Genomic DNA, 63,670 nt, shown 5'->3' on the forward strand with positions numbered 1-63,670 from the left:
AACCCTCCGTTTCTTCTTCTCGCAGCTCTCTGTCCTCCCTTTTATATTTTTTTCCGCTGACAGCCGCCCTTTTTTTTCAAAAGCTGCTGCTGCCGATTTTTTCCAAAAGCTAAAGCTGCTGCCGAAATAAAATCCTAACCAAAGAAAATGGCACTCGGCAGTCCCTTTCTTCATTCTTTTCCGCCGCCTTGTTCTTTGATTTCGGCAGCCCCCAAATCTTCTCCTTTCATATGTGGGCATGTGTATATATATATATATATATATTAAGCCAACAACCCTTCTCTCCTTTTTTAATTCTAATTCCAAGTCGGGGCCACACTTCACTGACCGACCTAATTCCCAATTGATCCAAAAGCCATTATTATCCTATGTAGTCATGCCCATGGACTACTTAAGTTCATAGCAAAATTCTTGACTCTGTATTGACCTTCAAACGGACCACCTTCAATCACCATATAATATTTTAATTTCGCACTTCTTGCACTAAATCCTCCAAATACTGAAAATACACAAATTAAGCATTAAACTCTAATTAATAACATAAATGAGACGTAACAAAGATAAATTAGGAGGCGCTAATGTGAACATTTACGCGCCTATCAAGTGGTTCTAAGCAGGAGTGAGTAATTATCTAACTTTGTCAGAGCACCACGTGGCATTCGGAACCAGAAACCCTGTAGTGCATAGTGCATTATAGGGCGTATTAGTAGTATCATAGTTGTCCGTGAGTGTTTCAATGATCCAGATTCAAATGAAAACTTCTTCCAGAAAAGTTTCATTTGAATCCGGAACATTGAAAACACTCACGTACGACTGAGATTTGCCTTGCAAGGATCCGACCCGCAGGATCCGGGTCCCGTGGCGTTGCCTACATGGTACTTCTACAACCATTTACGTAGAAGAAAAATTATCCGGTGGAGACATTATGATTCGGTTTTGTTGGGAGATAAAAAAAAATGATTAATATTGTGTGTTGACGATCTTTTCTTTGTGATGAATATAACATGCCAACGTCACATACTACTATGAGGGCTACCTAATAATTGAAGCAATTAAAAAAAAAAAAAAAGGCTATGAAAGCAATTGAAACCAGACGGGGGCCCTTTTTTTTTTTTTTAACCTGAATCGTGACTTAAGAAATCTTCCATGGGTCAACTACATAGTTCAAAACAAGCGTCCTACCTACCCGTGATATATGCACGGGTCGTTGCATGACTGAGGTTTTTTGTTTTTTTTTGACAAGGTTTGCATGACTGAGGTTTTTTGTTTTTTTTTTCAAGATTTGCATGACTGAGGTTTGATAATCCTAGATTGCCACAAACTCTCCACGATCAGCGCAACAAAATCTGTTTGTCATTTATTTGGATTTAATTTCCATTGCATGAGTGGTTCTATGCAATAGTAATTATTCAGCTTTGTCAGAGTATGAAGTGGCGTCACCTCATGTCTTTTACTTCAGCCCAGTCATCGCCTGACGCATATTCTGCTGAAATTGAGACGAAACGTACGGGCCTTTCCATACTTGAATTCTAACTTTAAAAGTCTTCCCATGGGTCAACCACTAGCAGATAGTGCAAAAAAAAAAGTTAGCGCGCGTCCTAGCCCTGTTGTGCATGGAAGCAAGAAAAAAAAATCTATTACTATGTTATTTACCCTCGTTATAATTTACTGATTTAACAATTAAATGTAAAAGATAAAATGAGAGAATGCTTGAGCTTGAAAGAAATTAAGTTAAATTTTCTTTTCTGATCAGAAAAAAAAGCCTAATTTGAAAGCCTTTTTTAACTTCTTGTAGTATTTAACTATTGGTAGGTTGTAAAGCGTATATTGTATAGTGCAATATTGAGACCGGAAAACCTAACCGTAAGGAAGATTTGAAGGGAATCACAGAAGGAAAAACTCGTTTGGATCCATTTCGGATCTCACAAAAATTTAGAAAAATATCCGTAAATTTTTGAATATCATTTTTTGGGGCCCTGTAAAAAATCAGTTCCAAAGAACATCGGTAAGTATTACTTTTGAATTCGTAAGGGTGAACTGAAACTGCTCAGTTCATCCTCCTCAACCTCACTGACAAAAAATGAGGTCAATAGAAAAACTTTATTAAAAACTAATTCATTTAACAAACAGTTGCCCCCCTGTGTTACCCAAAAGTCATTTATCCTGAAAAAATTACATAAACTTATTGTATTAATTTATCCGAAGACGTAAGCATAAACCTTAATGTTACCTTGAATTTAAATTTTAAAGCCAAATTACTCCATTTGTCCCTAAATAAATGTTTAGCACGCAAATTTTAGCTTTTAAAAAAAGTATTTTTCATTAAAAAATTCAAAAAAAATTCACAACTTACAAGAACTCATTGGTATTTATTGATTAATTTGTGAAAAAAATTGATTCTTTTTATGAAAAAATGCATCTTTTTAAAGTTCTAAGTTTGCGCACGGGACATTATTTATGGATGGAGAGTATATAAGTAGTAAAGAGCAACCCAAAAAAAAAAACATGCCTTAACTTTACTTTGAATTTAAATTTTAAAGCTAAACTAGACAAGAAAAGTGAAAAAGAAAATGAAAAAAGGGAAATAAACCCTTTCAAAAAGGGTAGATGTGACGGTATAATTATTTGGTACTGCTTCAATTGATTCATGTAGTTGGAGAACTCCTCATTTACCAATGTAATTAATTACCTGCATAAATTAAGATGGTGTTGTCCAACTTTTTAAGCTCATTTAATACGATCTAACTTATACCCCAGGGGCATCAACTAGCATTTGCCATAAACATATAGTACTCCAAAAATAGGATGCACGTCATTTTAAGAGAATAATGAAAACCGAGAGCCATACATTTTTGTGTGTGTGTGTGGAAGAGCAAGGAATGTGAGAGAGAAAAAAAATTTTACCGCGCTCAATCACGCGCATCCAAATATGTTTTTGACGGTCCAGATTTTGAAAAAACTATTCGATAGAAGAGTTTAACTCTTCACGCGAGTACATTTTTTTAAATTCGGACCATTGATTGCCGAAATGGAAGACTGAGATTGCGCAGAGTTATTCACGGCTCTGTGAATAAGTTTCTCACGTAAAGAATACGTTGATGATGAAATGATTTCATAGTCGAAGGCAAACCCATCATCAGCGGAGTACTAGTACTCTAGACCGAAAACCAGTGGAGTAAACATGGAGTATCTGCGAAACAAAACAAGAACAATAGATTCAATAAGATTGCTCTACCAAGAGAAATAGAAGATTTTTTATTTTTTTTCTCCAAATTTGACTGAGGCCTTGAGAAGATCCAAATCAAAACTGACCCCATAATGGACTCTGGTCCCCGTAGCTCCTAAAAAGGGCTGAAATTTGCAGCCCCTTTTAAGAGAGTTGCTACAGGTGCAACAAACAAACTATGCACAGACATCACGCATATATAGTGCGATTTGGCACGCATAATGCATGCAAACACGTACGCACACTCGCCTCCTGTATGTGAGGGATAAGATTGCTCTACCAACAGAAATAGAAGATTTTTTATTTTTTTTCTCCAAATTTGACTGAGGCCTTGAGAAGATCCAAATCAAAATTGACCCCATAATGGACTCTGGTCCCCGTAGCTCCTCAAAAGGGCTGAAATTTGCAGCCCCTTTTAAAAGAGTTGCTACAGGTACAACAAACAAACTATGCACAGACATCACGCATATATAGTGCGATTTGGCACGCATAACACATGCAAACACTTACGCACACTCGCCCCCTGTATGTGAGGGATCTACATGCTTGGTAAGTGTGTGAGAGTGTTTGTATGATTTCAATTGTTTGTATTTCTAGAATTTTTGTCTTCCTTGTGCTCGCCAACCACTAGGCCATTGAGGCTAGCTAGCGTCCAATGCCTCTAACTTTGAGAGGCCTCACTTTCATACATGTATGTAAGGTGCAAGTTTTGACTTTTCAAAAACTATTTCAAGTGATAAAAAATTTTCATTCAGGTAAAATCTATACCTCCTAAGAAAATATATTTTTGTCATGCTTGATCGTTCGGTAAGATTCGTCTTTCCAATGTATGTAAAATAGTTAGAACTATATAGGGTAGAGAATATTTTTTGAGTAATATTAACTTTACAGCACATAAAGGAAGAAATAGGGTTTTCAAAGGCAAAACAAAATATAGCTATAGGTTAGAATGTTTGACACCAATACTTCAATTTCTAAAGGCCTCACACTCATGTTTGCCTTAGGCCTCTAATGAGATTAATTGGGCCGGCCCTTGTGAGAAAGGCAGTTCAATAGCTAAGTCAGAAGCCACAACTCAACTACTCAAACGATTGAGAATCATAGAAGGGAAGTAAGAGAAATTAATCATGTTTCACTTCATTAAATCCATAGGTTCAACTCCTAGCTAGTTTCATGCTATCAATTCTTGTATATGTTGGATCAATCCATACAGCATTTGTTCCGACATTAGTTACTCCTTAGTAGATGGTGAAATTAATCTCTTAAATTAGTCGGCATATTGGGTCAGATACTTAATTAGTTATAAGAAAATCTCTTACATTTTTCCAGTCACGATATGCCCCTCCACTATGATGAATCCGAAATGTAAAAGCAACCTATGAAAATCAAGAGCCAAACATTTTCAACCAAATACCAAAAGAATCTATAGAAATACCTTGATGGTGAAATGATTTCATTGTCAAAGGCAACCCCGGCCATCCTGATCAACAGACTAACTCGATCCTGATGAAACAAAACAAGAACAAATTAAACGCATCTATGAAACAAAACAAGAACAGGAGATTCAAAAAGATTCCCCTACCAGGAGAAATGAAAGAATCTTTTGCTCAGCAAATTTGGACTGAGGTCTTGAGAAGACCCATTAAGAATCTGTGCGAGCAAGCAAGCAAGCTAGCGTAGTTTAGGAGCTTTCGCTTCCACTAATGAAATTCAGTTGCAATACTTCATAATTATCCATCACTTTTAACCAAGCGAATTTCTCTACGTAAACCAGCCAGTAGCCAATCATAACCAATAGCTGAGCTTTCTAAAATATACTGACAGCAGAAAAGTAGTCCAAACTTTGGGGGGTCTAGTTTAAGAGTAATTATTCACCGATATTGAATAACTAAGCTTTCTCCACCACATATTTTCGGCGAGGTTTACAGACCTAATTCTGTGCCCCGCAGAAATGTGATAGCTAGAGAAAGGTGCACGGCGGTACCCCAAGACTTTTTCAGGAAGCCTAAAACAAAGATTAAAGATAAGCATTTTTTTATGACACTATTCATCTCGAACCCATGGCTTGGAGATGCAATTTTTTTTGAAAACTTATGTGACATTTTTGCATCTCTGAATTTGACATTATCAACAAACCTTCATCTCCAATCTTTGTGTCAAAGTCTAAGTATTAACATCCAAAACACTTATTTTTTGAATTCTAAATTGTCAAAAATATATTTGGCATGAGGAGAGAAATTTGAAGCGAATGGTGGGGAGCCAAATTCACATTGGATTTGACACTCCATTTGATATGAGAATTGGATGAAAGGGGATGTCAAAAGTTATTGTTTCTAGGCCATGGAGAATTTGAAGCCATGGATACCAAAATAGCAAGACCGGAACCCTAAAATTTAACAATATTCGGACCCTAAAGCAGATGCAACTCGAGGTTTACCTCAGGCGTAATGAGTACAAAATGCAAAAAGTTCGAGTATTTGCTAAGCATTAGCACTAGATGATGTAAACTTCCTTGTTTGAGTTAAGTGACTTGAGCTGCTGGCATATTATTTTATCTCATAAATCACTAATGTTTTAGTGACAATGTCTGAGGAGTACCACATTTTGGGTACTACGTGAAGTGTAACCAGTGGATTGGTAGAATGTGTCTGTTTGTCATGTGGTGGATCGAGCACATTCCATCAATATTGCAATGATGATACCTAACATGTTATCCAAATGGCTTCTGATGTCTTCAACAGAATAGATTGTAAGATGCTTCTCCTTTTAACCCAAAAAGCCACTCTTAATTTGATAAGGTCAACCACTTCCTCAACAGTAGGAATTGAATTGTTGAAGACAAGGCCGTTTCTTGCTTTCCAAATAGACCAAAGACTGGCATAAAGTATGGTGTTCCAACAAATTTCCTTGAAGTTATGAAAAAAATTGGAGAACCAAAAATCGATTAGACCAGTGATAGATGAAGGACAAATCCAAGAAATATTCCACCAAGAAAAGATATCGCGCCATATATTAATTCCAAGTGAAGTTGCAAAGGATGGAGAAGCAAGTGAGAAGGTGTCTCTAAGTAAAGCTACAACAAGATGCTGCTAAACTGTATTAAATTTGCAAGTTCTCAAGACTATCCACTGAGGTCTATCTTCTACTGCTACTTTGATTAACTTTTGGGATGCAAGAACTAGTCTTTCAAACAGTTTCAAGACTATCTGTTGTAGTGTTGACATTGGCTTCAGTTCAGTGCTGATATTGGTCTTAGGGGCTATTTGATAAAACTAAAACTGAAAGCTGAAGAACTAAGTACTGAAAACTTAATGCTAAATTTTTTAAGCTAAAAGTTGTTTGATAAATATATTAAACACTGAATTAAAAATTAAAACAATGAATTAATTTTAGTTTCAATTCTCTCTTAATTTACTTATAGTCACAACATACTTATGGTAATGGTGGAGTGATGATTGTTGTGATGGTGGTGGGTTGGTGGTGATGGAGCGAGGGTGGTGGTGGAGTGGGGATGGAGTGAACGTCGTGGTGGTGGTGGTGTTGGAGTGGTGGTGTAATTGTGGGGTGGCAATGGTGGTGGTGTGGTGGTGGCGGCGGCTGCGGCAGTGTGGTGGTGGGTTGGAGTGGTTGTGTTGTAGTGGTAGTGAGTTGTGGCGGTGGAATGGTGGTGGCGGCGGCGGCAGCAGCATATGGTAGTGGTGGTAGGATGGAGGGGTGGTGGTGGTGGAGGATTATTAGTGGTGGTGGTGTAGTGGTAATGGAGGTGGTGGAATGGTTATAGGAATGGTGGTGGTGGGAGTGGTTGTAGTATGGTTGTTGAATGCAAGTACACAAAAATTCAGCTACAATTAAGTAGCTCAAAGCTACTTAATTTTTCTCAACTTTTTAACTTACATTTTAAGTAGCACTTAATTTGTTAAATAATGTAAAATATGGTTGTCAAACCTATTGAATCACTTATTATTTAATTCAATTAATTGATTCAATTATAAATGTTGAATTTAAATTATCAAACAATCCCTTAATTTAATTTCAAATGGACAAAGCTACCTGGTATGCTTTGGAATAAGGGTGAATGCAACACTTTGAGTGCTACTGCATTTCGGGATCACATGCTGCTATTGTTTGGTGCAGTTCTTTTTGTTTCGAACTCTGTATTAATACTACTGCTCGTGTTTGAGCTTCTTTTTTTTCCTTTAGCTTGATTTCTGTTGGTATCTTGTCAACTTGTAATTGTTTTTGGGTCTCGAGTGGCAGATGATTGTCAAGGGTTGGGGTACCAATATGTTGTGCTGAAAACAAAATTGAGAATATAACAAATCAACAGGTGATAAACAAGAACACAATGATATACGTGATTCCGCTCAAGCATAAAGCAAGAATTAATGTACTCCACGGAAAAAAGAGCAAGATGATTCACTATAAATAGGTAGAGAAACAAAGAATCGGCTATACGAACCCAACAGGGAGACACAAACCTTTAGTGGAATCCTAAGAGATGAAAAAAATCCTACGCCCTTGAACAAAAAAACCATCACCGGAGCAGCCCCCGATTACCTGGGCTATTTATAATAGAGGACCAAGAGTCAGACAAAACCTTAATTCGTGCACAAAAATAGTCCCGCTGGTCTGGACCACCGTCACCCTCGTCCGGACCAGAAATCCAAAATACTCTGTGCGTGCAATTGCAAAACTATCTTGCTGGTCCGACCATCGTGACTCTGGTCAGGACCAGAAAACCAGAATGCTCCAATTCTGGTTTTCTGCTGTTGTCGCGACAAATTCAAGGCAAAACTCCACACAATATAGTTGGGTATTATCCTCTTGTCCCATTTAATCATTGTATCCTTTTACATTTGATTAATAAACTTTTTTTGTTGTTCAATAAAAACAATATCGGGCCCTTTTTTTTGTTTCACATTCAAAAAAAGGCAACTAAGAATGAAAAAACAAGAATATACACAATATATCTTTCTTGTTTATTTTATACAAAAAAGAAATTAGAGAAATGAAAGTAATGCTAGCAATTTCTAACTAGAACAGTGTATACGTAATATACTCCATCTGTCCCAATTCTTTTGTTCTTTTTGGAGACCGTGCTACTTTTCAATTGATTATATTTTGCAATATATAATGTTTTAGGTGATTTTGAAAACAACGTTTAAAAGAGCTCATTGAGATCTATCAAATAAGATCCAAATTGCATGTAATCAGTATTACCAATTAAAAGTTATAATAAGTTTTTTAGCCGGTTAGAATATGACGAGGGACAATAGAATTGAGACGGAGGGAGTATATATTTATGTAAAAGCTGGAGCTCTATATGCAAAAGTTACTGTAGGATCAAGTTTCGAATCCACAGCCTCTCGCACAATTAAAGGCCAAAAGTTCCTACCACTGGTACAACGAGGAGGACATACCAAATTGTGCGTGACTTTGTATCTATAATAATATGGAGAAATTACGGGCCAGTCCAACTGGTTGGATGTTAATTGGTCGTTGTGGATTTGGGCAAAAAAATCAAAAATAAACATAGATGACATATAGCAACTAATCTTACTTAAAAAAAATATTGGCCAGAATTTTGAGAGCAAAATATTCCACAATATAATGCCTATAATTGTAAGAACGAACACACACACACACATCACAATTCCATTATCAAATAGTAATACATTTTCTTGTCGAGCGATACATATAGTGACAGAGCTGTGCAACTATGCACAAGCTAATTTATTCGCCTATCACATACCACTAATATTACATGCACATTTGCGCACTGAATTTAAACTTGCCTTCTCACTTCATCCCAAATGTTTATTCAGTACGAAAACAATGACCTAAAAATAATACACTTTTTAAAGAAGAAATCCAAAAAAAAAAAACATATATCAAAAGAACTCGTTGATATATGGTAAGTTGTTGCACGTTTTTTGAATTTTACTTACAAACATTATATTATTTTTAAATTTTCGTTTTGCAGACGAGACAAATATTTTAGGATGGAATAGTGGTAATATTTCAAATAATTGGGTAAGAAGCTAGCATAGCAATCCCACAAAGGCCTCCTTGGCAGCCACATCTCTTCTTATTATCCTAAAATAACTTCATCTTAATTTCGTACATCGTACCATGTAACTAACTTAATAAATATTCTAGACTCCTTAGATAGAAAGAGTATATATTTGTTCTGGTATTTACATAATGACACTCCGATCAAGTAAGGGATCCCAAATTTTGTGTTTTGTGCGGACCATGATCTCAGTTGTTGGATTGTGTTTTTAATGGTCCCGATCTGAGGAAGGTTTATGACCGGTCATAAATCTTTCGCAGATCCGAAGCATTGAAAACACAATACAACGGCTTGTAAAAGAGGTATGCACAAAACGCATTTTTTGGGATCCCTTACCTAATCCAGAGTGTACATAATGATATCTTTTGTTGATGGGGCTTTGGACAAAAATGTGTGGTATTCATATTGTATCACGTGGGCCCATATGTGAAGAACGTGTTTAGGCCTTGTTCCGCTTAGTTTTTTTTGGGCGTTTTGTCTTTCTACAAGAAAAGAGCTACGCGTTTGTTAGTTTTATGCGCGTTTTATCTTTATTCAGAAAAAATACGCATTGTAAGTTTCACGCTAAACATTTATGAATTATTGATTCCTCTTGACGTGAGAAATTGGAAAATAAAAATATTTTTACCTTTACACAAATTATTTTAGAAATATCAAACATAAAACCCCAAAAGCTAGTTACAATGCCTCTCAATTTATCAAGACCAACCCACACGTTACGATGCCTCTCAATTTATCAAACCCAATAGATTATGTCGAAGATAGAATAATTTAAATGCAAAGAAAGGAGAGCAACTTGGATTAAACATTTTTTCAAACACCTTGAGTGCAATATACAATTCTCATAATCCCTATTCCCGAATGCATAAAAAAATAGAAGGTACAATTTCTGGAATAAAAAAATAACTAAAAGAAAGAAAAAGAACTTGACAAAGTGAGAATACCTAGAATAAAAAAAAAATGAAAAAAGTTCGGTAAAAGGCTTTCTTCCACTTTTGGACTACTGATTAGGGCGGCGGTTATCTGCTGCGGGCAAGAGGGAGACGGAGAAGGGGAGAGAGAGGTGGAAACCAAAAGGCGAGGGTGGGAAGGAGAGAGGCCATCCTTTGGATTTTGGGTGTGTGTGTGTGTGAGAGAGAGAGAGAGAGAGGGGGGGGGGGGGGGGGGGGGGGGGGGGGGGGGAGCAGGGGGAGGGGAGGGGACTGCTTTAGAGAGAAGATGAGAGAAGGCCAACGTAGGTTTCGTTAGTAAAAAAAAAAAACGTAGGTTCCGTTTCACATTATCTGACGTTAAAAAAAATGTGGGTTTCAAATTTTGAAAATCAAATCTAAATTGTACCAAAATGCCATTTGACCAAACTCTACAAAATTGCCCTAAATCAGTTTGAGATTTAATGAATTGCCATCTTTGTTTTCAGCCCTTAGATTTATGTGGGGATAAATTTGGACCCTTGATTTATGTATATAAGTTCAAATAATGAGCTTCTTTATTATATTTATATTTATATCTATATATATATTTGGCTCAAAAAATTGTGGCCTAGGCAGTCTCTCAAGCCCAGTGGCGGACCCAGAAATTTCATATACTGGGGGCACCTATTATTCACAAATTTAAAAAATATTTCTTTGTATGTATAGCTAAATTATCGCTCAACCATTAAATATTAATCACTCATTCTATTCTGCAACCCATTTTTGACAATCTTCATGGCTAAAAATACTTTTTCAACTGTCGCGGTGGCAACCATAAGATTACCAATTAGTCAAGAGAAAGTAAACTAAAGAATATAGTAATTTAGGAAATTTGATTTTCATAATATTTTGGATTGGAAGGAAAACACAAAGAGATAGGACAAAAATGGAGAAATAAAAGAAAGAGGTAGAATAAAAATGGAGAAATAAAGAAAAGAGGCAGAACAAAAATGGAAAAAAACAAAAAAACAAAACAAGAGTATGGGGCCTCTGGGTTTCGAACCTAGGCGCCTGCTGCGTCTGGAACTTATGTCAGGGTGTAAGGCACAACACCACGGTAATGTATTGTACAAGTGTAGGAAACTATTATATAATTATATCAAAAACAAATTTTTTTACTTTTTTTTTTTAAAAGGCATGGGGGGCACGTGACCCCACATGTCCAACATGGATCCGCCCCTGCTCAAGCCTTGCGGCCCTTGCCTTGGGGTCGGGTGTGCTAATAAGGTGGTAAAATATTGTTGCGAATTTTGGTTATTCAATTTTGAGTGTATCATTGTGGACCTCTATATCGTTAACCTTAGTAATCTCTTAAATAGATAACCAAAAGGCGATGTGGCAATCCCTTGAATGGATAGCCAAAACTTGTAACATCATCTTTTCAACTTATAAAAATCCAAAAAATGTGACATAGAAAATGATTTTTTAAAAATAGTTTTTATGATAATAAACTGATTTTTGAGAACTTTGATTTAAAAAAAAAAACCTTTTTCGAAAACAGTTATTGAAAAAAAAGTTTTTAATTAATAAAAAGAACAGTTTTTGAAACAAAAAGTTTTAATAAAAAATAGTTTTTGCAAAAAAATAAAAATTATTTTTATTAGTATTTTTCTTAGAAATACTGTATGTTGACAATGGAAAAGCGAGAATTTTTTTGTGAAATGATGGTGTACTTGATAGAGGAAATGTGGTTATTGGCAAAATGTTTCTAGTTTTGATTATCTAATGACCAAAATTTGATGAGTTGGTAAGAGCATCTACGATGTAATAATCAAAATTAGATAATCAAGAGTTGCCACATCACCTTTTGGTTATCCATTTAAGATATTGCTAAAGTTAACAATGTAGAGGTCCACAATGTAATAATCAAAATTGGATAATCAAAACTTACCACATCATCTTTTCAAACGACAAATTCTAAAAAATAAAAACACTGATAATAATTTGAATAGTTTTCTAAAAAATAATAATTAAAAAAAACAGATTAGTGAAAAACATTGTTTTTTTAAAATACTGTTTTTTCAAAAAGAAAACAATTTTTTTTAAAAACAATTTTTTTAAAGTTATTTTTGAAAATATTTTTGAGAGAGAGAGAGAGAGAGAGAGAGAGAGAGAGAGAGAGAGAGAGAGAGAGAGAGAGAGAGAGAGAGAGAGAGAGAGAAGGTTTTGTTCAATGATAGGTGTATTTGATTAAGAAAATGTGAGGACCATTAGATTTGATTATTGACAAAAAATTGTTAGTTTTGATTATTCAAAAGCCAAAATTTGATGAGTTGTTAAGAGGTTTGCTAAGTTTGATTATTACAATGTAAACACTTTTTTGAGCAAACAATGTTAACTTTAACAACCTTTTGGTTTTGATTATTACATTGCGGATGCTAAGTTTGATTATTCCAATGTGAGCTAGTATTTTTTAAGCAAATGTTACTAATTTTAGCAACCTTTTGATTTTAACAAAATCACCGTGGATTGTAAGAACAGATATCATTATCACACTTCAACTGATAAAAATACATTTTCTTGTCGACCCATATATAGGTAGAGACAGAGTTGTGCTCACACAAGCTAATTAATTTATTCACATACACTTCACTAAGATTACATACACAGTCGAGCACTATATTTAAACTTGTCTTACACTTCTTCCGTCCCAAAATTTTCGTCTGGTACGCAAAACGATGACTTAAAAATAATTCATTTTTGTTCAAGAAAAAAACATAGCTTTTTTCATAAATTAAGTGAACTTATTGATATCTGGTAATTTGTTGAAAGTTTTAAATTTGAATTTTTCTTGCGAAAATTGTATTATTTTTAAGTTCTCAATCGTTTTGCAGACCGGATAAATATTATGGGACGGAGTGGTAGTGATCTTTAATATTCACATAATTGGGTAAGAAGCTTTCTTAGCAATCCCACACAGGCCTTCCTTGGCAGCCACATCTCTTCTCATCTTCATATACCCATTCTCACCCCATCCGGTGCCCCACGAATTCTTAACCAACCAATACTTAGTCCCATCACTACTAGTCCCATATCCAACCGCGGTGACACCATGGTCCAGCATCGTGCCGCACGCTCCGTTGAAGACACCACTCGAGTAGAACTGGAAGTCGTATCCACCGGCGTCAATGGCAACCGATACCGGTTGGTTAGCCACGGCTTGAAGCAAGGCCTTCTCGTTGTTCTTTGGCACGTCTTCGTATCCGGTTATCTTGGCAGCAACAGGCTTGTTTAATTTCTTGCTTTTGCAAGTTCCGTCTTGTCCTACGTAAGGGTAATTGGCTTCTGTCATGAGACCTTTGTTTTGCTTGATGAATTCGAAGGCGTTATCCATATACCCACCTCTGCAACTTTGTCTTTTCCATTAACGTCACAGTCAACTAGCTCTTGCTCGGATAGAGATACTAGCTTACCGGTTTTGAGTTGGTTAACGCCTTCCACGGCTGTGTTTGTCTATTTTCTCGCTTGCAGTCGACGAATCGACTAAGAGTTGTTGCTTGTGTGTGTGCTGGGATGTGGGTGTTTGTGGTGGTGGAGTTTGGTTCATTACCGTATTTCAGAACTTCTCTGGAAGCAAACTTAATGAAGTGAATGGAGATGAAAGAAGAATAACAAAATGAACTTTATTATTCTTTGAGGTAGAAGTCGATCGACGATGAGAACACAATCTAACAGACAGTTACATTACAAGCTACTCCTAGAGCAAGAAATGTAAAGTACAGATAAAAATAGAAGTCTTTGGGCGATTGATTGGGGGTCTTACAATGAGGCCTAAAAAGGCTATTTATAGGAAAACAAAGATGTGTAAGAAATAACTTCTTAATTTCTCACTACTCTTCATTCTTCTAATTTGCTTCCAAGTGTCCAAATAACTTCTCTTCAACTTCAACTTCAAAGTGTGTAGGACGATGACAAGTGCCCTTTTAACTTCTAAATGTGTAAGAGCATGCCAAGTGTCCTGCACTCCATCAAAATACAAACAAAGAAACGAATAAAAACTAGTTATATTATTAATACAAAATAATAAAATAGGAAACATTCTCATTATTGCCACCTTTTGGTCGATCATCGACAGGCGGTAAAATATGGTGTAAACAATGCCCCCCTATTTACCTGAGTTAAGGATTAACTTTGGTAAATATTTCTCTTAGTTTTAAATCACATTTCTGTCAATATCAACCAGTGATAACTTTTTACGATGTAAATATTTATGCCCTCAACTCTCGAAGAGCTTTAGATAAATTTTACACCAATTTTTTCACTTTTCGACTGGTACAATAAAGCCTTTAAGGCTTAAAAACCACTATCGAAAGCCATGTGCTGGCTTATTAGATGCAATATTCCCTCTGACGAATTATGGGATAGTATTGCCTCGGTTGAAAATTCTTTGTTGATTTGTTTCCTTCAACTATAGGCCGGTATAAGCCATGATCGATTGTTAATTTCACCAATTGATTGCAATTAATGGATGGTCGATCTATTACGGATGGCAAAACCACTTGTTCAATCATGCATGCAAACACTCATGCATGCAAACACTGTCGTGCCCAAAATATGGATTTGCCATAATTAGCCATTTCTATTAGTCCTCGGCCGAAAGTCTTCTGCTAGCCAAAGATCAGTGGTGGGACAAGTGGCATAAAACCAATACTTGGTGTTTTTGACTAAAGCCAATATGAATGGCTTCGGAGAATCCATATCCCTCTTAACACATTGTTACTGTCGATCAACAATTCACAACCACAATTGGCTTGAACTCATACTCCATGAGCAAGTTTTCGATCACTATTCTTAACCCGTATAGATGGAGTGGAGGGATCATTTTCTATGTCGACCATTCATGGTCTAAATTAAAAACTCTAGTCGAATACTTTCATGACTTGATTTGCTTTGAGTTTCAAACTTTTGAGCCACTTCATTTTATAGTTGGCTTTTCTAAAAATGAATTTTTGCCCCCCAAGTTTATTGGCGGCAAGAAAAAGAAATCTAACAGGTGCCAACTTGCGATTACTAAATTGTTCAAACCACGGGCAGTATTGAATCGAAATAGGCATCGATTGACTTGTCGAATTTTTCTATCGATCATGTACAATTGCTTGACCGATTCCTAGACCTAAAATAATAGGTTGCCCCAAGCATAGGGCTGAGACCGATGCAGCACAATATCCGGTAAGTCTGGAGTCGAATCAACAGAGACGGTGAAGTGTGTTCTGTGAAAACTCGGGTTGTTATAATTTAAATGGGCTCTTAGGTAGCCACCTCTGGTCGTTTTGATTGAGAGATTAACTAAAACAAGAAATTGATTATACTTTTTTAGAAAATTAAAAGGAGGTACAGTCGAAGGGTTCTTAGCACTTGTAACCAGTCCGGGGATTAACCTGCTCTGTTTGGAGTTCTTAAAAACGTTTAATTTTAGATTGAAAAAGATACCCCGCGAGATGCGAGACCATATGGTCACCGTATATCCATGCGCAGCGAAGAATGAGTTTTGGACCCCCATTCATTCGTTCACATGGGCTCCGACGATGCCTGGGTTCGTCAGCGGGAAGTATTTTTTCAATCTAAAATTATCTTTTTCATTGTTTGAAAATAGGAGCAGTGTCCGAACTGGCCACGGTGTGCTAATCACCCCGCGACCCTACCTATACGACTACTCACTATGCATTGAACAAGAAATACAAGAAACCCTAATTTGAATCATGCTTCTAATACTGGCGAAAGAAAATAAACAAGAGATAACAACTAATTAAATATCAAAGAACAATTTTAATTAAGAACAAAAATTAAAACGAGTTACCTCAGTGCGAATAATTAAATAAACTTCAAATAACTTGAAAGGAAAAAAAACTCTCAAAGTCTAAAGCTGGTTGAAAAATATATTTCGAACCAAAGCCGCTGCCGCTTGTGAGCACTGCGCAGCCCAATTTTTCCTCTTCCTTTCCGTCAAAAGTTTCCACGGCAGCAGCCAGAAGAGGAAGTCTCTTTTCCTTTTTCACGCAGCATCCCCAGAAGTTAGTAGGTTAAAGTGATTATATAGGGATTGAAAACCTTAATTACACAAAGGCCCTTTAGACTTCAGAAAATAATAAATCAACCACTCAATTTTGAATGGTTTTGCATTTTAACCTCAAACTTCTTTAAAATCTTCTTTTTACCCAAAATCTTGGACAACGGGCTCGAACAACCTATTTCCGGCTGTTTGTTATTTCCGGTGGCCCCGTTCGTCGTCCTTCTTCCTGTAAAAAGTCACTGTAAAAAAAGAATGCTGCGGAAAGCCAAAAGTCTTGTGTCAGAGATCCCCCGTACCGCAGCCCCGTTCTTCTCCTTTTATATGAGATGAAGTGCCGACCTAATAACTCCTTCATGGGTGGACTAAAAAGTCTTGCAAAATCCTTTTTTTTCCAAACATGGCCCACTGCCGAGAAATTGGCTTCAGCCCATTCTTTTCCTAGGTCCAAGTCTTGGTCAAAATATAAAAAATATTATTGCTCTTTTGGGCCCATCAAGTATGCATCACTTCTGTATTTGTTTTGCTACCACTTTCAATTTCAAAACTAAGTGCGCAGTAAAAGCAAAACTAATAAGGCCCAATCCATAATCAATTCTGTTAGCTGCCCAGATCCAAGGCCGAACAGTTTCACATGCATCAATACAGGAAAAGCTAGTATTGATACCGCCCACGTTACGGCATCTTCTGAGCATCGCATGGGATTTGGCCACCCGACGTTCACAACTCAGCTTTGGCATCCTGGCAACGTATGAACCGATTTCGAAACCACTCATTCCAACCTTGGTGCTAAATCCGTCTTATTACCTGAGAAATTAATAAAAACACAAAACCAAAATAAAGTACGGTATCAAGTGGAACGTGGAATAAAACGCACATCTAACGCGCTAATTCACCCTACTTAGGCGCTCATATCTATGATATCACGCGCCTATCAGCTATACAAGAGTGTCATTATCAACTTCTTAAGACAAGCTAGCAAGTAGAACTACCAAGCCAATAACAGATATCACTATGGTAGGCAACACACCTCAACTCAATTATCCAACAAATAATCACAACAAGTGCTAAATCGCATGCGAAATGAAAATTTTTCAATTTTTTTTTTTTTGAATTTTAACACTCTAAGAATGAAAAACTTACCAAAGTAATCCCTCCCCCCAACTTAAACCATTCGATGTCCTCATTGAATACAAAAGAATAAAAATATAGGACATAAAAGAAAAAGAAGGGAAAGGTATTACCTCGGAATGAAGAACTACACAAGAAATAACATAGTGGGAAGAAGACCCCCCAACTTGAACGAAGCATCCTGCAATATTAATCCTCACAAAAAAAAAAGATAAAATAAAATAAAAGTAACTAATCTAAGAAAGAGAAAAGAAAAAAAAACTATACAAAAAAGTTAATGACATTCACTCCCATCACATGAAATCCGACCATTCATCACACTACGAAGAGCAATCAAAATCAACATCTCAACCTACTTCAAGCACTCCGTTAAAAATTGTATGCGACCATGCCACAAAACCAAATACTTAGAATATCTTAATGGCCTTAGCTGCGTTTGAAATTTAAATTCCACCAATTGCATATTCCGAACCAAATTAATTTTCAAGTTGTTGATGAGTGTCAGAAAAAATGAATGGTAAACCATATTAAAATTATCAACACCAAGAAAGTCAATTTGTTCTAACGTGATAATCTCTTGCAATGGTGGATGCTCAATAGGAGTGATGACATCAATATCTATGGTTGCGGGTATTTGATCATCAAGAACAAGTGGACTTTGCACAATTATTGGCAATGACTTCTGAGGAGTCGCATCATGAAAATCCATCTCAAGTGTACTAGAATGCTGTTGCACTTCAGGTGAACTAACTATTTCGTTAGTTACAAGTGACTCTGTTGTTTCATCTTTCAATACACAAGAATTAATCACTTGAAAATTTTCAACTTGATTGCAAGAAAGAGAATCAGCTAATTGATCAAAATAAGGTGGCTCTATTTCTTCTTTTTCCCTCCTATCAGAACTAGTATCCTCAAAACTTTTAGTCAACTCATAAAATTGGAGCTTTTGGGTTAATTCATCTAAGAAATTCCAAGCGTCTTCAAGGGTTTTATCCAAGAATTCGTCAGTGGACCTAAAATCCACCTCGCATGGCTTAAGGTTTAAACCACGGCAAAAGATAACTAGAAGACTGCCAAGCTCATAATTAAAACTAGAACAAGAGAATACAACAAATTTAAATCGCTCCCAACACTGTGACAAAGACTCATCATCATGTTGAGAGAAATCTGATAGTTCTTGTAAAAGCATATGAGTCTCATATGAGGGATTGAAATGATTGAAAAATTGTATTACAATCTCACCCCATGTCAATCTTGGACTCAAAAAATTAAACCAATCTAAATCACTATCACGCAAAGATGCTGAAAATACATGTAAGAGAGCCACTTCATCTCTACCAAAAGCTTTCTCAAGATCATGAATATGTGAAAAATAATTTTCTGAGGCCAAACCATAAAATATTGGAAGTGACACTGAACAATCAAATTGGTTTGCATAACCTCCATACCACCTTGCAAAATGGGCCATTTTTTTCTTCTTTTCAACAATAATAAAAAAAAAATAATGAACTAAAAAGAAAGCAAATAAAAAATAATAATAATAATAACTACCCGAATTCTTAACACACGTTACCGTCCCCGGCAACGACGCCAAAAATGCTTGACCGATTCCTAGACCTAAAATAATGGGTTGCCCCAAGCGTAGGGCTGAGACCGATGCAGCACAATATCCGGTAAGTCCGGAGTCGAATCAACAGAGACGGTGAAGTGTGTGCTGTGAAAACTCGGGTTGTTATAATTTAAATGGGCTCTTAGATAGCCACCCCTGGTCGTTTTGATTGAGAGATTAATTAAAACAAGAAATTGATTATACTTTTTTAGAAAATTAAAAGGAGGTACAGTCGAAGGGTTCTTAGCACTTGTAACCAGTCCGTATTAACCTGCTCTGTTTGGAGTTCTTAAAAACGTTTAATTTTAGATTGAAAAAGATATCTCGCAAGATGCGAGACCATATGATCACCGTATATCCATGCGCAGCGAAGAATGAGTTTTGGACCCCCATTTCCTCGTTCACATAGGCTCCGACGATGCCTGGGTTCGTCAGCGGGAAGTATTTTTTCAATCTAAAATTATCTTTTTCATTGTTTGAAAATAGGAGCAGTGCCCGAACTGGCCACGGTGTGCTAATCACCCCGCGACCCTACCTATACGACTACTCACTATGCATTGAACAAGAAATACAAGAAACCTTAATTTGAATCATGCTTCTAATACTGGCGAAAGAAAATAAACAAGAAATAACAACTAATTAAATATCAAAGAACAACTTTAATTAAGAACAAAAATTAAAACGAATTACCTCAGTGCGAATAATTAAATAAACTTCAAATAACTTGAAAGGAAAAAGAACTCTCAAAGTCTAAAGCTGGTTGAAAAATATATTCCGAACCAAAGCCGCTGCCGCTTGTGAGCACTGCGCAGCCCAATTTTTTCTCTTCCTTTCCGTCAAAAGTTTCCACGGCAGCAGCCAGAGGAGGAAGTCTCTTTTCCTTTTTCACGCAGCGTCCCCAGAAGTCAGTAGGTTAAAGTGATTACATAGGGATTGAAAACCTTAATTACACAAAGGCCCTTTAGACTTCAAAAAATAATAAATCAACCACTCAATTTTGAATGGTTTCGCATTTTAACCTCAAACTTTTTTAAAATCTTCTTTTTACCCAAAGTCTTGGACAACGGGCTCGAACAACCTATAAATAACAAAAGAACAAAATAAAAATCAATTAATCAAAATAAATGACTAACAAATGTAGTTTGGAGTGCCAAAATATGTATATTTTAGCACTTATCAACAATATATAGTTATATACTGATCCTGTTGGCAATAGGCATACTATTAGGCATCAATGGGCATATAATAATAATATGCCTGTTTGAATCAGGTCTTTTCAAGTCAATAGTGATTGGCAGTTACCTTATCAACATAGGCACCCAACTGCCTCATAAAAAATTTCTACGGCCTCATCAAAATTTTCTGTCGAGGTTAATCTGGGTGATAATAAGGCCATGATAATGTAGCAGTGGTTGGTCTATAACAATGCAATTTTGTCGATGACCAACTAGAATTGTTCTGAATATTAGCCAACGAATGGCTTTCTTTGCCCGAATAAATTATCAAACCCGGCAAGGCTTTTCTGTCGAATCATACTTGACTCCCTTCGAGGTTCAACACCAAAGCCATTTACTTTACATAATTTGGCTTTCTAAAGATGAGTTTGCCCCCATGCAAACTCGATATCAATCGAGGCTATCTCTCATTTATGATTGGGCCAATAACTTCTTTTCATCCTTAGTGAAATCTGGATGAAAGCTTCTCGTGTATAGATCCACAAATTATAAATGGCCTCTGTCCATTTCAAGGGCTTCCAGTTATACTTGATCTTTATCTCCCATCGAGATAGAACCCTATTTTTACCGCCTATGGAAAGGCGAAATCCAAATATGACTGGGTTTTGTTTAATGCCACCTTTCAAAAGGCAAGGTGTTCTTCGACGGGTTTCAACAAATAAACTTTTGTCCAACAAAACCATTACCAATGGCCAAAAAATGGCAAGCAATAAATCGTTCAAACCTTCCATTTAAGGCTAAAATTTTCCATTAAACTGGCTTCCATTCTGTCGATTGTTTTTTTTTTTAGAATGATCTATGAATTGCTCAAGCCTTGCAAGGCTTTTGTGAACCATTTCTGTCGAAATCCAAAAGTTGGCCAATGAGTGGCCGTTATTCCATTTTCGTAAATTGTACATTCAAGCCTTACGTGCAAGGCTTTCATTTCCACATTTGATTTTTGCCATCACTTCCAATTTAGTGATGGTGCGGACAAAACTATGGCCAATTTGGCCACTTATATTTGCCCAAAATTGTAGAAAAACAATGAACACTATCTACATATCTTAACCATAACTGGGCATATTTCAACCAAAACCAATACGGATACCAATATAGATGGCTTTTGAAAATTAAATCTATACCTCTCACGAACACTTTTGATCAACAATTGAACAAATAGTTTTGGGGCCCTTGTGGTTGATGTGTAGTGTACCATGGGAGGCACATATTGACTTTGATTAGTACCAAATCCAGGCGGTGCTTTGAAACCAATGGGAATATTTTCATTTTGGCCATTACCATATTGACTTCCAATTCCATTACTTCCACTAGTATTTGGAACTGGTTGATAAAAATCCGTTGCCTTGTTGGGTTAGGCCAAGGTTGACTGGACCCTAATGGAATTCGATTCGCTCCATCCAAAGGTTCAAAAGTAGGATTAGTATATACCTGTTGAGGATGCCCCCCAGGCATATCTGAAGTTTCTGGAGTTCTCCTGTCGTTAGGCAAACCATTGGAAGAAGGAATTTCTCATTTTCCTGGTGCAATCAACCTTCGTAATAGAGTCGAAAATTCTTGGGCTAAATCATCTTGTGGATTTGCCACAACGTAAGTCAAAACTTGAATCAATTTCCTGACCTCGTGTGCGAATTACTTCCAAATTAGTAAGAGCCTTCCTTCTAGCGCCAAAATTGTTTGTCTATTTTCTCGCTTGCAGTCGACGAATCGACTAAGAGTTGTTGTTTGTGTGTGTGCTGGGATGTGGGTGTTTGTGGTGATGGAGTTTGATTCCTTGTCGTATTTCAGGACTTCTCTAGAAGCAAACTTAATGAAGTGAATGGAGATGAAAGAAGAATAACAAAATGGACTTTATTATTCTTCGAGGTAGAAGTCGATTGACGATGAGAATACAATCGAACAGACAGTTACGTTACAAGCTACTCCTAGAGCAAGAAATGTAAAGTACAGATAAAAGTAGAAGCCTTTGGGCGATTGATTGGGGGTCTTACAATGAGGCCTAAAAATGCTATTTATAGAAAAACAAAGATGTGTAGGAAATAACTTCTTAACTTCTCACTACTCTTCATTCTTCTAATGTCCAAATAACTTTCCTTCAACTTCAAAGTGTGTAGGACGATGACAAGTGTCCTTTTAACTTCTAAATGTGTAGAAATATGCCAAGTGTCCTGCACTCCATCAAAATACAAACAAAGAAACGAATAAAAACTAGTTATATTATTAATACGAAATAATAAAATAGGAAACATTCTCATTATTGCCACCTTTTGGTCGATCATCGACAGACGGTAAAATATGGTGTAAACAGGCTGCTACTGCTGAAAACGCCCAACAACTTCCTGTATAAAATATTGTAACGGTAATTAATGTAAAACAATTTTATGTTATGGGAATTCGGTGGGCCAGTAATTAGTATTATGTAGAGAGAATGACTTGGCTCTCATGGGTAAACATGGGCGAGGGAAGAGGACCATATTGGGGTCACATCACTTGACCCGGCTAACATAAATAGTTACCACTTTTACTAGAATTTGACACCATATTTGACACCACATGTATCAAAAAACATCTCAATAATTAAGTTTGAAAACAATTTTTTGTCCCTTATTATTGCCAAACTCGATCAAATTCTTGACATCTCTAGGTATTTGACCCCACTACGAACAAACCATGGTTCCGCCCTTGAGGATGACTCAATGTTCTCGAGGTCCTTATACAATACCATTACTGTAGAAACTTTATGTCCATCTCAAAACCAATTGGCAATGAGTGGAGAGGTCCCAGATGTTATTAAGTGATCACCCATTCCACCCCCAAGCAATGTGGGATTCATTTTCTTAACAATTACCAGTTTATCTTATTCTAACTTAATTAATCTTAATTTCGCTCGACGTATCATGTAACGAACTTAAGACGTGTTTAGCAGGTTTAATTTTATGGTCCTTAGTCAGAACGAGTATTTGTTTCGTTTTGGTATTTTAATGATGATGTTTTCCTCGATGGTCTTAATTTGGACAAGAATGTGTGGTATTCATCCTTAAACATTGGGGCCCATACGCAAGGAAAGTACATACAGTATTTATTTTGCTGGCCCTTTGAATAACAAAGTTTTCTAAGCCTTTGGAGTTTATGGACATATATCATATAAATTTATGCAGAGCCTTCAAAGAAGAAGGATTTCTTCCCGGATGTACCCTTCAACAAGATTAAAACAAAACGTAAAAGTTTGAGGTCTCGAAAAAAATTAAAGCTTAGACTAGTGTGTGATTTAATTTTCTTTTGATATATCAGGTTCGACTATGGAGTTGTTTCATATATATACAGACACACAAACACTAAATGATGCTAATCTATATTTGATGCTTACCACATATGCCTTGTTTCTTGACAGGAGTAACAACGCCTTTCTCCTGCCAATCCATAGCAGACGACACAACAGTTACATTTGCGTACCGAAAATGTGCTTGTTCTAAGCCAGACTTCACTTTACTAGGTGATTTCCTCTTGTAACCATTACGAGAAGCCCGGAACTCCTCGTTGGTCAGGTCAGCAAATTGGTTCACACTCAGCTTGTATCCTTTGTCCACACCGGAGTTAAACGTGTCAATACGGTCCACATTGTCCTTGAATATCTTAAACTGGATGCCCTTCTCTTGCTCATCCTCGTAAATCCGTCCGTGGTGAGACATCCATTGCTGGTGCCTTTCTAGCATGGAGTATTCCTCATTGATAAGGCGAGAGGAAGCTACTACTAATTGAGAGGCTAAAATTCCAAAGACAAAAGACCAAGAAGGACATGGTAGAAGCCATGGTGCTAATAAGTTGCACCTCAGCTGGGAATATTGTGGAAGTTGATATGTTAGTGGGTCGTTGCATGGCTGAGGTTTTATAGTCCAAGATTCCCGTAAACATTCGTTATCTAAAATAGATCAATTTTTGGGGTCACCTCACCTCCTGTGTAAGAATAGAAAAAAACTACGGGAAGGGCTGTAGGAATTATCCCGGGGTGTGGACAAACTAGTCTAGGACACCCTGCGTTACCAAAACCTAGACATCTACATCATACGTGCCTTGCAAAATGTTCTGATTTAGACCTACACAAGTGCAATAAAATCCGTCCATCATTTATTTGGATTTCCATTGCATGAGTGGCTGTGGTTCTAAGCAGGAGTGGGAGACACAAACGGACGGGCCATTACTGTACTTGTATTGTAACTTCTTTTTTCACATGGGTCCGCCACGGAAAATTATTGGGTGGTCTTGCGCACCACGGCACCGCCATATGTATCCCCAACACCAATCTCCTCCACATATTCACGTAGGATTCTAGATTAAGTATATGAATCCCTCATGAATTTGTGGTGGAGAGTAGTGTTGGGGTCCGTCCCTCTGAACAATTACTCGTCGACCACAGGTAGATGGTACAAATTTCAACCTTCATCATTATGTATATTGTTCTCCGAGGCATTTTTTTGCTGACAAAAGTTATTTTTGATAACCCGGGTTTTTGCTTGCGTGTAACTCGACTAATCCTGCAGGACTAATTTCAGCGCCCACTTGCGGGTGTCCCAAGTAAAGTCAACAGCAAAATTCTGCACGGACTAGCCCCAACGGAGTTAATAATAAACACAAGCATAGAAATTAAGATATATTTAGGGAATTGATTTTCACATTCCACTTTTTTATATCCATACTCTTTTCTTTGTATTTTAGAAAAAAAAAACCCTATACTTTCAACACTAAAAAAATAAAAAAAGGAGTGTGAATATCAAAAAGAGTATCAATTCCCCATATTTATGATGGATTTCGTAATTTCAGAATTGAGATTTTATTATGCACTCCAGCAAAGACTTTAGTTTCAAATGTATGCTTTGCTGTTTTCAATATTGAAGAGTGAGAAAAAAAGTTAAGAGGGATGAAATATCTGAGGTACTTGTTGGAACATGTAAAAGGTATATGAAAACCTGTTAAACTTGTGACGCTATCTAATGTTCGACGGGTGTGTTGGAGATGCTCTAAGATACACCGCAAAGAGTGACAAAGCTACATGCAGGATCATACATATAAGGAATCTTTGAGCTCCGTATATAAAACTTAAAAGGAATAAGTTGCTGAAATTTTAGCGAAACGATAAATTGGAAATATATAAGGATTAAGAGCTTAATTTTAATTAGATGCGTATGTGCACAATTATACTTGAGCTAGAATCGCAAAAACTATATATGCCATGAGGGGAAAATATTTTCTCATACAAGAATCTAAAACTGGTAAGAGAAAAGATTCGAAGTTACAGAAGAAATCGGAGGGTATGGTACGTCAATATAATTGTCAATGTCAAGGATAGAAGCACGCAAGTCCATCTCTGCCTTTTAAGTGTGGAGCAGGGCTTAATTTGTCCCACTACTTCTCTGAAGGGCGGACCCGGCGTAATGGTAAAATTGCTCAATCGTAACTTGAAGGTCACGGGCCGGTTTAAGTCGCAGAAACAACTTCTCTGTTTGCAGGGGTAAGGCTGAGTATATCAATCCTTTCTAAAACCCCGCAAAGGCGGGAGTCTCGTGCACTAGATTTGCCCTTTTATCCGTAGGGATTAGTACTTTGATACACGCTTAGTTCATTGTTAGTAACAACAAGTCTACAACCACAAACAAAAATTCATGCAAACACTTACACACACTCACTCATAAAGCACGAGGGGCCCACACACACACACTACACATCTTCTGTATGCGTGGGGTCCACATGTGTGTGAGAGTGTTTGTGTTTCGAGATTTTTTGTATTCCTTGTGCTCGCTAGCCAATTGAGGCTAGCGCCTAAAGGCCTCTAATTTTGTGAGGCCTCACTTTCGTACATATATGCATGTAAGGTGCTAGTTTTGACTTTTCAAAAACTATTTCAATTGATAAAATATCATCATTCAGGTAAAATACCTCCTAAGAAAATATCTTTTTGTCATGCTTGATTGTTCCATAAGATTCATCTCGCGCGTGTATCTAAGAAATAGGCTTTTTGACTTTTTTGGTCTCCAAAGTATTTTCGCTGTGCCACTTTGGTCCCCAATATTCCAATTGCTAACATTGCATCCCCAAAGTATCAATTTTGTATTTAAATGGTCTCTACGGCTCACGCCGTTCATTCCCTCCGTCAAAACCAAGGGCAAAGTTGGTATTTCACCTCAAAACGGTGTCGTTTGGTTGGAAACGGCTTTTTGACTTTTTTGGTCCCCAAAGTATTTCCGCCATGCCAATTTGGTCCCCAAAATATTTTCGTCATGCCAATTTGGTCCCCAATATTCAAATTGCCAACATTTCATCTCCAAAGTATCAATTTTGTGTTTAAATGCTCCCTGCGGCTCACGCCGTTCTTTCCCCCCGTCAATTTAGTCCTCTGGGTTCTGAGGTTTTGGTTTTTATGACCTTCTAGAATAAAATGATCAGAAAATTAAAATTTCTCACCGGTTCAAACGGGTTGAAAATTGAAACACTTGATTTTTTGAGGTTGTTTATATATTAAAAAATATGGTAAAAAAAATTAAGTGTTCAAATTTTCAATCTGTTTGAACTTGTGCGAAGATCTTAATTTTTTGATCATTTTATCCTAAAGAGTCATAATTATTTTTTTGACTTTAAAGTTTTCAATGAGAACCCTAAGAGAATTATGAATAAGAAAAATCTATGTTTCCAACAAAACGATACCGTTTTGAGGTAAAATACCAACCTTGCCCTTGATTTTGACGGAGGGAAAGAACGGCGTGAGCCGCAGGGAGCATTTAAACACAAAATTGATACTTTGGAGATGCAATGTTGGCAATTGAAATATTGGGGACCAAATTGGCATGACGGAAATACTTTGGGGACCAAAAAAGCCGTTTCCAACCTAACGACACCGTTTTGAGGTGAAATACCAACTTTGCCCTTGGTTTTGACGGAGGGAATGAACGGCGTGAGCCGTAGGGACCATTTAAATACAAAATTGATACTTTGGGGATGCAATGTTAGCAATTGAAATATTGGGGACCAAAGTGGCACAGCGAAAATACTTTGGGAACCAAAAAGGTCAAAAAGCCCTAAGAAATAAGGTTTTCAAATGCAAAACAAAATATATTAGACTAGAATGTTTGATAACATGCAATACTTCAATTTCTGAAGGCCTCACACTCATGTTCGCCTTAGGCCTTTAATGAGGTTTGCTTGACGATTTCTTAATCCTAAATTAATAGGTTGTCCCAAGCGTAGGGCGGAGACCGTCGTAGTACAATATCCGGTAAGTCCGGAGTCGAATCTACAAAGACGGTGATGTGTGCTGATTAGAAATTCGGGTTGTCAAAATTTAAACGGGCTCTTAGGTAGCCACCCCTTGTCGGTTGTTTGAGATTAACTAAAACCTAAAAATTGATTGGTATTTTTCAAATAATAAAAAGAAAGGCACGGTCGTAGAGTTCATAACATTCGCAACAAGTCCGGATTAACCTGTTCCATTTGGTTTTCTTTAAAACGTTCCACTTTGGATTGAAAAAGATACCCCACAAGATGCGAGACCAGATGGTCGCCATTCACCCATCCGCAACGGAGAATGAGTTTTGGACCCCCATTCCCCTGTTCACATGGGCTCCGACAATGCCCGGGTTCGTCTGCGGGAAGTATTTTTTCAATCTAAAATTATCTTTTTCATTGTTTGAAAATAAGTGCAGTGTCCAGACCAGACTCTATCCATACGACTACTCACTAATCATTGCGCAAGAAACGAAAGAAACCCTAATTTGAAACATGCTTTTGAATACAAAATAAACAAAGAAATAAATTAATAAACAAGTATCAACGAACAACTTTAATGAAGAACAAAAATTAATACGAATTATTAGAATGCAAATAATTGAACAAAACTTCAAATAACATGAATTAAATAAAACTCGGAAGAAAACTGTACGATATTGGAACCTAAAAAGTCGGCTCGGCAGCCCCCGTTCCTTCTGCGTTCAAATCAGATTCCTTTTTTTCCACGCCCAGGAAACCGTCCCAAAAGCTGCCGAAAATAATGTTCCGAAGGAGTCCCCCGATATGCGCAGCTCCCCTCTTTTTTATATCCTTCTGTAGCCATTAAAAAATTACTAACCCTCGTGGGCCGTGGCTTAGGCCTAATTCCTTTCTCTTTTTGTAATAGTGGCCCAGCCTTGTACCACTTGAAAAGCCCTTTTTCTTATTTTTCTTTTTCAGCCGTACTCCATATTAAGTTTGGCCCACCATTAAGTCATCAACTAATAAACATTAGGCCCAATCAATGCAATTGCAATTCATTTTCCCCAGTGATGCCCGTGGACTAACTCTTGACTCCATATAACCTTCCAATGGTCCGCTTCGAACACCATTTAATATTCTTAACTTTGTGCTTGTTTTATCAAATCTTCCAGATACCTACAATACAAGAATAAAAGCATAAAACTTCAAATAATAATATAAATGAGACTTAACAAAGATAAATTAGGGGGCGTTAATGTAAACATTTACGCGCCTATCAAGGTTGGGCCACCCCTTGTCAGAAAGGTACGTAGTTCAATAGCTAAGTCAGGAATCAGAAGACCTCTCAAAGATTTGGATGATCGAACTCAACTACTCAAGGAATTGAGAATGGAAGTAAGAGAAATCATGTTTCACTTCACTAAACCCATAGGTTCAACTCCTAGTTTCATGCTACCAATTAATTCTTGAACGTACGCGTTGGATAAGTCCATACAGCCTTGTTCCAACATTAGTTGCTCCTTAATTAGTAGATGGTGAAATTAATCTCTTGAATTGGAAAGTATATTGGGTCAGATACCTAGTCATAAAAAAATCACAGTTTACATTTTTGCCAGTCACAATATGCCCCTCCACTATGATGAATTCGAAATGTAAAAGCAACCTATGAAAATAAAGAGCCATATATAATTTTCAAATACGAAAAGAATCTAAAGAAATACCTTGATGATGAAATGATTTCATTGTCAAAGGCCCACCCCATCATCATCAACAGATTAAACTCCTGAATCCTGATGGAGTGATAGTTACTAATTGCCATAGTATAATATTATTAGATATGAAACAAAACAATAGCAAGAGATTCAACAAGATTCCCCTACCAGGAGGTATGATAGAATTTTCTGCTCAGCAAATTTGGACTGAGATCTTGAGAAGATTCCATTAAGAATCCGTGCGAGCAAGCAAGCAAGCTAGCTTAGTTTAGGAGCGAAATCCGTGCGAGCGAGCAAGCAAGCTAGCTTAGTTTAGGTGCTTTCGCTTCCAATATACTTCATAATCCATCACTTTTAACCAAGCTAATTTCTCTACGTAAACTAGATAGCTTAGTTTAGGTGCTTTCGCTTTCACTAGTGAAATTCACTTCCAGTACTTCAAAATCCATCACTTTCAACCAAGCGAATTTCTCTACGTAAACTAGCTAGCCAGTAGCCAATCAGAACCAATAGCTGAGTTTTCTAAAACATACTGACAGCAGAAAAAGTAGTCCAAACTTTGGGGGTCTAGTTTAAGAGTAATTATTCACCGGTAATCAATAGCTGAGCTTTCTCCACCACACGTTTTCTGTGAGATTTAGGCTATGTTTGGAACGCAGGGAAAGGAAAGGAAAAGAAAGGAAAATTAAAAAAAATTCCCTTCTATGGTTTGGTTAGAAGAAAAATAGGGAAGGAAATAAGAATTTTAAGTGTAGTGAATAGTAAATTTTCTCTCCCATTTTCCTCTAATTTTCCTTCTCTTTTATTTTCCTTTCTTTTCCTTTTCTTTCCGTGAGTTCCAAACAGATTACAGACTTAATTCTGTGTCCCGCAGAAATATGTGGTAGATAAGGGTGCATAACGGTACCCCAAGATTCCACAGTTTTCACACAATAATTTTTCAGGAAGCCCAAAGCAAAGATTAAAGATGGGCCTTTTTTATGACACTATCCATCTCAAGCCCGTGACTTTTTTGGTAATAGATAGACACGGTCTCCATAGCATTGCTCTTTATCAGTAGCTACTGATCGATTATGACATTATTTGTTGTCCCAACAATTTACGAATAGAGAGCTAGATATATACTGTAGTAACAAAGGCCGGCTCTATATATTTGGAGCCCCTACGCGAACAGACAATACGGGGTCTTTTTTTTTAATCGAATTCAAAAAAGAAAAGAAAAGAAAATTAAGAATGAAAAAAATATATATACAATTTATACGGAGTATTTGTGTAAAAGCAGGAGCGTTATATGCAAAAGTTACTGTAGGGGCAAGTTTCGAATCCACAACCTTTCACACTCACATAAAGGCCAAAGTTTCTACCGCGGGTACAACTAGGAGGACATACCAAATTGTGGGTGATTTTGTATCTATAAATTAGTCCTGACTTCGGGGTTCGGCTCAAAAAATAGGGGCTCTAGGCGGCAGCTTCTCGTTCCTTGTTCTAGGGTTGGCCCGGGCTTGGCCCGCTAATAAGGTTGTAAAGAATTGCGGTTGTAGGCTCTCTGTTTGTTTTGACGTAAAAATTTTTACAATGTAAAATGATTTTGGAACAAATAATTTAAATGTAAAGTATTTTCCGTTGTTTGCTTCACAAATAAATATCCTACTATAACACATAACAGGAAAATATGATAATAAAGAATAAGGGAGGAAGGAAAAAATAGTCAATGATCTCCGCCTATACATTTCACATGTATGTATTATATTTCCAAAAGAGAAGATCATGGTCATGGATACAACCAGGAGCTCTAGGCTGTAGATTAATTGCCATATTTTCCTCTCCCTTTCTCTCTCTCTCTCTCTCTCTCTAGAGGTTAATTTCAGGAGTGTATGAGTAGAGAAAGCGAGAGAGAAGGCTGACGTCTAAAGAGATAAAAATGACTTACAGGTAATTTGAGAGAAAAGCATTTTCAGTCATATAAGGTAAAATATTTTACACTATTTTTGCCCAACCAAACGACGGAAAACGAGTAAAAAAATTTACTGGAAAACATTTTACATCAAAACAAACGGAGCCGTAGTGTAGCAATTAATGGTAATATTACCCATTCAAGCTAGTAATTAAGTTATACACCACAACTTTGGATATTTTTCAAAATACTTGTGTAAAATTCATAATTTTTTACTTTTTAAATTCCTCTTGTCAAGACGAAGCCATATCACATAAGAGTTTGGCATAAAACTAACAAATGCGAAAAAAAATTAATTAGAGCCAGAATGATGAGATGACAAGAGCCAGAACCCATATCAACTCGCTCCCTCTCACACCTCTCTTGTTCCCTCTCTCACTGCCTCACTTCCCACACTCAGAATGCAGAGATGACAAGAGCATTTATAGACTCCATTAATTAGAGCTTTCTCGAGTATCCTTTTGTAAAGAAAAGATAGGTGGTTGTTGCGAGCTCACTATACTCGTGCTGGTTGGATGCTGGTCGTTGTGGATTTGAGCAAAAAAAAATCAAAAACAAAAATAGATGACATATATAGCAACTAATCTCTTATTTAAAAAAAACATGTGCTATAATTGTAAGAACACATATCATTATCACACTTCCACTATCAAATAGTAATACATTTTCTTGTCGAGCGATATCGATACATAGAGACAAAGCTTGTGCAAACTATATATGCACAAGCTAATTTATTATATTATTTTTAAGTTCTTGTTTTGCAGACGGGACAAACATTTTAGGACGGAGTAGTAGTAATATTTCACATAATTGGGTAAGAAGCTTTCATAGCAATCCCACAGAGGCCTTCCTCGGCAGCCACATCTCTTTCCATCTTCACATACCCATTCTCACCCCATCCAGAGCCCCACGAATTCTTAACCAACCAATACTTAGTCCCATCAGTAGTAGTCCCATATCCAACCACGGTCACAGCATGGTCAAGCCTCGTGCCGCATGTCCCACTGAAGACACCGCTCGAGTAGAACTGGAAGTCGCCGCCACCGCTCTCGATGGCAACGGATACCGGTTGATTGGACACGGCTTTAAGCAAAGCCTGCTCGCTGTTCGTTGACACGTCTTCATATCCGGTTATCATTGCAGTAGACTCGTATAAATTCTCGCTTTTGCAAGTTCCTTCTTGTCCCACGTAAGGGTAATTGGCTTCTGTCGAGAGACCTTGGTTTTGCTTGATGAATTCGAAGGCAGCAACTATACTACCGCCGTTACAACCCTGGTTTTCTCCTTGATTGTCGCAGTCAACCAGCTCTTGCTCGGATAGGGATACTAGATTACCGGTTTTGAGTTGGTTAATACCTTCCACAGCTGCCACAGCTGAAAACGCCCAACAAGATCCTAGGCAGAAGATTGTGACAACAATTAATGTAAAACAATTTTATGCCATGAGAATTTTGTGGGCCAGTATAATTACTACGTAGAAAGAATGAATTCGCTCTCAATGACGACCAAGGGGGAGGGAAGAAGACCATATAGTTGGGTCAAGTTACTTGACCCGACTCATGACACAAAATAGTTATCATTTGTACTACATTTTGACATGATTGACCCCCACATGCTTCTGTTAAAAAAAATTATATATTATGTACCTTATTTTTGCCAAGCTCGATCAAAATCTAAATTAATTAATTAATCACTCCAAGTATTTGATCCAATTACGTACAAATTTTGGCTCTGCCCTTGAGGATGACTCAATATTTTGGGCGTCCTTATACAATATTCATTACCGGCCAGTTTATTATCCTAACTTCATCTTAATTTCGTACGTCGTACCATGTAACTAATGTACTTGAAAAATATTCTAGACTCACATCTTTGGGCCATAGCTAAAAAAGCTGACTCTTTGTGGATAAGGTGGATTCATTCCTATGTCATTAAAGGTCAGTGTCTTTGGTATATGAGTATTCCTCCTTCTGCTTCTTGGACTATTAGGAAGATTTTTAAGCTTCGCAGTTTGGTTCAACCTTGGATAAAATCTGTAGTTGGTAATGGGCTTGATACTTTTCTTTGGTTAGACAATTGGCACCCTCTCGGGCTTCTCTTTTCTAGATTTGGGGAGAGGGTCGTTTATAACTTGGGGAGATCTTTGTTTTCTAAAGTGGCCTCTATTATCAGTAATGATTCCTGGTGTTGGCCCAGAAGTCGGAATGCTGTCACCAAAGAAATCATTGAGCACACTCCTACTACCTTGGTCCCTAATTCTGGTCAATCTGATTCTGTGGTTTGGCTACTGAATGCTCACGGGTTTACTATCAAATCTGCTTGGGATAGTATTAGAGAGGTTAAAATCGATGTTACTTGGGGGAAAGTGGTCTTGTTTAAGGCTCATATTCCTCGTTGGGCAATTATTCAGTGGCTGGCTGTTCATGGTAGGCTTGCTACGAAGGATAGATTGCAGAATTGGGGTACGGTGCCCAATACTTTGTGTGTTCTCTGTAATGCATCTCTTGAAAGCCATTTACATCTCTTTTTCATGTGTCCTTATTCTTCCTATATTGTGGGGCAGCTTTTGAGAATCTGTGGCTATAGGAGGGGCTTGATTAGTTCGGATCAAGAGATTGGTTGGGCTAGTCAACATATGACTGGCAATGGTTTGCAGCAGTCTTTGTATAAGATGGTGTTGGCTGCCTCTCTTTATCATATATGGTTGGAGAGGAATAAGCGAGTTTTTCAAGACTCTCAGAGAGATGCTTTATCTCTCGTCTCAGTGGTAAAGACTGATACCAGGAGTTGTTTGAGTCTTTGGAGGAAGGTGAAACGCAGTGCCAAGAACCAAAGGTTGTGTGCTATGTGGAATATCTCTGAGGCCATTTTCTCCACCGTTTGATGATGGGTCTAAGTATTTTGTTGGTGTTATCTTTGTTTTGTTTGGGTGAGTAGTTGGTAGGCTTTGTTTTCTTGTTGTTGTTAGGGTAGGAGCTTGTTCCTAGCCCCTTTTCCTTTTTCTTGGCTGTATGCTGTGTGTTCGGGGGTAGCTCCTTTGTTTTGTTATAAATTTTTACCTTACCCAAAAAAAAATAAATAAATAAAATTCTAGACTCCTTAGATAGATAGTGTATTTATTTGTTGATGGGGCTTTGGACAAAAATGTGTGGTATCACTGGGCCCATGTACGAAGAACGTGGAGTCTTTATTTTGCAGGCCCTTTGAAGAAAAACAAGTTTTCTAAGCCTTTGGACTATATATATATATATATATATATATATATATATATATATATATATATATATAAAGTCCACACCCTTACAGTCCGCATCCGTCCGCACCTCTCCTTTTCCGATTGAATTTCGATGATCCAAGCCGCTCAATGTGTTCAGAACGTGATTGTAAGGGTACTCGCGAGAAATCAGCAAAAAAAATGACCGGGAAGGGCTTGATCTGAGTAGTTTTTTCTGAACCGTTCAGAAAAAAACTGCTCAGATCAAGCTCTTCCTAGTCATTTTTGTTGCTAATTTCACGAGGGTACCCTTAAAATCACGTTCTGATCACATTGAGCGGCTCAGATCATCGAAATTCAATCAGAAAATATGAGAATGGGGAGGTGCGGACCGGAGCTTCGGTCCGCACCTCCTGACCTGGTCTTGACTGTATATATATATATATATGCAGATCCTTCAAACAAGAAGGATTTCTTGCCGCGCGGACCCTTCAACAAGATTAAAACAAACGTAAAAGTTTGAGGCCTTCAAACTAAATTAAAGCTTAGACTAGTGTATGATTTAATTTCATCTTGACAACTCAGGTTCGGCTATATATGGAGTTGTTTCATATATACTATTAATGATGTTAATTTATATCTGGATACATACCACATCTGCCTTGATTCTTGACGTCAGTAACTGCGCCTTTCTCTCGCCAATCCACATCAGACGATTCAACAGTTACATTTGCGTACCGAAAAGATAATTGTTCTGAACCAGAAATCACTTTACTAGGTGATTCCAGCCTCTTGTAACCAGTATGAGAAGCCTGAAACTCCTCGCTGGTCAGGTCAGCAAATTGGTTCACACCCAGCTTGTATCCTTTGTCCGGACCGGAATTGAACGCGTTAATACGGTTCACGTTGTCCTTGAATATCTTAAACCGGGCGCCCTTCTCTTGTTCATCCTTGTAGATCCGTCCGTGGCGAGACATCCATTGCTGGTGTCTTTCTACCATGGAAGATTCCTCGTTGTTAAGGCGAGAGGAAGCTAATTGAGAAGCTAAAAATATTCCAAAGACCAAGACCAAGACTAAGGACAGGGTAGAAGCCATGGTACGTACTAAGTTGTACCTCAGCTAGGAATATTGTGGAAGTTGATGATAGTGTGATTGGGTAATTGCATGCATGGCTGAGGTTTTATAGGCCAAGATTCCCATAAACTCTCCTTGTCACAGAGACAGAGAGATCAGCGCTACATACATCTTTTTGCCTTGCAAAATGGTCTGATTGTTCACACCTAAGATCGACCCAAGAAACACGCAACCTAGAATATTATAATAAAGTTATTGGACAATTTATAATTTTTCATCCTTAAAAAAAAACTGGAGCCAAGTAAATCTCAATCAATCATCCCATGGACCAACTGATAAAAATTTACCACAAACGATATCATGAATTCAATGTTTTTACAAAAATGTTACACAAAGTGCGGAAGTAATGATTAAAAAATACTACTACTAAAATGCATTATCCTATGGATGTCAAATACAAAAAATTCCTAAGGTGCCGCTAGAGTCATTGTCTAACTCCCTGACTAATGTGCGTGTATGGGGTTTGGAGGTTTAGGTCTTTGGATTGCCTACCCACCTGTTTGGATATTTCCTCCCTTGTGAAGAATATGCCTCTTCCTATGCCCTATATTGTAAGCTCTTCGTTATCAATGGAAATTCTAAACTTTTTGGCAAAAAAAAAAAACACGAGCATATACATGTTGAATTTGTTTTTATCGGCAACACGAGCATAAAAAGGCCATTTCTTATGATAATATATGGCGATTATTTGCTCGTTGAGGATCTTTTAACTGATTCATAAGCGTTCGATGAATTAATATAAGTTTTTTTTCCTGCTCTTTACTTTGTAGAATGCAATATTGAGACAAAGAGAGCATTTTTATTATTATATAACTTAATTATTATTTACGTTCATTGATGATAAAGAGAGCATTTTTATCCCCATTTTTTTTTTTTAAAAAAGGAGCATTTTATCCTCTGAAAGTAAGTCATTCTTTCTATTAATATGAATAAACAATTCGGAATTATATCATTAATTAACTATATATAAAATATTTTAGCATTCAATTAATGGTGGGCCGAAAAGCTTGGATGAATGTGTAGCAGGCTTAATTAATTTGTCCCTCTAATACTTATCTGAGGGCCACTTGGCTCTTTGTTAGTAATTTCTTGTGCCTGCAAAACAAGCAAGTGCTCGTGTCCCATGGTGATGCCCTTTTTTTTTTTTTTTTCCCCTTCCGGTCCTTTGAAGTCTTTATACTAATTCATTTCGAAATAACTGTTAATATATTATATCTCTTTTTGCTTATACTCATTTCGAAATAACTGTTAATATAATATATTAAATAACTGTTAACATTGTACTCCAAAAATAGAATGCATGTCATTGCAGGAGAATAAAGAAAACCGAGAGTAAGAAATACGTTGATGACGAATTAATGGAACAAGACAAGAACAAGAGACTCAACAAGCTAGATTGCCCTACCAAGAGTCAAGAGAAATGGAAGAATATTATTTGACTTGACTGAGGCCTTGAGAAGATCTAAATGATCACCAAAACTGACGCCATAAAGGATGGCCTCCGGTCCCTGTAGCCCCTCAAACCCCTTCTAAGGGTACAACAAACTATGCACAGACAACACGCATAGCACGATTTTGGACCCGTCTTAGTTCATATGACTGGAGCTATTTATTTTGTTAAAAATATTTTGTTTAGCGTCCTTGATACACAGCACACTCTGGCGGTTCCACATGTAGTTTAGGGGGTTGTTTAGGACTTGAAAAATGCACCAAAATTTTGCATTTTTTTAACACAAAATTTTATTTTATTTTTTCATATTGTCGGCATTGAATTATTCATGAGTAGGCAAAAAAAAAAAAAAAAAGCTGGCGTGTAACCAATGACGGAACCAAGATTTTACTCTAACAGTGGCGAAATGTATACTAAAAAGTCTAGTAATGGCAAGATTATATAAGTTGGGCATAATATTTTTTTTACATATAATAATTGCATTTTCTAAAATTCTTGTCGTGACGGTCGCCGCCTCTAAACCCTCCTGGTTCCATCCTTGCGTGTAACATGAGTGGTTCTAAGCAGGAGTGAGTAATTATCTAACTTTGTCAGAGCACCACATGGCGTTTGGAACCGAAAACCCTGTAGTGTAGAGTGCACTATAGGGCGTGTAGGGCGTATTAGTAGTATGTCCGTGAGTGTTTTCAATGATCCAAATTCAAATGAAAATTTCTTCCAGAAAAAGTTTCATTTGAATCCGGAACATTGAAAACACTCATGTACGACTGAGATTTGCCTTGCAAGGATCCACCCCGCAGGATCCGGGTCCCGTGGCGTTGCCTACATGGTACTTCTACAACCATTTACGTAGAAGAAAAATTATCCGGTAGAGACATTATGATTCGGTTTTGTTGGGAGATAAAAAAAATGATTAATATTGTGTGTTGACGATCTTTTCTTTGTGATGAATATAACATGCCAACGTCATATACTACTATGAGGACTACCTAATAATTGAAGCAATTAAAAAAAAAAAAAAAAGGCTATGAAAGCAATTGAAACCAGACGGGGGCCCTTTTTTTTTTTTTTTTACCTGAATCGTGACTTAAGAAATCTTCTATGGGTCAACTAAATAGTTCAAAACAAGCGTCCTACGTACCCGTGATATATGCACGGGTCGTTGCATGACTGAGGTTTTTTGTTTTTTTTGACAAGATTTGCATGACTGAGGTTTTTTGTTTTTTTTGACAAGATTTGCATGACTGAGGTTTGATAATCCTAGATTCCCACAAACTCTCCACAATCAGCGCAACAAAATCTGTTTGTCATTTATTTGGATTTAATTTCCATTGCATGAGTGGTTCTATGCAGGAGTAATTATTCAGCTTTGTCAGAGTACGAAGTGGCGTCACCTACGTATTACAGTATTTCTAACTATTTACACAGCGACAAATTATTCGATGGAAACATATGATTCAGTTTTTTTGGGTGGTTGAAAGACAAAGAATGACTCATATTGTGCAATGGCGATATCTTGTTTGCGAAGTATACCACATGGCAATATCACGTAGTTCTCCGAGACTACCTAATAAGCCTTTAAGCAGCAGTGGAGACACAAAATATACTTCTTCCTTTTTTGACAAAAGTGAGAAGTTATATTGATGTAAGCCTAGCGATACTTTCAATACCGAATTCATTACAAATATTTTAAACAAAGCCAAACTAATCCTCTAACACAAAACGAGAAAAGTACAAGGCAATTCATGTCTTTTACTCCAGCCCAGTCATCGCCTGACGCATATTCTGCTGAAATTGAGACGAAACGTACGGGCCTTTCCATACTTGAATTCTAACTTTAAAAGTCTTCCCATGGGTCAACCACTAGCAGATAGTGCAAAAAAACGTTAGCGCGCGTCCTACCCCTGTTGTGCATGGAAGCAAGAAAAAAAATTCTATTACTATGTTATTTACCCTCGTTACAATTTACTGAATTAACAATTAAATGTAAAAGATAAAATGAGAGAATGCTTGAGCATGAAAGAAATTAAGTTAAATTTTCTTTTCTGATCAGAAAAAAAGCCTAATTTGAAAGCCTTTTTTAACTTCTTGTAGTATTTAACTATTGGTAGGTTGTAAAGCGTATATAGTATAGTGCAATATTGAGACCGGAAAACCTAACCGTAAGGAAGATTTGAAGGGAATCACACAAGGAAAAACTCGTTTGGATCCATTTCAGATCTCACAAAAATTTAGAAAAATATCCGTAAATTTTTGAATATCATTTTTTGGGGCCCTGTAAAAAATCAGCTCCAAAGAACATCGGTAAGTATTACTTTTGGATTCGTAAGGGTGAACTAAAACTGCTCAGTTCATCCTCCTCAACCTCACTGACAAAAAATGAGGTCAATAGAAAAACTTTATTAAAAACTAATTCATTTTACAAACAATTGCCCCCCTGTATTACCCAAAAGTCATTTATCCTAAAAAAATTACATAAACTTATTGTATTAATTTATCCGAAGAAGTAAGCATAAACCTTAACGTTACCTTGAATTTAAATTTTAAAGCCAAATTACTCCATTTGTCTCTAAATAAATGTTTAGCACACAAATTTTAGCTTTTAAAAAACGTATTTTTCATGAAAAAATTCAAAAAAAATTTACAACTTACAAGAACTCATTGGTATTTATTGATTTGTGAAAAAAATTGATTCTTTTTATGAAAAAATGCATCTTTTTAAAGTTCTAAGTTTGCGCACCGGACATTATTTATGGATGGAGAGTATATAAGTAGTAAAGAGCAACCAAAAAAAAAAAAAAACATGCCTTAACTTTACCTTGAATTTAAATTTTAAAGCTAAACTAGACAAGAAAAGTGAAAAAGAAAAAGAAAAAAGGGAAATAAACCCTTTCAAAAAGGGTAGATGTGACGGTATAATTATTTGGTACTGCTTCAATTGATTCATGTAGTTGGAGAACTCCTCATTTACCAATGTAATTAATTACCTGCATAAATTAATATGGTGTTGTCCAACTTTTTAAGCTCATTTAATACGATCTAACTTATACCCCAGGGGCATCAACTAGCATTTGCCATAAACATATAGTACTCCAAAAATAGGATGCACGTCATTTTAAGAGAATAATGAAAACCGAGAGCCATACATTTTTGTGTGTGTGTGTGGAAGAGCAAGGAATGTGAGAGAGAAAAAAAATTTTACCGCGCTCAATCACGCGCATCCAAATATGTTTTTGACGGTCCAAATTTTGAAAAAACTATTCGATAGAAGAGTTTAACTCTTCACGCGAGTACATTTTTTTAAATTCGGACCATTGATTGCCGAAATGGAAGACTGAGATTGCGCAGAGTTATTTACGGCTCTGTGAATAAGTTTCTCACGCAAAGAATACGTTGATGATGAAATGATTTCATAGTCAAAGGCAAACCCATCATCAGCGGAGTACTAGTACTCTAGACCGAAAACCAGTGGAGTAAACATGGAGTATCTGCGAAACAAAACAAGAACAATAGATTCAATAAGATTGCTCTACCAAGAGAAATAGAAGATTGTTTATTTTTTTTCTCCAAATTTGACTGAGGCCTTGAGAAGATCCAAATCAAAACTGACCCCATAATGGACTCCGGTCCCCGTAGCTCCTCAAAAGGGTTGAAATTTGCAGCCCCTTTTAAGAGAGTTACTACAGGTTCAACAAACAAACTATGCACAGACATCACACAAATATAGTGCGATTTGGCACGCATAACGCATGCAAACACTTGCGCACACTCACCTCCCGCATGTGAGGGATCTACATGCTTGGTAAGTGTGTGAGAGTGTTTGTATGATTTCAATTGTTTGTGTTTCCAGAATTTTTGTCTTCCTTGTGCTCGCCAACCACTAGGCCATTGAGGCTAGCTAGCATCCAATGCCTCTAACTTTGAGAGGCCTCACTTTCATAAAGGAAGAAATAGGGTTTTCAAAGGCAAAACAAAATATAGCTATAGGTTAGAATGTTTGACACCAATACTTCAATTTCTAAAGGCCTCACACTCATGTTTGCCTTAGGCCTCTAATGAGATTGGGCCGGCCCTTGTGAGAAAGGCAGTTCAATAGCTAAGTCAGGAGCCAGAACTCAACTACTCAAACGATTGAGAATCATAGAAGGGAAGTAAGAGAAATTAATCATGTTTCACTTCATTAAACCCATAGGTTCAACTCCTAGCTAGTTTCATGCTATCAATTCTTGTATGTGTTGGATCAATCCATACAGCCTTTGTTCCGACATTAGTTACTCCTTAGTAGATGGTGAAATTAATTTCTTGAATTAGTCGGCATATTGGGTTAGATACTTAATTAGTTATAAGAAAATCTCATACATTTTTCCAGTCACGATATGCCCCTCCACTATGATGAATCCGAAATGTAAAAGCAACCTATGAAAATCAAGAGCCAAACATTTTCAACCAAATACCAAAAGAATCTATAGAAATACCTTGATGGTGAAATGATTTCATTGTCAAAGGCAACCCCGGCCATCCTGATCAACAGACTAACTCGATCCTGATGAAACAAAACAAGAACAAATTAAACGCATCTATGAAACAAAACAAGAACAGGAGATTCAACAAGATTCCCCTACCAGGAGAAATGAAAGAATCTTTTGCTCAGCAAATTTGGACTGAGGTCTTGAGAAGACCCATTAAGAATCTGTGCGAGCAAGCAAGCAAGCTAGCGTAGTTTAGGAGCTTTCGCTTCCACTAATGAAATTCAGTTGCAATACTTCATAATCCATCACTTTTAACCAAGCAAATTTCTCTACGTAAACCAGCCAGTAGCCAATCATAACCAATAGCTGAGCTTTCTAAAATATACTGACAGCAGAAAAGTAGTCCAAACTTTGGGGGGTCTAGTTTAAGAGTAATTATTCACCGATAATGAATAACTAAGCTTTCTCCACCACATATTTTCGGCGAGGTTTACACACTTAATTCTGTGCCCTGCAGAAATGTGATAGCTAGAGAAAGGTGCACGGCGGTACCCCAAGACTTTTTCAGGGAGCCTAAAACAAAGATTAAAGATAAGCATTTTTTTATGACACTATTCATCTCAAACCCATGGCTTGGAGATGCAATTTTTTTTGAAAACTTATGTGACATTTTTGCATTTCTGAATTTGACATTATCAACAAACCTTCATCTCCAATCTTGATGTCAAAGTCTAAGTATTAACATCCAAAACACTTATTTTTTGAATTCTAAAATGTCAAAAATATATTTGGCATGAGGAGAGAAATTTGAAGCGAATGGTGGGGAGCCAAATTCACGTTGGATTTGACACTCCATTTGATATGAGAATTGGATGAAAGGGCCGGGGATGTCAAAAGTTATTGTTTCTAGGCCATGGAGAATTTGAAGCCATGGATACCAAAATAGCAAGACCGGAACCCTAAAATTTAACAATATTCGGACCCTAAAGCAGATGCAACTCGAGGTTTACCTCAGGCGTAATGAGTACAAAATGCAAAAAGTTCGAGTATTTGCTAAGCATTAGCACTAGATGATGTAAACTTCCTCGTTTGAGTTAAGTGACTTGAGCTGCTGGCATATTATTTTATCTCATAAATCACTAATGTTTTGGTGACAATGTGTGAGGAGTACCACATTTTGGGTACTACGTGAAGTGTAACCAGTGGATTGGTAGAATGTGTCTGTTTGTCATGTGGTGGATCGAGCACATTCCATCAATATTGCAATGATGATACCTAACATGTTATCCAAAATGTGGTAGTCAGACATGGTCACCATAAACTTTTGTTATTGCAAATATGAAGTTACTCTAAGTAAAGCTTTGTTTTTTTTGATAGGCAAAGAAGATATATTAGAAACTCGATAATGGGTACATCGAGAAGGATAGGGCAAGCATCATTGAAGGAAAAAACCAATCCAATCATATGCTAGCCAACAATCCAAAAAGAGAACAAGAAAAGACCTACCAAGAGTTGGAAAAAAAACAAAAAAGAGAATTACAACAAGACTCAGATTTTATGCTTTCTAATACCATCCAAATGGCTTCTGATGTCTTCAACAGAATAGATTGTAAGATGTTTCTCCCTTTAACCCAAAAAGCCACTCTTAATTTGATAGGTCAACCACTTCCTCAATAGTAGGAATTGAATTGTTGAAGACAAGGTCGTTTCTTGCTTTCCAAATAGACCAAAGACTGGCATAAAATATGGTGTTCCAACAAATTTCCTCGAAGTTATGAAAAAAATTGAACAACCAAAAATTGATTAGACCAATGATAGATGAAGGACAAATCCAAGAAATATTTCACCAAGAAAAGATATCGCACCAGATATTCCAAGTGAAGTTGCAAAGGAGAAGCAAGTGAGAAGGTGTCTCTAAGTAAAGCTACAACAAGATGCTGCTAAACTGTATTAAATCTGCAAGTTCTCAAGACTATCCACTGAGGTCTTCTATTGCTACTTTGATTAACTTTTGGGATGCAAGAACTAGTCTTTCAAACAGTTTCAAGACTATCTGTTGTGGTGTTGACATTGGCTTCAGTTCAGTGCTGATATTGGTCTTAGGGGCTATTTGATAAAACTAAAACTGAAAGTTGAAGAATTAAGTACTGAAAACTTAATGCTAAATTTTTTAAGCTAAAAGTTGTTTGATAAATATATTAAGCACTGAATTAAAAATTAAAACAATGAATTAATTTTAGTTCCAATTCTCTCTTAATTTACTTATAGTCACAACATACCTATGGTAATGGTGGAGTGATGGTGGTGATGGAGCGAGGGTGGTGGTGGAGTGGTGAGGGTGGGGATGGAGTGAACGTCGTGGTGGTGGTGGTGTTGGAGTGGTGGTGTAATTGTGGGGTGGCAATGGTGGTGGTGTGGTGGTGGCGGCTGTGGCATAGTAGTGGTGGCGGCAGTGTGGTGGTGGGTTGGAGTGGTTGTGTTGTAGTGGTGGAATAGGTGGTGGTGGTGAGTTGTGGCGGTGGCAACAGCATATGGTAGTGGTGGTAGGATGGAGTGGTGGTGGTGGTGTAGTGGTGGTGGTGGAGGATTGATAGTGGTGGTGGTGTAGTGGTAATGGAGGTGGTGGAATGGTTATAGGAGTGGTGGTGGTGGGAGTGGTTGTAGTATGGTTGTTGAATGCAAGTACACAAAAATTCAGCCATAATTAAGTAGCTCAAAGCTACTTAATTTTTCTCAACTTTTTAACCTACATTTTAAGTAGCACTTAATTTGTTAAACAATGTAAAATGTGGTTGTCAAACCTATTGAATCACTTATTATTTAATTCAGTTAATTGATTCAATTATAAATGTTGAATTTAAATTATCAAACAATCCCTTAATTTCAAATGGACAAAGCTACCTGGTATGCTTTGGAATAAGGGTGAATGCAGCGCTTTGAGTGCTACTGCATTTCTGGATCACATGCTGCTATTGTTTGGTGCAGTTCTTTTTGTTTCGAACTCTGTATTAATACTACTGCTCGTGTTTGAGCTTTTTTTTTTTTCTTTAGCTTGATTTCGGTTGGTATCTTGTCAACTTGTAATTGTTTTTGGGTCTCGAGTGGTAGATGATTGTCAAGGGTTGGGGTACCAATATGTTGTGCTGAAAATGAAATTGAGAATATAACAAATCAACAGGCGATAAACAAAAACACAACGATATACATGATTCTGCTCAAGCATAAAGCAAGAATATACTCCACGGAAAAAAGAGCAAGATGATTCACTATAAATAGGTAGAGAAACAAAGAATCGGCTATACCAACCCAACAGGAAGACACAAACCTTTAGTGGAATCCTAAGAGATGAAAAAAATCCTAATATCTAAGCCTTTGAACAAAAAACTCATCACCGGAGCAGCCCCCAATTACCCGGGCTATTTATAATAGAGGACCAAAAGTTGGACAAAACCTTAATTCGTGCACAAAAATAGTCCCGTTGGTCCGGACCAGCGTGACCCTCGCCCGGACCAGAAATCCAGAATACTCTGTGCGTGCAATTGCAAAACTATCTTGCTGGTCCGACCATCGTGACTCTGGTCAGGACCAGAAAACCAAAATGCTCCAATTTTGGTTTTCTGCTGCTGTCGCGACAAATTCAAGGCAAAACTCCACACAATATAGTTGGGTATTATCCTCTTGTCCCATTTAATCATTGTATCCTTTTACATTTGATTAACAAACTTTTTTCGCTGTTCAATAAAAACAATATCGGGCCCTCTTTTTTGTTTCACATTCAAAAAAAGGCACGTAAGAATGAAAAAACAAGAATATACACAATATATCTTTCTTGTTTATTTTATACAAAAAAGAAATTAGAGAAATGAAAGTAATGCTAGCAATTTCTAACTAGAACAGTGTATATGTAATATACTCCATCTGTCCCAATTCTTTTGTTCTTTTTGAAGACTGTGCTACTTTTCAATTGATTATATTTTGCAATATATAATGTTTTAGGTGATTTTGAAAACACCATTTAAAAGAGCTCATTGAGATTTATCAAATAAAATCCAAATTGCATATAATCAATATTACCAATTAAAAGCTATAATAAGTTTTTTAGCCAGTTAGGATATGACGAGGGACAATAGAATTGAGACGGAGAGAGTATATATTTATGTAAAAGATGGAGCTCTATATGCAAAAGTTACTGTAGGGTCAAGTTTCGAATCCACAGCCTCTCGCACAATTAAAGGCCAAAAGTTCCTAAGACTGGTACAACTAGGAGGACATACCAAATTGTGCTTGATTTTGTATCTATAATAATATGGAGAAATTACGGGCCAGTCCAACTGGTTGGATGTTAATTGGTGCAACTAATCTTACTTAAAAAAAATATTGGCCTGAATTTTGAGAGCAAAATATTCCACAATATAATGCCTATAATTGTAAGAACACACACACACACATCACAATTCCACTATCAAATAGTAATACATTTTCTTGTCCAGCGATACATATAGTGACAGAGCTATGCAACTATGCACGAGCTAATTTATTCGCCTATCACACACCACTAATATTACATGCACATTTGCGCACTGAATTTAAACATGCCATCTCACTTCATCCCAAAAGGTTTATTCGGTACACAAAAAAATGACTTAAAAAATACACTTTTTAAAGAAGAAATCCAAAAAAAAAAAAAACATATATCAAAAGAACTCGTTGATATATGGTAAGTTGTTGCACGTTTTTCGAATTTTTCTCACAAACATTATATTATTTTTAAATTCTCGTTTTGCAGACGAGACAAACATTTTAGGATGAAATAGTGGTAATATTTCAAATAATTGGGTAAGAAGCTAGCATAGCAATCCCACAAAGGCCTTCCTTGGCACTTGGCAGCCACATCTCTTCTTATCATCCTAAAATAACTTCATCTTTAAGTTCGTACATCGTACCATGTAACTAACTTAATAAATATTCTAGACTCCTTAGATAGAAAGAGTATATATTTGTTCTGGTATTTACATAATGAGACTTCGGATCAAGTAAGGGATCCTGAATTTTGTGTTTTGTGCGGACCATGATCTCAGCCGTTGAATTGTGTTTTCAATGGTCCCGATCTGAGGAAGGTTTATGATCGGTCATAAATCTTTCTCAGATCCGAACCATTGAAAACACAATACAACGGCTTGTAAAAGAGGTGTGCACAAAACGTATTTTGTGGGATCCCTTACCTGATCCAGAGTGTACATAATGATATCTTTTGTTGATGGGGCTTTGGACAAAAATGTGTGGTATTCATATTGTATCACGTGGGCCCATATGTGAAGAATGTGTTTAGGCCTTGTTCCGCTAAGTTTTTATTGGGCGTTTTGTCTTTCTACAAAAAAAAAAAAACTACGCGTTTGTTAGCTTTACGCGTGTTTTATCTTTATTCAAAAAAAATGCGCATTGTAAGTTTCACGCCAAACATTTGTGGATTATTGATTCCTCTCAACGTGAGAAATTGGAAAATAGAAATATTTTTACCTTTACACAAATTATTTTAGAAATATCAAACATAAAACCCCAAAAGCTAGTTACAATGCCTCTCAATTTATCAAGACCAACCCATACGTTACAATGCCTCTCAATTTATCAAACCCAATCGATTATGTCGAAGACAGAATAATTTAAATGCAAAAAAAGGAGAGCAACTTGGATTAAACATTTTTTCAAACACCTTGAGTGCAATATACAATTCTCATAATCCCTATTCCCGAATGCCTAAAAAAATAGAAGGTACAATTCCTGGAATAAAAAAATAACTAAAAGAAAGAAAAAGAACTTGACATAGGGAGAATACCTAGAATAAAAAAAAAAGAATGAAAAAAGTTCGGTAAAAGGCTTTCTTCCACTTTTGGACTACTGATTAGGGCGGCGGTTATTTGTTGCGGGCAAGAGGGAGACAGAGAAGGGGGGAGAGAGGTGGAAACCAAAAGGCGAGGGTGGGAAGGAGAGAGGCCATCCTTTGGATTTTGGGTGAGAGAGAGAGAGAGAGAGAGAGAGAGAGAGAGAGAGAGAGAGAGAGAGAGAGAGAGTGCTTTAGAGAGAAGATGTAAAGAGAGAAGACCAACGTAGGTCCCGTTAGTAAAAAAAAAAGTAGGTTCCGTTTCACATTATCCGACGTTAAAAAAAATGTGGCTTTCAAATTTTGAAAATCAAATCTAATTTACCAAAATGCCATTTGACCAAACTCTACAGAATTGCCCTAAATCAGTTTGAGATTTAATGAATTACCATCTTTGTTCTTAGCCCTTAGATTTATGTGGGGATAAATTTGGACCCTTGATTTATGTATATAAGTTCAAATAATGAGCTTCATTATTTGGCCCAAAAAATTGTGGCCTAGGCAGCCTCTCAAGTCCAGTGGCGGACCTAGGAATTTCATATACTGGGGGCACCTATTATTCACAATTTTAAAAAATATTTCTCTGTATGTATAACTAAATTATCGCTCAACCATTAAATATTAATCACTCATTCTATTCCGCAATCCATTTTTGACAATCTTCATGGTTAAAAATACTCTTTCAACTGTCGCGGTAGCAACCATAAGATTACCAATTAGTCAAGAGAAAGTAAACTAAAGAATAATTTAGAAAATTTGATTTTCATAATATTTTTGGATTGGGAAGAAAACACAAAGAGATAGGACAAAAATAGAAAAATAAAGGAAAAAAGTAGAATAAAAATGGAGAAATAAAGAAAAGAGGTAGAAAAAAACAAAACAAAAAAAACAAAACAAGAGGATGGGGGCCTCTGGGATTCGAACCTAGGCACCTACCGCGCCTAGAACTTATGTCAGGTCCTAAAGCCACAACAAGAAGTAATGTATTGTACAAGTGTAGGAAACTTTTATATAGTTATATCAAAAACAAATTTTTTTATTTTTTTTAAAAAGAAGAAGTGGGAGCACGTGACCTTACGTGTCCCAACGTGAGTCTAAAAATGCTACCAACAGAGACAAACAACCTGACCCTCACAGAGATCCTACGTGGAAAGTTATAAAGGGACGCACTCCTCCACTCCCAGCTTTCCAAACGCGCGCCAATTTAGCCAAATGAGAAAAACCTATTTCAGTTCAAAAATTTTGGGAAAGTGGTTCAGTACTGGGATCTCTCACTCTCTCCACGAAATCCAGCACCAACGCCCTCCCACCACTGGAGCTCCCACATACGCCAGCCCACCATCATCGGAGCCCCCACCGATCGACCGGCCAACCACCACCGCACCACGACTCGGTGGAAAACCACTTATCAGCCACCATCACTGGATTTTTTCCTACCAACGATGCCCCACCACCCACGCCGCACCACCACCAACTCCTCTCTCCCGATTACTTTCCAATCGACTTCTCTATCACAGGTTTGAGTCTGTCACTTCCCTCTCCCTTAATGTACATTTGATTGTTAAGAAAACCCTCAAAAATCTGTAACTATGGGGACGTAATTTGAGTTTTGTCCTGGTTATTACTTTGATTCCTCAACCTTTGTGTCTAAATACTAGTACACTTTTGAGAACTGGAATGTAATCACCATGGGTAAGGGGCCCTTTTAGAGTCGGCTACATCCCATAGTTATATGTGTCTGTTCCTTTTTTTTTTTTTTTTGGGAGGGAGGGGAAATGTTTGTCTGTTCTTAAGTCCTTGTATTTCTTATTTGTAGAATCATGGACATACAAGATCAGAATTTGGAGGAAAATCAGAATTTGGAGTTGGTATTAGAACCTAAAGTTGGAACAATATTTAACTCTGAATACGAAGCCCTGGAATGTTACAGTAGATATGCGAAAGCAAAAGGATTTGGTGTGGTCACAATAACCTATAAGAAGCGTAACAATGTCAAGTCGAATATAAGTTATGGTTGTCATTGGGGTGGAAATGCTAGGCCAACGGGTTTGAATCCCGTTAAATCCCATCCAACAGCAAAAATAGGTTGTGAAGCCCATATGAATATCTCTTTGCAAGTTGACGGGAAGTGGATGTTGAATTCGATTGAATTGAAGCATAATCATGAAATGGACCCGGAAAAAGTGAAATATCTTTGGTGCTATTGGACTCTCCCACCACATACGAAGAGGACAATTGAATTGAACACGGCAGCCGAAATCACAATGAACAAAATCATTGCCTCATGTGAGATCGAGGCAGGGGGCCCTGATAATCTAACGTGGATAGGTAAGGATGTAAAGAATTACAAGGATAAAGAAGGCGTGCACTGCTCAAAGAAGGGGATGCCGATGCAATGCACAAGTACTTTGGAAGAATGCAAAAAGATAATGGTAACTTCTTCTATGCCATCGATCTTGATGAAGATGAACGATTACGGAATGTCCTTTGGGTTGATACGTATAGTAGAGAGTTATATAAAGAATTTGGCGATGTCACATTTGACACAACTTACCTTGTTAACACGTACAATATGCCTTTTGCACCGTTCGTAGGGGTCAACCATCATGGACAATCGATTTTGTTTGGATGTGGTTTGATATCACAGTAGGACACGACTTCATTTGTATGGTTGTTCGAGACTTGGCTTTCTTGCATGTCTAATTCCTACCCTAATGCCATCATCACAGACCAATGTAGGGCCATGCAAAACGTGATAAGTGAAGTCTTTCCAAATGTACGACATCGTTGGTATTTGTGGCATATCATGAAAAAAATTCGTGACAAGTTGAAGGGTTACAGTGAGTATAAGGCGATAAAAATATCCCTCAAGAGTGATGTATATGATTCCTTGTATTTGGTGGACTTTGAACAAAATTGGGCAGATCTCATCAAACAATTTGATCTATAGGACAATGATTGGCTAGCTGGATTGTATAAGGAGAGGCATCGATGGGTACCGGCATTTGTTAAGGATACCTTTTGGGTGGGGATGTCAACAACCCAACGGAGCGAGAGCATGAATGCCTTCTTTGATGGCTACGTCCATTCCAAACCACCTTGAAGGAATTTGTGGATCAATATGAGAATGCCTTACGTAAGAAGGTGCAAAAAGAAGATGAGGCAGACGCCCATTCTTTAAATTTTCAAATTCAGAAGGTGTCTCCTTATAAGTTTGAGGATCAATTTCAGCAAGTATACATAGTTGGAAAATGCAAGGAGTTCCGAGAGCAAGTAGCTAACAAGGTTGGGTGCAATTTGACTATTGGACCGGTAGTAAATGGTATTTCACTGTTCCACATTGAATAAGACATTCTAGTTGGAAAGAAAAAAATCTTTTTAAAACTTGCACTTTCATTGCTCATTTTGATAAGGAGTCAACATAAACTAATTGCAATTGTCGGTTGTTCGAGAGTAAGGGAATGGTGTGCACGCATATGATCTCTGTTTGGTCAAAAAAGAAGCTTGAAGTGGTGCCCGATAAATATATTCTACAACGATGGATGAAAAACTTGGTGAGGAGTCACACAAAAATAAAGGTGAGTTATGTTAATTGGGAACGCAAGTCCGAATTTGTTCGCTATGACAGTTTGTTGAAGTTATTCAATGAGGCTGCCGACAATGCCATGTATTCCATTGCCAAGACTGATAGGATGGCGGCTAGGTTGCGAAAAATTAAAGCGGAGAATGCCTTATACGATGAGGATTGTCTTAGCAATATGCCTACGGCTGGAGATGTACAAAATGATTTGGAAAGTTTCCAAGATAAATCAATTACCGTGGGCGATTCAAGTAAAGGGCCTCAGAGAGGGCGACCGCTGACGAAGAGGAAGCAATCAACGACTGAGCAAATTATTAGAAGGAATATGAAATCAAAGAAAAGGGTCCAATGTAGTCATGTCAATGCAAGGAGTACACCGGTATACCAATCATTATGCATTTCTTTCGATGTTTCACATGATTATGATCATTGGCTTGCTATGATTTAGAATTTGACCTTATTTCGCTTTAGGATGTGGAAGTCCACACTCATGCTATGGGATTTCATGAGATAGTAACGCAAGAGAGTGGAAACGTTATTGTAAGTATGACTGCATTTGTACTACATCGAATCTTTTCAATTCATAATTTTTCTCATGTTACTGTAATTTCAATTGGTTATGATTTCAGTCATCTCAGGCGAGTGTAGGATATCTTGGTACATGGAGCTATGACCCTAATGGATCTCCATATGATTTGGGACATGATTATAGTAAGTTTAGTTCTAAGACTTTCCACTTTTATCGGTTTATAAGTTTAACTAGGACCTTCCTCTCTCTTTTTCTCTCTCTCAGAAATCAAAATGTTTTGATTTGACTCAGTTTGTTTTTTGTTGTCTTCTTTTTTCTTTGCATGTTGAGAACTTTAGGGATGGAATGATGCTTTTGAGATATACGGCAGGCTGTGAAAAAAATGAGGAGCTGCCATTATTGTGAAATATTATGCTACCACTTTTGCATCTTTTTGGTGATGAAACTTTTGCATCTGCAGCTGCTTTTTGTTGGTGGAATGCAGTTTTTGGAAGCTGTATTTGTCTTAAGCTTTACTTCATTGAATTATGGGCTAATGCTGTAGATGAATCTGCTACTTCTGAGCCTTTGATGTTGCTACTTTTTTGGTAGAAGCAGAGATGACCATTTTGATTTCTCTGTGGGGTGTAGCCTTTTTTGAAGTTACAGAAGCATGAGAAGATGGCAGAAGCATGAGCGGAAGGCTACCAGTCAAATTTAGTGTAAAACCTCAAGTGCATGGGTTCCAATGATGGAAATTTGTTCATAATCAATGCATTTTGATTTCTCCAAACTCGTTCTTTGTGTAAATTCATGTAATCAACTTCTGGTATGAAACAAATTAAAGTTGGAATTTTTGGTATGAAACGAAAGTCTTATACGTGTCTCGTTGGTGTATCCATATCGTATCTTGTCGGCGTACGCGTATCGTGTCGTGTCCTATGTTTGTATTGTGATGTGTCGATGTATCCGTATTGTATCGTGTCCTATATTTGTATCCATATCAGTTTGAGTGATTGACCTATTTTTCTTGAGCAATGTCCTCATGCTACTCTTTTGATATCGAAGCAATTTAAGCTCTGCAACTATTGGAGATCAGGGAACACCTGATTTTGAAGACTATGAAGCTGAGTTTTAGACTTGGATTTGCCTTTATCCACAATAGGAGTAAAAGCTGAGTTTTAGACTTAGATTTCTTTCTTCTAATTACTCTACTATTGTGCTTGTAATTGCAATGTGTGAACTCACATTGTGGGTATGAGTCCTTATTCAATTGTTTATGGGGGTTTTGTTTATGAGTTTTGGCTTTGCAATGTGGTAACAAACCAGTGAACTTACATGGCTTCATCTCTCTCAGCTTTAGCAAGGTTTATGCCTGTACTTGGTAACAAGATACGGTTTAATGAAGGAATATACCTAAAAATATGGTCCGAAAACGTTCTAATGCTAGAATGCAAAGGAAAAGGCTCATGGGAGGTGTTGGCTAGCATGAGAAGTGTTATTGGAACATGAGAGAGAGAGAGAGAGAGAGAGAGAGAGAGAGAGAGAGATCCTGTGTTTGCCCCTTCACATTTCTCCTGCACTCCCATGCCTGAAAGGCCGAAACTAATAACAACTTCTCTATATAGCTATACAACAGAAAATGCAAGGAAATTACTCTTTATCCACTTCAAACAAAACAATTGAAACTTAAAGTCAAGCACTCACTTCAATCATTGAATCACCATTTCCATTCACAGAAATTCTACTACTTAGTAGGATAGTTGGCCCTTCCAAGTGGCATCATAGACATCTCTGATCAAATAGAGTATTTCCTTACTAGTTTGTATACAACTTACAAGATGTGACTATGGAAAGAGGCGTGAATCAGTTACATGAATTTACACAATGAACGAGTTTGGAGATGGTATTACACAATTGGAACTCATGCACTTGGTCCTTACACTAAAATTGACTGGAAACCTCCCACTCATGCTTCAGCCATCTCCTCATATGCTTCAGCAACCCAAAAGAAGGCTACACCCCAATGAAGCAAAAAGTCATCAGGACACAACTCGACATGGCATGGCACGGTACAAATATGGACAAAGCTTATTCAATGAAGCAAATCTTGTGTACTTGCTCGGTTGATGTTAGTCTTGTTTTCCTGCAATTTCTAAAACATGAAAGAAAGCTAATTTCAAACAACTTACACCAAAAACAAGTATAATAATGGGGTGTGGGAGTGAGTGAGACAGTATGTTCATTTGACTGCTAACAAAAATATAACTGTTAACAAGAAAGAAATTAACAAGCCATAGGAGTATATGTTATGTCTCCCTCTTCTGCGTATAAAACTTCTCCCACTTGGAAGCTATTAGGCAACAACATACTATGGTTAATTATCACAAGCTAGCATGGTTTCGAACCGTGGATGGCTGTAATACCCGCCCCGGATATTTCAGTATTTTAATTACTTTTAATTGAACTATGTGTTTTATGAGTTTAAATCGTAAACAATAAAACTTGCGAGGGTTCTGTGTGTGATTTGTAATTGGAGCATAAGTTAAGACGTGGTTCCGCTTACTTGTGATAAATTCTCTTGTGCCTTTATATAGCAAAATATTCTGGCGATATTTATCTTTCTCCATACGTATCTTGTTTCTACGTAGAGAGAGAGAGAGGAGAAGAAGAGAAAGACATGTGCAGTGCTGTTCTTTATAAAATTATTCAAGGTAATTAGAAAGCTTGCGAATTTCTCTAATTTTTACTGAATGTTCATTTATGTGTCCAGTATACGGTAGTAAATTTTCATAATTTTCTAAGAGGTGTAGAAAAAGATAAAAATCATAAACCTAATTGTGGTCAGGATCCTATTTTTTAGCAGACAGCTTACAGAGCTGTGTCTTTTATCAATTTTCTTTTATAGTTAAGCGATCCTCTTGATTCTGGGTCCTTATGATTCTGAAAGATTGATAAGTTGGTGATGTTTTGACATTGAAATTACTAAAAAGTATTAAGTATTCAATTTTTAATAAATTTTCGAATACTGACTGTTCTGCTGGAAATTGTGCTTCGCTGCATAGAATTTTTGAGTTTGGAGGTAATTTTGATTAGGTTCCTTTATTTTAAAAAATCTGGAAAAAAATTTTAATGAACTTTGACAAGTGATAATGGTGTGTACCAAATTTGGGATTTATTAGATGCGTATTCTAGTGTTGGCGGATTTTACATGTTTGTGTGACACTGCTGGGTTTTGTAATTGCTGTATTGACACATTTTGGAAAAATGGTCATATCTTTTAGCTCGGGTATGTAGGGGTTAGCGCACAGATTGTTGATTTTGAAACTAGACTCGTATACCTTTCGGAACATGTAGGGGTTGTGGCTTGTTTTGTACCAAGTTAAATTAGTTTTTGATTTGAAATTGATAGACGGGCAGAATCTGTGATTTTGGACAGATTTTTGTGTAATTTTGGATGAGCATAATTTTGTCGTTGGGGCTCCGTTTTTAACAAATTTTATATCAAAATTCATGTACCGGAGGTTTACTTTCTAATGGTGGTGGTTTCATGATCTGGTTTTAACCTTATAAAAAGTTATAGGCAGAATACGACAGGCTGGTCGTAGATTTCAAACAAAATGTAGAGATTATGTGGTGTTTGAGTGTTACGCTTGTTTAGGGACACTTCTAAACCTTTGAGATGAACATGCTAGTATGCGTTAAGCATCTTTAATCTATTGTTGGTATTATAGATTGTTGTTAGGAGTTAGTTTTGACGTTTAAGCGTTCAATAAACTGATATGGTTAACTTGTGGTTAGGTGTCAATTTAGTCAATTGGGAGAGGTCGAAATCGTAAGTTTGGCGTATCTCGGTCGATACAAAGGTGAGTGTGTTTGATATGATTTTTCTCCATATAATATTGCTGTGGTGGTGAGTGTATATTTTACTATTTGTGATTAACTTTCGATATGATTATTTTTAATGAGATGTTATAGTGAGGGGTGTATATCATGCTATTGTTGTTTAACTTTTGATATGTTGTGAATGATTGCGTGTGAGGCACACAATGTCATAAGCCATATCGTTCAATAGACGATGGTTAGGAGCATGGTGTGTGGGACACGAGATTTGGTTGTAATATGCGTGTTTGATGAAAATACATGCTGATGGGTGTTGATTGAACCGTCGAAAATTAACGTGTGAGGCATACCATGTCGTATGCCATGCCGGCTAATTGTCGGTGGATGGAAGCATGGTATGTGGAACACCTTATCTTGGGTTCATGGGATATGGCAGACGTGCCACTGCATGTGATGTGATTACATTCATATTATTGTACAATGATTATTATTGCTCAGTTGGGTGGATATGTTGGTTATAACTGTTGTATACATTCTAATATTTCGGTTACATTGGTGATGTGTATTCATGTTGATATTCCTTCGGGTATTGTGGTATTATGTTGAGCATTTCTATATCTCACACACTCTGGCTTTCCTTTTTGGTCTGCCAGGTAGAAGGTTGCTTAGAGTGGATCCACTACCGGTCGTCGTGTTGAGGTGTTTTGCTAGCGTTAGGTGGGGTTTTGGTTACGTTGTTTTCGAGTGCCTTAACTGGTATAGAATTTAATTTGTAAGGAGTTGTAACTAAGGATAGTTAAGTTTTTTAAAATTGTATAGGTTGTAATTAAGTTTGGTCGATGGTTGGTGTTCTATTTTAGGTTAGCCTTGGACGTTGTGGATGGTTGAATTTGTTGTAGGTGGTTGATGATGAAGTTGGTTTATTCAAGTTGTAAATAAGTCGTTGGTGGATGTGTTGAAGTATAGAATTTTTAAAGTGCTATAATGCAGATATTGTTTCTTAGTTGTGCGATGTCATGGTTGGTTGGTCAATACGTTGACTCATTTTTATGTTAAGGTGATAAGTCTTCCGTCAGGTGTTTATTTCTGACAGGTTGTGATATGTGGTTTGGTCTTTTGTGTGGAATGTCACGTGGTCGCGTTGGCTCGGGCCCACTTTGGGTGCCGTTTGTGGGGCAGGGCGTGACAATGGCTATCAGTGCCAAACTCAGAACAGGAGATAAGCTGAAAGCTTGGGTTTGTGATAAATTAATTCTGGTCTATGCTCTATTTGTAGTCAAGTAGATGAATTTTTTTTTTTTTTTTAACTTGAGTAGATGAGTTTATTGATCACCTATTTTTCCAGAGTCAGATAGACAAACAACAAAGCCAGGCAAGGCAGAGGAAAAAGATACAAAAAATCGCAAACTAATAATCCAAAGCAAAACAAACTTGAGACTTGGCAAGAAGCCAAAGAAAAAGAGAGTAAAAAAAAAAAAACAGAGAAGTGCCATGGCAAACCATTGATAAATAAATTAAAGAAAAAATTAGCAAGCAACAAACTTGGAAACAAGCGTAAATCTCTTCACCACTTCAATGTTATGAAGAAAAATTATCTATATAAGGTCTCAAAGTATCAGACTTGGCCTTCCCCTGCATAACCCACATCCTCACCTTAAGTCAACAGATTAAACACTATCAAATTTCGTGGTCCAGGCCGCAGAAGTAGTCGATGTTGAATGGACAATCTTCGCGTTTGTGAAATACCAGTTCACATGTACAGCTGCAATCGTCACACGGAGGGAGATGTAGCAACATTATACAGTCAATTTAGATCAACAGATTGACAGCCATAAATTTTTTCACCCAAAAGCAATTTATTCACTCAATAGGTTGACAACCACTACTATCAGAATTAAAAACCCCAATGTTATGAAATCTGGACAAAAAAAAAAAAAACCTAATTTCTTCGTGTGTGCACATTAGTAAAAGAATCAAATGTAGATTAGTGGAGAGGGAAGTGAGAGAGATACCGTTGAGATAGAAGAGATGGTGGTGGTGCGTCGGTGGTGGTAGGGGCTGGGTTTGGGGTTGCCCGTCGGTGGTGGTAGGGGTGAGTTTGGGGTTGCTCGACGGTGGTGTTGTGACAAGAGGAGAGTGTGAGATTGAGGAGAGAGGGGAGAGGAGATAGTGGTGGTGCGTCGTTGGTGGTGGGGGAGTCTGAGGAGGCCGTCGGTGGTAGTGCGTCGAGAGAGAAGAAAGGATATCGTCGTGTGGTGTTCTCAAAGAGAGAGAGAGAGTGAGAGTGGGGGCAGGGGATTTGACGATTCAAAATCAATTTGGGAATTTTTGAATTTGGGAACACAGCTGCTGCGCTGTAGAGGAGTGGACTTAGCTGGGAGTGTAGGAGTGGGTCCCTTTATAACTTTCCACGTAGGATCTCTGTGAGAGTCAGGTTGTTTGTCTTTGCTGATAGCATTGTTAGTTGACCCATGGAAGATTTCTTAAGTCACGATTCAGGTTAAAAAAAGGGCCCCCGTCTGGATTCAATTGCTTTCATAGCCTTTTTTTTTTTTTTTTATTGCTTCAATTATTAGGTAGTCCCAGAGTAGTATGTGACGTTGATATGTTATATTCATCACAAATAAAAGTTCCCCAACAATATTAGTCAATTTTTTTTTATCTCTCAACAAAACCGAATTATGTCTCTACCGGATAATTTTTCTTCTACGCAAATGGTTGTAGGAGTACCACGTAGGCAACGCCACGGGACTCGGGGATCCTGCAGGACGGATCCCTACAAGGCAAATCTCAGTTGTACATGAGTATTTTTGTTTTTTTTGATAGGCACGTGAGTGTTTTCAATAGTCCGAATTCAAATGAAACTTTTCTGGGAAAATTTTCATTTGAATCCGAACAGTTGAAAATACTCACGGACAACTATGATACCACTGATACGTCCTACACGACCTGTAGTGCACTCTGCACTACAGGGTTTCGGGTTCCCAACGCCACATGGTACTCTGACTAATGGCTTGTTTGATCATCTAAATTCAACACTTAAAACTGAATTAATTAAGTAATAAGTGATTCAATAGGTTTGATAACGACATTATATATTATTTAATAAATTAAGTGCTACTTAAAATGTAGGCTAAAAAGTTAAAAAAAAATTAAGTAGCTTTGAGCTACTTTGCTGTGTTTGGTTTGTATTTTAAAAAGTTTTTTGAAAAATAGTAAGGGTAATAAGTAGATAGAGAAATGTTAGAAGTAGAGGGAATCTAGAGAGAATTTTTTGAAAAATTCTTTTCAAAAAACAAAGAGAACAAGGCAACTGGCTGAATTCTTGTGTATTTATATTTAATCACCATACCACCACCACAACCACTCCCACCACCATCACCATCACCACTACCACCACTTCACCACCACCACTCTCCTATCACTCCATCACCACCACCACCATTACCACACTGCCATCACCACTACCACACCATCGTCTCCGCCACCACCAGAATGCTACAATTGCACAACTATCACTTCATCGACACCACTTACTGTCACCATTACACCATCACTCCACTGCCACCACTACCATTACACCACCACCACCACCAATCATTGTCACCGTTACATCACCATCACTCCACCACCACCATTACACCACTATCGTCAGCACTCCAACACCACCACCACCATCGCCGCCTCCGCCGCCACCACTCCATCACCACTAACACACCACCGCAATCACCATTCCACTATTATTATAAGTACATTGTGACCATTAGTAAATTAAGAGAGAATCGGAACTAAAATTAATCTATCATTTTTTTAATTCAATACTTAATATGTTTACCAAACAGTTTTTCAGCTTAAAAAATTCAGCATTCAACACTTAATTTTTCAGCATTCAGTTTCAATTTACAGTTTTATCAAACAGGCCCTAAGTTAGATAATTACTCACTCTTGCTTAGAACCACTCATGTTACACGCTAGTTTTTTTTTTTTTTTTTTTTGCCTTATAGTAATAAGAGCAAATTTTTTCTTAGAGGTTAAATGATTGGTGTTCCTAGTTAATTATTTTGTGCACATAGTAGGCCGCAATGGCATGATTGCAATTTTTTGAGTGCGGGACTGAATTTGTTAAATTGGTGGTATTGTTAAATTTATAAATTTGTATTAGGCTAGATTTAATTTTAAGTAATTTATTTATCATAATTATCCACATAATTTTAATAACTAATTAGCTATAGTTTAGGGATCGGGTATTCTAGCTTAGTGGTTGGTTTTGTTGAGTTACACTTTTATATAGAGATGGTCCTAAGTTTTGAAGTGAGAGTAAGAGAGTAATTAAACATACCAATTCACCTAGACAATTGCTGACTAGGAAAAGGTATAATGATTTCGTGTGTGATAGTCCTAAAATGTTTAGGGTAAATATTTAGAGAACGTCTTGGGAAAGATGATAGGTGCTTATGGGAATCAAACCTTGTCCATGTATATGTGAGTATAAGAGAGCCAGCAGTTGCACTCCACTCCCTTCGAGACCGACATAGGCGCATAAACGGTCAAATTTCCAAACATCTTCTAGACTCGGCAAGTGGTCGAATTTTTTGCTGTAATGCAGTAGGAAACTTAGGCTAGTAAGCCATCTTTGATGTACTTTTTTTTAGTAACGAAAGACTTGTATTTTTCTCTTTGCATATGATCACTATTTATGTGTACTTGTGTTTATTTATGTTCAGACTACTCCGTATACCGTTAAGTCTAATATATAATTTTTCTTTATTGTAGATATGGATAACCGCACCTTTGCTGCCCCAATCATAGTAGCAGACCTGTTATATTACAAGGCCTTGCTAGCACCCGAGAGCATCATCCCCATACCCCACCTGGGAGTCCACGACCCTGAGACCGGTGACCAGTTGTACGAGCTAGTTGTGATGGCACCCTTTACCAATGAGGGTCAGCACATGGCAGTCGACCCTCAGGACCCACAGCTTAGGGAGCTAGCCAAGAAGATTTGCCAAAAGGGAAAGCGTTGGCTCGAAATAAGAGAGAAGGAATGGATGGAGCAGTTGAGAGAGTTTTTTAGACTCATTCCACCTCGTCAGTAGAGTAGTAGTATTAGAATAAGACTCTGAAAGCTTAAGTTGCCCTTGTAAGCACTAAGGCTAGAAGGACTATGTAGTAGGAATGTGTAGGATCGTTTCAATTTGTATTAGGAAATCTTGTCTTAAGTATACTTGTTTTATAGCAGAACTCTATGCTTATAATTGTAATTTTCTGCTTTTTTTTTGAAAAGCCTGCTCTATTTTAAAAGAGTACCATTGCATACTACGTGATAAATTACTTTTAACTTTTGAAAGAAACACCATTTGCAAAAAGAAAAAAAAATTGTTTAAGTGGACTAAAACCTCCCCCTTCCGATTCTTACTCGTAAATGGTGAACACGCGCCGTAGATTAGGATACGAGAATGAAAAATCCTCTAACACTAACCCTGACCAACCCAGACAGAACCTTAGCCCGAATCTAATTGCTTCATAGGAAAGAATTCGCTCACCTTTTCCGTTGCTGCTTCGAAAAATTGATTCGTGTTTCAAAATCTCGATGGTCTCATCTCACCTTTCACTAAGAGTAAGAACCTTGCAAATTCGAGTTACGCGCCCTTAGGAAACTAGATGAAGAATAACTCCCTTCTAACACTAAAAAGAAAGGACTACAAGAGCAAGTCAAGATGCCAGCACCGACGGCGAGGCCGCCACAGCAGGCGACAAGGGCGACATCAATGCAGAAGTTGAAAGTGCACCCCAACGCAATGCCTGAGCCAACAAGATCAACCATTATTCCCAGAGCTTCCAATTCTAACCTCTAACACCGTAAGAACCCTTAGAATCGTGAGCCGACAAAGGAAGGCGTGAAACTATTCGAGGGCTGCAGACGTTAGCCACCTATACCGGATGCAAACTGGGAACACTTAGATCAAAGAGTTCATTTAGGATAGGAATGCTCGAAGGAAACGACAATTACTTCCGCCGATTAAATCTTAGCAGGAAACATATACCAATCGGCTAGTCATACCCGTACTATTTCCCAACTACATTGCTTCTCTCAAATCTCTGTTCAAATTGACATCCTTGTGAAGTAAACCCTCGTTACTTCAAGCAATGAAATCATCCGTATTAACTCCTTACAACACTCACTGACAAAAGTGGCATAATCTTAGGCATCTTTTGTGACCCAACCTTATTGACCAGCGATTCAACTCAAGCAGTACACTCTATGGTGTTACTGATCCTAACTATTATCATTTACTAGAAAATCTTTCACTATCCTTCGAATTTTTCATATCTCATTGCTATTGATCCTCAAGTTTTGAACCTTGAAGATCATAACAACCATTATCTCTTTCAATACAACTTTTATTGACACTTTCAATAATGATCGGCACTGCCATTTCACAATAAGCGAGATTTGATGATTGGTCCATTTAATCACGAATATCTTCCCATTTCGTTCGTAATTTCGAAATCATCTCTTGATGATATTCAAATCATTTCGGAAAAACTTCTTTGTTCCACTCACATGATACGATTTTTCAAGTACAACCCCTTTAAATTTCTTTGAAACTAGTCTCCTTAGGAGATGGGTACCCTTCTTTGAACTAACCAGGTATCATCAACTCCTTATCAAAAGCTTGCGCTACTTGAGAGCAGCTTAGATCAATCATTTCCATCCCGACATCTAGAATTATCTTGGATTTTTGAAAATTTACCTTCAAGATTGTCGTACCTCTGAAATTACCGCCAGGAGTCAACATTACCAAAGACTTGTTTTCCCTGACTGGATAGGCTCTTTCAGTGCCTTTGCTAATAATACACGAGCTTTTAGAATATCGTAGGGCTCGCTTGCTTGATGTTCGATTTCCCCCTGAATGAAGATGGAGTACTTACGCTTTACGATTTTGGAGTGATTCCGTTTGAGTCGATCCGTGTTTCCTAGTTTTGAAAATGGGATTAATATCGTTGGGTGGGAAAGGATCGCGCTAAGGAAACGTTTATAGGGTACAAGTCCGCACAATGATTTGGTAGAAGTTTTACATTTGACGTTAGCATTTACGGTGGAAACTTCATCAAAGGCGTACAACAAGGCAAATTGTTCGACAGCTGAAACAACTTCAACCCCGTCTTGTTAAGCAAGTGATGAGGCTTAATTCGATTAACAAAACATGCAAAGGATTGTAAGGGACGCTTGGAATGTTGTCGTCTTACTCCAAGATACTTTTAGGACTTGCCAGAGCCTTTCGACAGTGGCCGTGTGATGCCTTAGCATTTATAGGTTACCAGAGTATTCGAATCTTGATTAGATCGCTGATTGGCTTAAAACATGCCTATAGGGTCATTTTTGACTTGCAGGGGCGTTTCTTTCATTCCTTGACATCACCCCTCTCCGTTTAGTCAAAAGTTGAAATTCTAAATTTCAAGCCTGATCAACACTACAGGGGTACCTATACCCATGTAGCATATCTTGACTCTCCATCTTCGTCCAATCAAAAATCTACCTTTTGAATAGGAAGGTTCATCCTAAACCGTTTATCATTGCATACCTATATAAGACTAGAAACTAAACCCACAAGATCGCTGTTAAACCTGTTATCACTTCAGGAGGAAAAATAGCCATCAACCAAATCTACGAAGGTATGCGATGAAGATATTCTCCTGTGTCAAACATATGGCAAAGATGATCACCTCAACATTACACTAGAAAAGGATTGATGGTGACCTGCTTCTATTTTTAAGGGGGATAGACGATGATTCAAAGACCAGTATAGCGACTATATCTAATTCGTAGACAAGCACCAATTTCGAGGACGGAATTATTTTAAGGGGGATAGATTGTAATGACCCTGATTTTTGGTAAGTAAAAATTTCGTTAAAAATTTGAATTTTATTTTAATACTTGGATTTGCGTCCAAAAAATTTCCTTTTTAAATCCGTCATAACTAGATTTGAGACTTATAAAATTATATTTCTTGGCTAGAGATTCTACTTGGCAAGTATAGTTAGATTCTAACCGATTAGTTAGAGGAACCTAACTACCAATTCATATAGTTACTTTCTCCTAACCCTAGATGAGCCTTTTGAACCTTCTTGAACCTTTCAAACCCTAATGATAAAAATTAAGTCATACGTGTCATCTTGGATCTTTACCCATTGGACGATAAAAATTAGGAAAACTTTTATCCATTGGACAATAGACTTTCCATTAAAAAGATATCTATGCTAGATTGTTAAGTACAAAGATATAGTTATATATAGGTATATATACACATGCCTAAAAGGACATATAAGTATTATTTAAGTAGATATTACTTCACCCTTTTATCCATTGGTCAATAACCGCTAGAGAAATTATTATCCATTGGATAATAGAGTCAATCTTCTAACAAGTACTAGGA

General features: G+C 37.3%; 2 protein-coding genes, 2 long non-coding RNA genes and 1 pseudogene across 4 annotated transcripts; 2 read left to right on the forward strand and 3 right to left on the reverse strand.

The window, feature by feature from the left end:
- Positions 1–13,092: 13,092 nt before the first annotated feature.
- On the reverse strand, positions 13,093–24,135 carry LOC131312824 (senescence-specific cysteine protease SAG12-like; annotated as a pseudogene).
- Positions 24,136–31,768: 7,633 nt separating this feature from the next.
- LOC131312821 (ervatamin-B-like) lies at positions 31,769–35,585 on the reverse strand. The gene is made up of 2 exons (XM_058340823.1): positions 35,021–35,585; positions 31,769–32,549 (listed from the first exon to the last, which is right to left on the reverse strand). The coding sequence occupies exons 1-2, from the start codon at positions 35,463–35,465 to the stop codon at positions 31,957–31,959; spliced, it is 1,038 nt and encodes a 345-aa protein (XP_058196806.1). The 5' UTR covers positions 35,466–35,585; the 3' UTR covers positions 31,769–31,956.
- Positions 35,586–43,954: 8,369 nt separating this feature from the next.
- LOC131314078 (uncharacterized) lies at positions 43,955–52,271 on the forward strand. The gene is made up of 5 exons (XM_058342572.1): positions 43,955–43,990; positions 48,561–48,818; positions 51,353–51,421; positions 51,511–51,592; positions 51,749–52,271. The coding sequence occupies exons 1-5, from the start codon at positions 43,955–43,957 to the stop codon at positions 51,757–51,759; spliced, it is 456 nt and encodes a 151-aa protein (XP_058198555.1). The 3' UTR covers positions 51,760–52,271.
- An 800-nt stretch (positions 52,272–53,071) lies between these two features.
- LOC131312826 (uncharacterized) lies at positions 53,072–57,562 on the reverse strand. The gene is made up of 2 exons (XR_009195989.1): positions 57,245–57,562; positions 53,072–53,544 (listed from the first exon to the last, which is right to left on the reverse strand). It is a non-coding gene; the product is annotated as an uncharacterized LOC131312826 (long non-coding RNA).
- On the forward strand, positions 56,894–57,473 carry LOC131312827 (uncharacterized). Its single transcript, XR_009195990.1, has 2 exons — positions 56,894–57,019; positions 57,241–57,473. It is a non-coding gene; the product is annotated as an uncharacterized LOC131312827 (long non-coding RNA).
- Positions 57,563–63,670: the final 6,108 nt, after the last annotated feature.

The sequence above is a fragment of the Rhododendron vialii genome, chromosome 13a (assembly GCF_030253575.1).
Source record: "Rhododendron vialii isolate Sample 1 chromosome 13a, ASM3025357v1".
In the NCBI taxonomy this organism is placed as follows: Eukaryota; Viridiplantae; Streptophyta; class Magnoliopsida; order Ericales; family Ericaceae; genus Rhododendron; species Rhododendron vialii.

What these genes read in the sequence shown, in the direction of transcription:
- LOC131312821 (XM_058340823.1), bottom strand. Translation starts at nt 35,465, where the DNA reads ATGGCTTCTACCCTGTCCTTAGTCTTGGTCTTGGTCTTTGGAATATTT. An exon ending in CAAGAATCAAGGCAGATGTG is followed by an intron (nt 32,550 to 35,020) that starts GTATGTATCCAG and finishes TCTTCTGCCTAG; the next exon opens with GATCTTGTTGGGCGTTTTCA.
- LOC131314078 (XM_058342572.1), top strand. Translation starts at nt 43,955, where the DNA reads ATGGTAGTGGTGGTAGGATGGAGTGGTGGTGGTGGT. An exon ending in GATGGAGTGGTGGTGGTGGT is followed by an intron (nt 43,991 to 48,560) that starts GTAGTGGTGGTG and finishes AAAGTGGTTCAG; the next exon opens with TACTGGGATCTCTCACTCTC. An exon ending in AATCGACTTCTCTATCACAG is followed by an intron (nt 48,819 to 51,352) that starts GTTTGAGTCTGT and finishes ATTTCGCTTTAG; the next exon opens with GATGTGGAAGTCCACACTCA.